This window comes from Neofelis nebulosa, chromosome 13 (assembly GCF_028018385.1).
Source record: "Neofelis nebulosa isolate mNeoNeb1 chromosome 13, mNeoNeb1.pri, whole genome shotgun sequence".
Classification (NCBI taxonomy): domain Eukaryota; kingdom Metazoa; phylum Chordata; class Mammalia; order Carnivora; family Felidae; genus Neofelis; species Neofelis nebulosa.
Window position 1 is genome coordinate 78,943,836 of NC_080794.1, and position 71,650 is coordinate 79,015,485.

Consider the following 71,650-nt stretch of genomic DNA (forward strand, 5'->3'; position numbering starts at 1 on the left):
AAACCCTGGGATTTCTGCTTCTATTACGCAGAGAGTCATGAAAGCTTAGACGAATAAATGAGTGAATGAATCACGTAACAGAGGTTTGGGAATCCAACAGACGTGGGCTTGACTCCTTGCTCTATATTTGTGTGGACTTGGGCAAAGCACTTAATCTTTATGAGCCTAAGATCCCCTACCTGTAAACAGACGTAATAATACTGCATTAGTCAAAGACGAAGCTATCGTCGTAAAACAAAGAGCTGTCAAAATAACAGCGGTCCCCAAAAAGTTATGTCTACTTCCCTCTCATGCATCGCTCCTGGGTAAATGGCCACGGTTGATAGGCAGTTTGGCTCATGTGGTCATTCCAGGACCTAAACGCCTTCCATCTTGTTGCTCTGCCTCCTCTGGGCCATTGTTCCCATCCACGTGGTCAAAACCAACATGCAGGGAGGAGAAAGAGAGAGAGAGATAAGCAAGGGGCTTGCCGTTGGAGTGAAAAAACATGACAGAAAAGTCGCACAAATAACTTGCAGTAACATCCCACTCATCTAAATGTAGTCACGTGACCAGACTAGCTGCAAAGGAGCCTGGGGAATGTAGTTCTTCGGCTGGACACCCATGCGTTCGGCTACAATTCTCTTTCTATGGAAGAAGGAGAGATTGCTCTTCGGTGGATATCTAGCTGTCTTACCACAAGGAGCCATGTCGGAGGGCTGGGGTGAGGACTGAATCAGGTAATGTGAATAACTTGCAAAGCACGGGGCCTGACGTACAGTCTGCCCTTGAGAAATGGGAGCTATTATGTAATAATCTCAAAGGAATTCTTTTAAAATGAATGTTATAATAATGTAATCGGGATGCCCGTTTACTTGGTCCTTTGGTGGGGCAGGGTGGTACGGAAAAAACAAAGGGTCCAGTCACAAATGTTTGGACGAGACTCAGGGAGTTTATGGAGTTTATGGCCTAGAAGGCAACGTCAGGTACATCTCAAGGTGGAGTCTCAGAAGAGGTATAGACAGCCTAGAGACGTCCCTCAGATAGGAGGGTCGAAGGATTTGGCAACGGCGGGAAGCCACGGCGATGAACGTCGGGCAATGTGAATTTGTTCTCATGCCCTTGCTAAGTGCTGCTCGTCCCAGCCAGGAAGTAAGTTTCCAGGACCGCGAGGGAGAAAGCCGGCGGGACATGCGTGGTCAAGGGGAAGGCTGCATGATGGAGGGGGATACCTCCGTTCTATGGTTTCATCCCTGCGCAAATCTCCTCGCCTCGCGAAGCTTCGTTTTTGCCCACGCACAAAATAAGGACCCCGACAATTCTTCCTCTCAGGGGTGGTTATGAGTCCAAAGCAGGATAATGGGTGTGCTGTAAATTCTGAAAGCCTCTACAGATGTGAGGAATTAGGGTAATTAAATAAAAGTGGGGGAAATCCATCACCCGCAGTCAGGTGTGTCCCCAGCCCCGCTCGGGCTCATGTGGTGGGTGGGTGGAGCCCGCTTACCTGTCCAAGAGAAATGCCTTCCCGTCCCCCCCGGGAGTGGCAGCAAAGCTGTCACTATCAATCAGAACTTCCTTTCTGGGAGCGGCTTCCTCTGTGTCACAAACTTGGCACAGTTCAAACCTCTGCTTCAAGAGTTATTCTCCTTGGGTTTCGCAAATCCTCTTTTACCCGGAGGAGACAGAAAGCTCCACGTTTCTTTCCACCTGGAGATCACCACGGTTCTAAGCCTGTCCTTGTTTCCCTGCTAAAGACATATTTGTGTGTCTACACCCCGCAATTTTCCCATGTAACTTTCATTAAAGTTAATTGGCGTCACAAGATTAAGGCAGGCAGCGAGAGACAAAGAAGTCAGTGCCAAATTGCGCCTGGCCGGGGTGCCGGGAGAGTGACAGGCTTCTGGGGGGGGGGGGGGTGGACAACAGCAAGTGGGAGTTCCAGGCTTTGCTTTGGGGGGTTTCCGGAGAAGGGGCTGCCGACGTGCATTGTGGGAAGAGCCACTGGCCAGGGTTCCTATGTAAGGTTAGGATTGGAGACTCCTTCTGTAATGCAAAGTGGCTTGGAAGGTGTTTTGACCCCTTTCTCTTCTTTACGGTGCTTGGCAATGGGAAAACGTTTTTACAGTCGTGATAGCAACCGTTCACTGGGGTGTCTAATGTGCTCCTCTCTGAGTCGGGGGGCCCCTCTTGCACTTGGATTCTCATGGCCACTCTATGAAGGGTATGTTTATTTGCATGTTACAGATCAGAAAGTGGAGGCTCAGAGAGGTTTCGCGATTAGCCTGAGCTTTGACACAAAGACTCAGGAGTGGAGATAACGTTCCAGTTGTTGTCATCTGACTTTATAGCAGGACAGCGGATGGAAAGTGTGGTGGGAAAGAAAGCCTTCCCTCCTTCGATCACTCCTATTTGCTGCCACGTCACGTGGAGAGACCCTTCCGGGCAATCTTTGGGCTGGCGGGGCGTCTGGGACCTGTTCTCTGCGGGGCTGACGTTTGCAGGGTCTGTAAAAGCCTGGAAGGGGGAGGCCTGGAACTTCCAGGTAGCCGGGATTCAGCACCTCCCACCTTCTGCAGCAGGCAGTGAGCTCTCTGGAGCCCAGGATCCACCAAATCCACTAGTTCTAAGCCCTTTGGCAGACAGGGGCCCATTTAACGTTAAAAAAATGCAAGATATTTTTAGTATCTGCTCACTGAAAAACAAAATGATAAAAAATGATGATACTCTCATTTTAATACTATTTGAACATATGTCTGTATTTTATTTATCACACCTCTGTAAATTAATAATGATACAGTTAAAATAGACAATTCACAGGGCAAATGCAAATGACCAATACCTATGTGAAAAGATGATCAATCTCACTAGTAATCAGGGAAATGCAAATTAAAACAACAACGAGAATCATTGTACTCTCCAGATAGGCAAAATTAAAAGTTTGATGCTATCTAGGATTGTCTAGGGTGTGGAGAAATGGTTACTTTTATGTATTTTGCGTTCATGGGAGTAGAAATTGATGCAGGGGAATCGACTTGGAGGGAAATGTTAAAATGTCACGTGTGTGTGTGTTTGTGTGTGTGCACACGCACACACACACACACACACCCACACACATTGGGGTCACTTCTTGGTGACTCCCTCTAGCGCACAAGAAGAGATGAACATCGAAGCACTGTATGAAATAGCAAAACATCGGAAATAAGCTAAATGTCCATCAGTGCAGCGATGATTACCCCAGAAATGGGATATTTATACCATGGAATACCACGCAGCTATTAACTTGAGTTAACAGACAATATATACTGAGGGGGAAGGACTTCCAGACATACTGTTGAGTAGAATGAACAAGCAAGCGACAGAAAGCTAATGCTCCCTGTGATATTATATGGCGGCCATAAGAAGGATCCAGGTGGCATCGTCGATTGAGGATCCTAGTTCTTGCACTTTCTGATCCATCCCCGTGTTTGAGTCAAGGCCGTGCTCTCCATGGGCTGTTTCCCTGCCGTGACTAGGTATAGGAAGAATACTAAAATAAACCTGCTCCCGGGAGACACGGGACTCCTTCAATGGCCAACTTTGCTCAAGGACTCCTCAGCAGAAGTCTAGGCTCCTTCCACTTACCCTTCTCTCCTTTCCTTCCCTGGGGTCAGTCTTGCAATGTTGTCTGATGGTTTCCCCAGAATTCCTCCTCATTCCACTCTCTTCCCTTCCTACATCACGCCTGGCCGATAGTCTCTCCTCCGGGGACCTCCCTTAATGAAAATTGTACCCGCTTAGCCCTGTTTTGGTATCTACTTCCTGGAATATGCATTGCGTGTTATTAGTGCAGTGGTTCTCAAACTCCAGCGTGCCCTCGAATCACCTGAAGAACTTGATGAAACACACGTTGCTGGCCCCAGCCCTGGAGTTACTGATTCAGTCGGTCTAGGGTCGGGTCTGGGAATTTGCACTTGAACGAGTTTCCAGCTGATGCCGGTCAGAAAGGACCACATTTTAGGAACCGTTCTGTTAACATATAACACACACAATTTGGAAGATATTTTTATGGGTTTGCCTATGTTTGTAAACACGAGGAAAATATCTGGGAGGCACCCCAGCGAAGTGACACCAGTATCTTTCTCCGTGGAGGTCAACAGGATTGAAATCAGTATGTTGTGGTGGTTAAGAGCATGGCCTGGGTTGAGATCCCAGTTTTCCAACATGGTAGCCGCACGGCCTCAGACAAGTTCTTAACTTCCCTGTGCCTCAGGTTTCTCATATGCAAAATGTTAATAATTGTAGCAAGCCCTTGGGTTGTCGAAAGGAGAATATAAGTTAATACATGTAAAGTACTCAGAATAGTTATCCGGGACAAGTAGGTACACAGCGTGAGCTTTCTTATTCTTTTTAGATAAAACGAACGGTGAAGGGGTCTTTCATTCCGAACTGTTTGCAACAAGACTTAGGTGTATGATTTGTATAATTAAAAAGTTTTTCAATAAGAAGAAGAAACCTCGTTGCGCATATATGTGCGTTTGAGGCATATCCTGTATTGGGTCCGTATGTGATATTTGGTTAACAATGGAAGGCAGAGATTTCTTGTGAGATTTTTCTCCCCATCCTCCACCCTCTGAGGGCCCCAAACTCATAAGTGATGAACCTTTAAATAAGTCCGCCCCCACTGCCTTGTTGGCCAAGTTTTTAAACATTAGTGTAACCCAGATAGTAATCAGTCCCTATGTGACCCAGTCTATATAGGATCATATTTACAGAAGAACGATCCATCCACCAGAACTAATTAACAAGGAATTCCAAATTTGACTTACAGCATCACAAAAACATGAAGGGGGAGCCCCTGAATACCCTCAACAACAGGTCTTAAAATGCCCCTTTCTCCCTCTCCCCAGGGAAAGCCGGGGGTTGCTTGTGTGTTAACAGTTAACGGTGTTGGCCCCTGTCACACCGGATTCATCAAGAAATCAGTTTAATTAAGTCTGAGTGTTAACAGCCCTCCTGTTTTTAAAGTGAGCGGCTGCTACTATAAAAGGTTCCCTTTCCCTGGGCCCATAATCCTATTTGAACATTGAGCTATTGGCCATGAAACCTTCCTGCATTAGGCAGATTATGAAGTAAATCATGTCCCACTCAGCAGAAGAAGGATGGGTGTCAAGGGGTGAAAAGGTGGAACAACCTTCCTTCTTGTTTTTTGTTTTCTTTTGATTTGTTTTTCCAAGTTTCTTTATCCAAGCATTTATTTAACACCTATCTTAGACGTATTATATTCTGGATGTGAAGGTGAAGGATGTACATCCGTTATCTGAGTTCATTCTCACTCCTCCACCTGGTGACATAGGAAAGATTTCCATCTTTCTGATGAGTAACGTGAGGCTTAGGGAGTCAAATGAAAAGTCACTGAAAGTCCCTGAGCTCCCCAGTGGCTGAGCTTCTGGGAGGGTTTCACCGTAGCAGCTCTTTGGCTGAACTAGAACACAGCAAAGGAAAGCTCCGTTGTGCTGGTCACAATCCGTACGATGTTGAGAAAATCTCTCAACGTCTCTAAGCCCTGGTTTTCTCATCTGAGGATGAGACCATCAGTACCTGGCGGAGGGGATTTCTGTGGGAATTTAATTCGATTCTAGATGTGTCTTCCTATACACGGTGGGTGTATTGTGAGCCTTACAGTGTACGGGTTCATTTTTACAAAAGGAGAACCATGGCCCACGTTACTGTGGCCGATTCGGGGGAGGCGTTCGCTTAGTATTCCTCACACCCCCCTTCCAGCTTCTCTTTTTGTATGACAGACGCTGCACAGCCAAAAGCAAAACCACACTCTCCAGATTCTCTTGCAGCTAGGAACCTGCATCCGATCCGGGTTCTGCCAAGTAGAGTGCCACCCAAATCCTGGAAGTGAAGAGAGCCACAGATGTTGGTGGCCGCGCACCGGGGGGATGACACGTGCCGTCGAGTGGAGTGCAGGCACCTGTATCTGGACCTGGCGGCGGTGGAGCTCGTGGAGTCCATCGTTCAGTAGCGTAGCCTCTGATGAGTGGGTTGGATAGCAGAGCCGTCGTCGTGCGGTGTGGCCGTGGCTTCTCCTAGCAGAGCGGGACCTTGCCTACCATGTGTCTTGCGACATCTAAATCTGCTTTTCTAGCTCTCCTAGACGTTCTGTGGATGGCTCAATCCTCCCGAATAAATTCCTTTCTGCTTAAACGAACCGGAGCCGGTTCTGTTCTCCAGAAATAATATTCGAAGGCTGACACGGCATTAACCAGGAATAGGCTGTTGGAAGTGTCAGCCTCGAGGGGTTCAAGTTGCTCGTGGTCATGTGGCCGGCGCTCTGAACTAACATAACTGTAAAGAAATAATATGTTTCCAGGTTGCCCTACCAAGGAAAGAGATAAGGTTAATGGGGAACAGAGATAGTTTCTGGATCTTCTCTTGATTTTGCCTATAAATTCTGTAGTAATTTCAAACTCATAGTGCAGATGCGCTCAGAGATGCCGACTGTGAATATAACACAGGTATTTTAAAATTTAAAAGCAAAGGTATAAAAAAAAAAAAGAGAGTGGAAACTCAAGTTATAATTCTACAGAACAGTGAAGGAGACTTTCATGTCCCCAAGCAGCAAACCATATGTATAGTTAATCTTGCATATTGTTCTAATTGCTGCTTTTCAGTGAAAAACCAAAACATGATCTTTGGGCGAGATTAACAGGGATTCTGCATGACAAAGAAATAGTGTGAAACATCTCACAACAAACCAGAGCAGAGACAGAGAACGGGTTCTGCTGTCAACCAGCCCCAGATCCCAATTCTTCCGCGTCCTTGGGTGACCTTGGACAAGGTCAGAATATCTACCTGGCTTACTTTATTGTCTGGTAAGAATTAAGCGAGACAATGTACGGGAATGGGCCCAGCACGTCATAAATACCCAACTCATGGTAGATCCCTCTTCTTGGCTTCCTGTTGCCTATTTATTTTATTTTATTTCAATATAAATTATTATATTTATATTATATATAAATATATTCTAAATATAACATATTTATATTTATAATTTGTGTAATATTTAATTATATTAATTAATTATATTAATATGATTAATATGATTTATATATTATATTATAAATTATGTATATTATATATTATATGAATCCTATAAATTATATAAATCTATAAATTTATATATTTATGAATTATGTAAATTTATAAATTTATAAATTCATATATACCTTGTAAATTATATATTTAGATATAATTCTATATTCTATATTTCTATATTTATACCCTTATATAATATATAAATTGACAATTTGGCTAACATACAGTGTGTAAAGTGTGCTTTTGGTTTTGGGGGTAGATTCCCGTGGTTCAATGCCTATACACAACACCCAGTGCTCACCCCAACAAGTGCCGTCCTCAATGCCCATCACCCATTTTCCCTCTCCCCCACCCCCCCACCTCTTACCTATCTGTAAATAGATATAACACAACCAGTTGCTGTACATCTGAAATATAATATGTGAATCGAGTCTTGGACTATCAAATCCTCTTGACATATCTATCTATCTAGCTATCTATCTATTTATATATATATTTGTGTGTGTGTGTACACAAACACTCACAATTGTGGGGGGTTTTGGCTTCAAAGAATTTAGATAAATATATGATAAGCAGGGGACCTTCCACCTCTGCGTGTCTGGAAAGGGTCCTTATCCCCGTATTAGTCCCAAGCCTCAAGCCTTCACATTGACTCCTAATTGGTGCCTTTCTGGTCTACTAAGCCAGGAGGCCACAGAGCGGATGGATTGTACACGCTGCGTGGCCCCTTCAGCAGATCCCCCACTCCGGGTGTGGGGTGCATGGGGGAAGGACTGAGAGATCCCTGGCACGGCCACCACCTGCGCTGTATTTCTTCCTTAGATAAATGGAGTTGAATCTCTGTCATTGTCTCTACAAGCCCTTTTTAACAGCAGTGCTACTAAGTGAACGCTGAGGGGAAATAAAGGGAAGAGAAAGAAAGCGAGAAGGTCAAGGGTGAGTGTCGTAGGTGACCGCATTTTGCCACTTAGGGGTTGCCCCGATTTTGCAAAACTCTACCTTCCTCCTTGAGTTGGCTGTTTCTACCCTGGAACAAACAGATCTTTCTAAAAAACAAAAGCTGAGTAAGAAGCTTGGCTGAATTCTTAGACCCAAGTTTTCCGCGGGTTAGGCTAGCTAGAAATTAACCAGTCTGCAAAATATATAAATAAATGAATTGCTTTGTTCCGAGCTACAGTAGGGCTCCGGCTGCTTGCTATGAAGCCGGGTGGACGTTCCATTGCCCAGTGCTTTTATAAATACTAATGAGTGACATATTGAGAAAAATTGTACCTACAAAAGCAAAGACTTCTTCCATGCAAATCAGGCCCCAATTCCCCACAGATAAGGATCTTTTTGATGGAACACATGCAAAATCTCCAGCTCTTAATTCTTTCATTAGTATTCCAGGCAGACGGCTGCCAAATAACAGAGAAAACTGTCTGAATTGCTGTGTCTGAAACCTAATATTGATTTGTTTAATAGTGTCAGGAAGTCAAAATTCACAAATCTCCTGTCGATTGTTTATGAGGCAGTTAGCAGAGAATTGGTTGCCCCTGCTTAATTAATAACTCATTACTGAAATTTGATTATATGCTTGAATGCTTTAAATGGGTTCTAACACAGCGTCTGCAAAGTGGCGTAGCCACAAGGTAAGGCGGCTCTGAGAGCTTCCCTTTTGAGGCTTCTGCCGTTAGGATTTCCCGACAGTCATACGACACAGGCCTCTTTTGGCTCTCTTTCCGCGGTCAACCTCCCTGGTGTTCATATGTTCCTGCAGAAGGTGTTCCGGGGTCACGTGAACTGAGTAGAGGCTGGGTGGAGACATTTCTCGAAAAAAGAGCGGACAGGAGCCAATAATATATTGGTCACTTGATCAGAAGAGACATATACACGATATTGTCTGCAAACGCACACGTTGTACAGAAAGGAGCGATTAGGGGGCGTTGTCTCTTGCGGGAAGATTGGAAACGCTCTATCCGTCAAGTGTCGTTGTTTCAAAAAATAGAAATTCCACGTGGCTAGTTGCCACCCGTAGACAGCAGGGCAGGGGCAGAGCCCAGGGGGTCCCGGCATGGTCTGACCTTGTGCTCTGAGGCTGGGGGTTTGCAGGGAGGTGCTGTTGGGTGTGGCCATGTGCCGGGGACAGAAGGGGGAAGAGTAGAGCCCCAGTTAAGGTAACATCGGCGTGAACGGGCGTCTCTGCTGTATCTCTCGATTAAAATAATGCCTTTGGGAGAGAACCTATCCAAAGGCTGGGCTCGGGCATGCTTGGGAGGCCACGCACGGACTTGTGATGGAGGTACCGCTCCTCAAGATCCCTACCTTAGAGCCCCCACCCCCACTCCTGTTCCCCCGGCTGTCAGGGGCCGGCTCTGGCCAACAAGAGTTCTCTGAGCCCCCTCTCTTTCTGTTTTAGGTGCATCCGGGCTGACCTGATCAGGGGAAGGCAGCACAAGGGGAGGAGATTCCTAGCCTTGCCCCGTTCCCTACCCCTCCAGCCGCTGTGACAGGGCGTGGGTGGGGGAAGCGAGGGGAGGGGAGTGTGTTTCTCACCAAAGCACTTCCTTCTAGTGGATCATGGGGTCAAGTTCCTAGGCTAGCCCGTGGAAGGTTATTGAGCTCACAGTGGATTAACACCGGTAACTGGAGTGTGTCTGTTGAACAGCACCGCAGTTATGTTCCAGACAAAAGAGGACTTTGTGGGCTAGCGCCCCGGCCTGGCCCCCTCCAGAATGTCACTGCATCATTTTAGAACATCGTTATTCTGGAAAAACTGAAAGAGTACATTCTAAATTCCCAACAAGTGATTCACAAATAAATGTTTGGAAACCAATCCTTTGTCATCCAGGGCTGCCCGTTTGCAAGCCCACACGGGGGTGAGAAAGGGCTCCGGACGTGCTCACAGAGGCCCTGTTCTACTGGGAGGCTCCTCAGGGAGCTTACAGTCTGACTGCTCCTAAGAGGCTTAAGAGCTGCTTAGGGCAGAGCTTAGAAGATGCCTGAGTGAGGGGACACACAATATGGCTGCAAGATTTCGGGGGGAGGAGAGGTCACGGCCGGCTGGTTCCACCAGGGAAGGCTTCAGGGAGGAGGTGGGCGTAGAACAGGGCCTTGAAGGGTGGTCAGATTTCATGGCGGGGAGGTGATGGCACATTCCGGGCGGGCACAGGAGTAGGCTGGTCAGAGGTAGGTTTTGGGGACCGCGACCGGCCGGACCAGCTGGCAAGGAGGGTAATATGACCGGCCCGTCTCCTGCCTGTGATCTTAATTGAACCAGTCAAGCTTTCAAAATGAACAGTTGATCATTTGATTAAGAAGGGCCTTTGACTCTTTCAAGACCCACGGAGACTGATTTTTATCAAAGTGTAGCAGAAAGGTTTGCACAGAGGAGTGCTCACCAGATTCAGGACGGGGGTCTTTGCGGCTCCCAGGGGCGGGCCCGAGCCACTCCCGCTCACTGAGCGCCCCCTCGGTCTGGTGGGGGTTCAGGTCGGGGCCGGAAATTACCGCCCAGGGTGGCTGGGTCCCACGGCCACCGTGCCTCCTGCCCGGGACAGGAGTTTTTAGCAAGTCCCTGCTTCAAAGGTAAAAAAACCTGGGTTTCTCCCAACAGCCTCTGATCAGGACTGTCTCCAGACGGCTGGGGCTTGGTGTTAACCAGCCCCAGTGCAAGGCGAGTCCACCAGTGGCTGCCACGAAGCTGATTTGTCAAAGTGCTCTGAAGGATTTTCGGTTATCCAGAAAAAAAAAAAAAATGGAGTCCACTTTTTTTAAGTTCTAATTTATTATGCTTGATTACGCAGCTGGAATGGGAAGGTAGCCGCTGTTTGTAGTTAAATAACTCCTCACAATTTCTTAAAGAAATGATCTTCAAAGCTTTAACGGGTCAGTGGCTCAAGTACAAAGGAAAGATTGATTTTCATCCTCCCACCTTTGTTCCCAGAGTTTAAAACAGACACGTTTGGGTAAATTAGTTTGTCTATGTTATTAATGGAAGAAGTTATTAAACTCCCATAAATATACGGTGGTATCTCGCTTACGATGCCAGATTTGCTTTAAGGAAGAAAAAAAAAAACAACTCAAGAAGAAAATATGGAAAAGCACAGGAGGGCCTCCTGGTTATTTTAAAATTGCATTTCTAGATATGGATTTGGATCAGGAAGTGAAGGAAGAGGGCTGGCTCCAGATATCCCCTACGCTGGGGGATAAATGCCCGAGAAAGGAGACCCTGCACTTTTTAAAAAAAAAAAATAAAAGAGTCACTGAATTTAATGGAAAACATTCGGAGGCTGGATTGCAGTCAGAGTGGGGGTGCGTGTCGGTGGGAGGGTGCAGGAAAGATATTCTTTCCACCAGGAAGGGGACGATAAAGGACCAGCCAGCTGTTAAACACGAGGGGCTGGTGAACATTTGATGGCTGAACGGGGAAATATCTTTGCTGCTCAAGGGACCTTTTGGAGAGGGGGCTCAGAGGTGACTCCCCTGAGTGAGGGACGCAGTCCCCAACCGAGATCCCGGGCCAGAGTGTGAGAGAGACACAGCCACAGGACTCACTCATGGGGAGCTCTGTCCAAAGAGGTTCAAGCCTCCAATCTGCTTATACAAGTAACGCACCCCCACCCCCACCGCCTGGGACAGCTTTTCACAGTTTAGAAACCCCTGACTTTAGTGTCTCCTTTGAAGCTCGAAGTGACCCTGGGATGTTGCGATCCTGGTTTTGCAGGTGATGAAAGTCAAACATAAAATATTCCCGCACCCCTGAGGAGAAAAGTAAAATAAAGAAAGATCACTTGAAAAGTAAAGAAAAGGGGCGCCTGGGTGGCGCAGTCGGTTAAGCGTCCGACTTCAGCCAGGTCACGATCTCGCGGTCCGTGAGTTCGAGCCCCGCGTCAGGCTCTGGGCTGATGGCTCGGAGCCTGGAGCCTGTTTCCGATTCTGTGTCTCCCTCTCTCTCTGCCCCTCCCCCGTTCATGCTCTGTCTCTCTCTGTCCCAAAAATAAATAAAAAACGTTGAAAAAAAAAAAAAAAAAAGTAAAGAAAAGAGTAAAGAAGAAAAACAAAATCGCTGTCGACAAGATGATATTTGCTGTTTTGGAGTTTTTCTTTTTGGATCTTCTCCATAGCCACACACACACACACACACACACACACACGTGCTCACACATGCAAGCGAACTGTGTGCCAGGCACTATTGTAAGTGCTCGTTACATATTAATTTCTTTACTCTTCAAAACAACTGTTACTTTCATTTGCAGATGAGAAAACAGAGGCACCGAGGTTTTGACTTGCCTGAGGCCACACAGCGGCAGTGAGAGGTAGGACTTGAACTTAGACTGACTGCTTCTGCCGCCTGTCCTATGTCCTAACCACTCTGCCTGTGGCCTCTTTATACGTCTGTAATATAAGTGAAATCATGCCGTACTTACGATATTGCACCCTGCCTTTTTCCCATTCAGTATTGTCTTGTGAGCATTTCTGGTGCGCGTCCATCGCAATTCTCCCAACCTGATTTTCGGCGCTGCACCCGAGACGGGGAAGTTTTGGCGAGCTGGAATTAGCTATCTTGCGTGGGGTCCTACATGCTGGGACCGGAGCTGGGGTTCTCAGGCTCCCAGCTCAGCGAGCGCTCTTCCCATTATGCTCCGTGTAGAGATAGTGACAACCTGAAAGAGAATCTGAAAGCCGTCAGGATGCATTGTCAGATTCAGAAGTGGCGCTGGGATCTACAGGGGCTGCTGAGGCAAGGTGGACAGCCCTGGGATAGGACTATTTTTTCTGTCACCTAGGTGTCCCTATATTCAACCACGTGTGAAAAACTCACTCTTTAAATTCAAGGCTGGAAAGAGCTCTGTATTCCCCAAGAGGCTACAATGCTTCCTTACTTCCCTCCTTCGTAATCGGTTTTCCCTTTTCCCATTTCCCTGTTGCCACCAGGAGGCTCAGCGTTAAATCTGAAGACAGATCAGAGGAACCACGTGATCCCTTATGACCTGCAGGCTCCTCTTTGCTTTAGTCCTTGTCTTGATGGTCTCTGGTTTATTTGCATTTGGTCTGTTTCCGTTTTATGTTTACACGTTGCCATGACAAATGTTACAAAGTTTCCTCCGACAGCAACCTCCCTTGTGCAACCTTCATCTGCTGGGGACTGGCATCTCAACGCGATGGGGAGAGCTGAGAACAATGATCTCGAACATTTCTAAGTGAAAGAGGTCAGTCAGAGAATGACAAATACCATATGATCTCACTCATATGTGGGACTTAAGAAACAAAACAAACAAGCAATGGGGGAAAAAGAGAGAGAGAGAGAAACCAAGAAAAGACTCTTCGCTGCAGAGAACACATTGCTGGTTACTGGAGGGGAAGTGAGTGGGGGGCATGGGAAAAACAGGGAGTGAAGGTTAAGGAGTACGCTTATCATGATGAAATGAAATGGTAAAAAATCTCAAACATTCAACTTTGTGCTGGGTCACTATTTATAAAGCTCATGAGCAGCCACGATCCCAATTACTCATCCCCCCAAGCATCCTGGGGTGGGGGCGGGGGGGAGCATGATCATGCTTAGCCTCATTTTAGAGCTGAAGAAATTGAGGCTTGCGGTGGAAGTGGCTTAACCAAGGCCACGTCCAACCCTCCCTCCACTCCCTGGGACTTCTCGGAAAGGCGCCACGCGTCCTCAGCGCCGAAATGGGAATTTCTTTCCCTTCCCCTCTCCCAGCCTCACGCTTCCCTGTGCGTGGGCTTTTCCCATATGCGCTGTGTGTCATGCTTGGTGCCGGGCGAACCGACTGGAGGTATCACACTGAGGAACATTTTTATGTTTCGAAGGTTGTGTATTTGTTTTAATGGGTTACGGTGAGTGGAATTGGTTTTCTATTAGCAATACTCATGTGATGCATTCTTTTAAAATGGATGTATTAAAGTGATCAAGACCAAAGCAAATCAACGTAAAGTAAAATTTTGAGTAAATGATAAAGGACAGTCGTGCAGATATGGCCAAAACGGCGAGACAGCCTTATTCTTGGCTCACTGCCGACCTCGGACAAGATAGGACCCTAGTGTTGTAGGTAAGACTCTAAAAGACCAAATGGTTCTCCAGATCCATTGAAACGAGTCCCCAGTGTAAGAATTCCAGGCCAAGGGTGCCTGGGCGGCTCAGTTGGTTAAATGACTGACTCTTTTTTTTTAATGTTTTTTATTTATTTTTGAGACAGAGGGAGACAGAGCATGAACAGGGGAGGGGCAGAGAGAGAGGGAGACACAGAATGTGAAGCAGGCTCCAGGCTCTGAGCCGTCAGCACAGAGCCCGACACGGAGCTCGAACTCACGAACCGTGAGATCATGACTTGAGCCGAAGTGGGACGCTCGACCGACTGAGCCACCCAGGCGCCCCTAGTGACCGACTCTTAATTTCGGCTCAGGTCACCATCTCATGGTTTGTGAGTTCGAGCCCGGCGTCAGGCTCTGCGTTAACAGCACAGAGTCTGCTTGGGATTCTTTCTCTCCCCCTCTCTCTCTCTCTCTCTTTAAATAAGTAAATAGATAAATAAATAGAAAAAAATTCAGGTCAGCAGGAAGTGAGATTCCTTAGGTCTAAGGCAATCCGTACTTCAAATCCAATATCCAAGGACCACGTAGTGGCAGGAAATTCAGGTAAGGTTCCCCTTAGCCACCACGGCAAGCCAGGTAATCTCACTGCACCTCCATTTGTTCATCTGAAAAATGGGTGATCTCTGCCTGGTCAGGTTAAAGTTGGGGCTAGCTCCCCCCAGACAGCTCACGCTCGCTTCACCCAAAGTTGCGATGTTTCGCTCCCTTTTCCTTCGCGGCAGGCCCGGCGGTCTGAGGGGATTCAGTCTCGGGTGCGTGTAGTTGCAAAGGGCCGGGAAGAATTGGGTCTGGGAGACACCGGGAGCTCTGTACACACTTTTGCACGCCACGGGAGAGTGGTCTGAGCCTGGGTTTGCTCATCTCTAGGGCGCAAGGGGAGGGATTAAGTCAGGTGTGGCAAATGCGCAGGAGCAGCAAGGAGCACTGTGTGTAGGAGGATTTCGAGGCCCCAGCCAGGATCCGCGGAAGCAAGGCCCAGTGAGTCAACTAGCATATAGGCGGCGGCTTGATTGTCCACACAGAAACCGCCCCAGCAGGCAGGATCCTCCGGACCACTCAGGTCTTGGGGCCTATGACCACGGTCTCTAATTCCATTTGTCTCCAGTTGTCTTAAAGGCCGTTCCTAGAGAAAGCCTGCCCACCTGTCTTCCTTCCCTCCCTTTTCCTAGCCCTGTCTCCATGGTGATTATGTGATCTCCATCTCTCAGGAAGGCTGCTGGACCCATGTGAACCCTTCGTCGGCATCACACAGTTTATCATCCACTTTGAGACGCCCGTGCCATCAAACGGCCATTCTCCACGATTCTCCTGGGACCACGGCTGTGACCCGGGGCCCTCCTGCAGAACTGGCATTACTTACGGCCATCGCGCTCAAACTCTACCACGCTCAGGATGGCCGGAGGGCATCCTCGGGCCCTGCCTTCAGCAATTCCGATTCAGCAGGGTTGGGGCCTGAGACTTTGCATTCTAATCACTTCCCTAGTGATGCCAATGCTGTAGGTCCCCGGACCACACTCTGAGAAGCGTAACTCGGAGCATAAGTGCTCAGCGGTTCGCACAACCGGTCGACAACATACTGACCCAACATTCGAATTGATCCTTACAAAAAGCCCAGGAAGCCTGGAAAGTTGTTATCCACGCTAAGCTGCGGAAATGAGACTCAGAGAGGTTCCGTGATTAGCCCGAGGACACCCAGCTCGGGGGGAGAAGCCATGTGCCAGCTCCCAGGCCCTGCTTGGCTCGGCAGATGCAGAGCCTCTCAGCTCACAGGCTGGTCCCTCTGGCTCTGCGGCGATGTTTGCTTCTCAACAAATGCTCCTGGCCCAGATTAAAACGGGCTCCTCCTGCTTTATAAACACACGTCAGGTCAGCCAAGAGGTCAAGGATTTGGTGTAAGGAATTACATTAGCAATGCCTTTGTCTACGTTTTAATTAATATTTTGGAGTTTCAAACATTTGGATGCTTGGGATTAGAAGAGTGCTCGGCAAGTCCTAAGTGTCCATAAATAGCAGCTATTCATTTTTTTGTCCTCTGCGGGACACCCATTCGATTCCACCTTTCAACTTTGTTCGTCATTTTTATACCTGCCCACCCGTGCGCTCTTTCCAAGTAGAGGTATCTTTTCCTTCCCCACTTTATCCCCCCAACTCTTGCTTGCACACAGTAGGCGACCAAGACCTACATATTGAAGGAGTGCAGGGTGTAATGTGCATAGAAATTTCAGGGACTCATTTCTACGGAAGAAACCCATAAAACCTGAAGCCCTGAGCACTGAAGTTTTGTGGAGGTGGCTGGAACAGCCCAGCTTGGCCATGACCCAGCTTCCCACATCTCGGTTCCAGCTGCGTGGAACGTGTTGTGGGCTCCACAGCACCGTTCCAGACGCGAGGCCCCACAGGATTTCCAATGTGAGTTCCACTCCAGGTTTCGGAAGGCCCGGAATCCGTGGATCCAATGGGAAAATGGAAAATAGGTTGGATAAAGTCTCAGTCAGCTCTGTTGGCTGCTGATGCATCGGGGAGGGACTGGCATGCTCCTCTGGATTCCTGGCTATGAACAGAAAGAAAACCAGAAAGAAAATCAAGGCAAGCATCCTGGTGGATGTGGGATGTTTTGTGGCTTGGTCCAAAATCAGAACCAAAAGTGGGAATGAATCTCATGTCCAATGGTCACAGAGTTAGATCTTTTTTTTAAGTTTATTTTTTATTTATTTTGAGAGAGAGAGAGAGAGAGAGAGAGCAACTGGAGGAAGGACAGAGAGAGAGGGAGACAGAATCCCAAACGGGCTCCGCACTGTCAGCACAGAGCCCGATGTGGGGCTCGAAGTCACAAACCATGAGATCATGACCTGAGCCAAAACCAAGAGTCAAACGCCTAACTGAGCAAGCCACCCAGGCACCCGTCGCAGAGTGAGATGTTTTAAATAAAAAGGCTTTGTGGTTTGCTCAGTGAGCAAAGGGGTTTCATGATGCTCAGGGAGGGGGGACAGAAGGAGCACTATTGAATCTTGCCTGGTTGATGGGTTTCGGGGCGCCTAGCAGAAGCTCTCACATAGCCCTGAGAGATAACCAGTGAATCAAAGAGGCGGAGGGCACAACAGGAGTAGATTTAGATCATAGGAAAACCCGTCTGACTCAGAGAGCGTGTCGTAGTTCGTGCCGGCTGAGAAATCATTTGCAGATAGAGTGACTGAACCACCATTAATTGGTGAGTCTATGCGTCAACAAACTCGGTTGGGCTCAGCTGGGCCGTCTTCCCTCCTGAGTATGCATCTGTGCTGAGCTGCAGGTCAACGAGGTGGCGTTGCTTCTGGAGGTTGGCCTGCTATTAGCTGGGCAGTGGGGACAACTGGGCCACTTAGCTCTCATCGTCCAGCAGGCTAGCCGTTTAGATGGTGGCGGCGGGATTCGAAAGGATTCCACGTCTATCGAGACCCGCTCTTAGAAGCGGTATGTTGTTTGTCGCACTAGTCCACCAACAGCGAGCGGTTAGGGGAGCGAATCGGATAAAGAATCACATGCTGACGATGAGCGATGCTGAGGGTTTGGAAAGCCAGACATCCCACTTAGCCTCCCGGCCGCCTGTGAGGAGCAGAGACAGGGCTGAAGGACAGGCCTGTGGGGGGGATGGTGAAGGGGGCGAGCTCGGGACCCTGATCCATCGTTGTTGAGCCGTGTGGCTTCAGCGGAGGCAGTAAGTACAAGTTAGCCTCAGTTTTTCCCATCTGTAAGATGGGATCACAGTTTCTACCTCATAGGGTTGCAGTGAGGAGGAAAGATGCCTTTGGCCTGGCCTGGGGTAGCCCTGGAAAAACAGCCACAATGATGAGTTGCATATGATATCAATCAAGCATCCAAGAGCAGCATGTGCCGTGAAAGATAATGAATAATTAGAATTTCTCCCCGGCTAACGAGTTAGGAATCTCTTACCTTAGGAGGCAGAGAGGCATCCCAGGTTTACACTGACAAAAGCTGGCATCTCCATGAGGCAAATGCCAATCTGGCTAACAGAACTCGCCCCTAGCCACTTAAGGCCTCCATGGTCTCAGGCACCTTGCAGGGCTCTGCGGGATCTGGGGATTTTGTTCCTCATAACAAGTGCCCACCAGGCTCTGGGTAACACAGTAGCCCCGGGTTTGACCTTGACCCCACACCAAAAGGCCAGGTACTGTGAGGAAAGGCCAGGTACTACTGGGGAGGCGAGCCAGCCTCTAAATGGGCCCAGGGAAACCTCTCTGGTCTTGTCCTTTGATCCTGCTGAATGCCACCGTCTCTGGGCAGGGAAACATCAGGGCAGAGAACAGAGAATTATGTAGAGTTTTAGACCAACGCTCTTGAACATAGTCTGTACCTGCGCTATCCAATATGGCGGCCCCGGGACACATTTTGAGCACTTGAAATGTGGCAGTGCAACAAGAGACAGAAGCTTTAATTTTAATTAATTACCTATAGAGCCACTTGTGGCTAGTGGCTACCATTTTGCACAGTGCGGCTGTAGTCGGGTGGGCCTCTGAAGAGAAAGGGCTTCGGGGACGCCAAGCCACACAGCCATCGGGCCTGAGGGGGCTGGGGATGTCATCCGGGGCTGTGCGGGAGCCAGGCGAGGGTCCAGGGCAGGGTGGGCGGGGCTGCAGGCCCTGGTGGGGCCTCTGGCTACGCTGCCTCGGTCCCCCTCCACACTCCTGAGTAGGGCTGAGATGAGAGGGAAGCCCGCGACTGTAGAAATTCAGAATCCAGCACAGATTTGGCCACTTCGTCCCGCTTGCTCTGCTCTGAGTGGGTCCTTGCAGCTCCCAGAAGGGCCTTGGTTCTGTATACAGCCTCATCTGTCCTTGTGCCAAGGAAAACCAGACCTCGGCTGTCCAGTCGAGGAGAAAGGGGGGCACCTCCCAAGGAGGAGAGAACGGGCCTTCCCACATGGGTGATCGCTTTCTAAGAAGAGGGACCACGCGGTCCAATGTGGCTTTTGAAGACATTACATTAGCTCTCGCACCCACGCACACAGACACGCAAATACATATGTATGCACACACATGTACACACACACACACACACACACACACACACACACACACACACACACAGTTTGTTTAGGAAGGAAGTTACTTTTGAAGAGTGGGGACAGGAAGCCCCGTCTGGAAAAACTGGAGGTTTTGCCTCTGCTTTAATTGGGTTCAAAAAGATGACAGCCCAAGTCTGCCTCAGGGTTTGCTCTCGAAACTCACATTGGAGTTTATTTCAGGACCTTCCCCAAGTCACAGCAGAACGCTGCTTGCACAACCGATGGCGGCATTGGCCTAGACATTTTTTTTTCTTACTGCCTTTCTACCCCATCAGGAATAAATGCCCCAAACCAATCATCATCTTTGTACAAAAGCTGGATGAAAAGACTGCTCTCTGCCCACCTCACCCGTCTCTCAATCCCCTGATATTTCTTTAAGTTGGGACTCTATTGCGGGCAAGCATTCTAGTGTCCTTTAAAGCACAGAGGCTTTCCGGATCCTTCGATTAATTGACCGTGGTGGAGACCAGCGGCTCCTGCATGGGCTTTCTGCAGTGGCACGGGAAAGATTAGTTTTCTGCTATCACCGTGATTTACAAGGCTCACATAGCCATGTAACGACTTGGTGATTACATGGAAAATATCGTATAAATACATAGTAATTACAAGTTCATGCAGATTCCTTGGTATATACATTTGAAGTTGCCGAGTAGTTCAAAGATTAATTAGCCTGTAACTGGCAGTATTTAAATCATTTTTTCCCTCATAAACGAATACATTGAGGCGGACTTCAAGGCCGGCGAGGATGGGGACGTGATGAGGACGATCTGAAAAGAAAAAATGAAATTTGACAGGCATGGATTATTTAAAGCATGCATATGTGAGCCGAGCAACCACCACACTTTGATGCAAATCGTAGGGGAAAGAGCAGGGGGATGCTGTGTAGAGAAAGGTGCTGAACAAAGTAAGGATTTCCTGCTGGCGACTTGAAATTTAAACAAATAATCATTTAAATGGCGGCCCAGCATTACGTTCCGAGTTGTGTGCATTAATGTCAACATCTGGTACCAACATTTTGACAATTCTATTAAAATGCCCCAGCATTCCCTATCTAACACCTGTTAGCTCTAATTTTCTTTCCTGAGAAGCACACCAGTAGACAGGGTAGATTCCAAATCATTTATCACTTTTAAAGTGCTTCCATATGTGTGTTGGACCCAGCCTGGCCCTAGGCAAACGTTTTCTGAATGCATTAAAATTCAGGACTTTTTTTTTTTTTTTTTTTTAAGTGTAGACACCAATGTTTCATTGAATTCATGTCTGGTAATTATTAGCTTAAATTATGGCTCACACATGACTTGACAAAGTGGACCATGAATTAAAACGCACGCACACACACACACACACACACACACACACCCCAGAACTCTTCAATAGATGTACCCAACTCCTACGTTGCTCGTTATTGAGATGTCAGTCAGTAATCATTAGGCAAACACTCTTCATGGAGGGAACTGCTAAGAGGCCCAGGAGTCCCAAGAGACGATCTAAAAATGTCAAAAATGTTACAGTATAAATGAATGACACCAACAGGAGAACATGTGTTAGAGATGCGAGCAATTAGTTAATATATTACAAGTTTCAACCTCGGAGCAAAACAGGCAACAAAAACTTCCGCTTGACAAAAGGCTACAGATAAGATCAGCTTGATTCCCAGACAATATGATCTGCCTGAATTGGGGCAACCCTCCAGCAGGCTGGGAGGGAGGGACGATCCCGGGATTCGGGGCTTTGTAGGGTTTGAGCCCCCAGACGAGGTCGGTCCCTGCTTTGCCTGGAAAAGGCTGGCTTGACTGCTGAACTCTCCCAGTGGAGACAAGTAGGGTCTAAAATGAAGGAAGATATCCTGTGCTGCATGGATCCGGCTCACCAAGCTAAGCTGCCTGCTCCTTGCTGGAGCTTCAGAATGAAATTTAGAAGGTCGAAAGAAATCATATTGCTGTTTTCAAAGGAAAAGAGATGCCTGCAAAAGGTGATGAGGGGCGGGGGCTGCTTTATGGGCGAATGCTTTTCCTTTGCTTGTCAGAGATTTAAAAAACTCAATATTGTACGTTGTATAGTTTCCCTCTCTCTCTCCCCCTCTCTGATTCTTCCCCCCTCTCTCCCCCCACATATATGTATATACACTATCCATATACACACACACATACACACATACAGAAAAGATGTTTTAAGCAAAAAATTCCTCCCACATATATACACATCCAGAAATACATTTTAAGCCAAAGTACACATGATGTGTACTTGGGCTAAGGATTTGAATAGGTCCTGTGGAAATCCCAAGGAAACACCGAGAATACAAGAAAAAAGAAATGAAAACCTGAGTTCACCAACTCCATAAATGTAAAAAAAAAAAATTTGTAGACAGTTAAAAATGTCCGCCCATGTACACACGCACACCTACACTTTCACACTTCCTCTGTTTACTAAATAACATTTCAGCACAGTTTTCATCTTATAAGGAAAGTGTTTGAAACTTGGAATAAGTGCACTTAATTAAAGGAAGGCTGTGAAAATGTGCACTAATCTGATATGACTAATAGCAAAGTGCATGAAATTGCTAATTAGAATTTCATTAAAGGTGCTGCTTTATCAGACTGTGAATATCACAACCTTTAAAATTCTTTCAGGAGAGCTTAATTCCTTTTCAAACAGAAATATTCTTTAAAGACATTTGATTTGTTCTGAAGGAATTCGTGGCTTAGGCTGGAACTTAAAATGTTGCGGATATTCCAGGAGGTGATATCAGAATAGGAATATAGATCAGGGACTTTGTTTCATTTGCCTGATGAATCCCTTCCTCCCCCATCTCTATGGATTATTCTTCAAAAACCCAGTCATGAAAATAGAGTTGAGTCCTTGGTTTGATCCACTTGTCATTTGTTTTCTGCTGAGGCCAAACGGTTATTTTCTGTCTCACACACAAAAGGGAAAAATGACTTTAAAAAATTTTAAGCCACTGGAAATAAAAGTAAACCTTTTAACTCACACGCTCATTAAAAAAATGAAAGAGCACAGACAATAAAATATTTTTTTAAAGGAAAAGGCCATTCACTAAAAAAACGTCAGCTAGCAGCTTTCACTCTTTAAAGAAAAAAAAAAAACCTCTTAAATACTAATAACATTTCAACCACAAAATTGCATTTTTTAAAATTAGGAAAATCCAGTGCTAAGTACAGCAAATGCATTTTCACTCCTTTTTTGACTTGCTTTTCTAGGTCATAAGTTTTCTTCTTTCACATTCTAATTATTCTCGGCACTAAATCTGCATTTCAGCTTTTCTTTATTTTTTATTTTATTTTACTTTATTTTATTCTTTATTTTATTTTATTTTATTTTATTTTTTTACTACTCAGATTTAAAAATTCTACCTTTCTGGTCATCTTTTCTGTTATCAACCTTATTTTCTGTGACTCCTTTATTTTCAGATGTATCAAGTTGCTATAGTATGTTGTCCTCCCTGCGCACAACTCTGGATGTTACCAATTGTATTTCTGTTATTTACTGTTTTTCCTGATGGTTCGAGAGTTCTTACGATTGGTAACTGGGCTCTTTTCAATACTCAGGCTTGATTGAACAGTTACATTTTGTTACTGAAAAACTATTAATGCTAATGGAAACTACAGCTCACTCGAAGCGGCAGTTTACTTTTACAGAAGTTGTTAAAAACTCAGCCTGGCTTCAAATTTGCTGAACACACAGGTTCACGGTGATGTAATTTTGCAGAATTGAATATTTGAAATACACTTGAAAAGCGTTGGTTTAAAGGCTAATCAGTCATGTTTACCTGCTGACCAGATCTGAAAGGGGAGGAATGAGAACAGAAGTAACTTTATTTGAGAAGCAGCGTGATTTCTTTAGACATTTAAACAAATCTCAAGTGAGTTAATTACGGTTTGCTCTGATTTTAGGTCCAGCCAGAGGAGTTTTCATGGCATTTAGATAATTTATCAATTGGGCTACGTAACAGATAAAAGGTTACGTTTCCCTTTCCAACATTTGGGAGGTGCATTTGTACCGTAAATGCGACGATTTTAAAAGATCGGTCTAGACTTAGATGAATGAAAATGAGGCTCGTTAACTGTAATGTCTGGAGTCCGAGGTGGGGCGCAAAGCAAGCCTTGCTATCCGTGGGCCGCCGGAGTCAAACGAAGCTGCTAATTCGAATGTTTCAAGTTTCGAATTGAGAAATATTGTTCCAATAGGGCAACAATGGGGCTGTTGTCCCGGCCCCTTACAGCTTGTTTTATGCAAAACGAATGGCAGGTAATTGTGATTTAATTCTTTTCAAGTAAATTACAGTGAGTGCGTGACACAAAGCCGCGGCGGACCCTCCTTTCTCTGTCAGTAGTTGAATTAATGGTGGCAGGAGTAAAAACAGCGATTGTGCACAACAGCCCTCCCCGGTCCCCACCCCTGCCAAGGGGGGACCTGCCAATCAGGCCGCGCCACCTCGAGGCCGGCAATCGTCGGGATGCGGAGGTTCGCGGATGGACCCTCCTGGTGTCTCGGCCCCCGGGGGTCACGGAGCCCGGGGCCGCCCCCTCCCCCTCCCCCCCCCCCCCCGGGGCCGCCCCGCGGGGCCGAGGTGCCCGCGGGGGTCCGCGTCTGCGCGCTACGGGCCGGGGCGCCCCCCGCTGGGGCGCCCTGGGCTCCGTGGCCCCCGGGCTGGCCTGCAGAGCTGGATTTGCGCGGCAGAGTTGACGGCAGAAAGGGCTCCCCGGTAACCTGGCGGTGCTGGCCGCCCCGAGAGGAGCCCCGAGGGCTCCCGGAGGAGGCGGCGTGGCCGAGCGAGGAGTGCGGGGAGGCCGATCTTTGAGCCCCGTCTGGGCGCGGCGCTGGATGGCTGGGGTCTGCGCGCGTCCCTGCGGTCGGAGGGGCCCGAGACCGGAGCCGCCGCGCGCGCACAGAGCCGGGTCTCGTCCCCAAACCCATGGTGCCGGGTCGGAAGGGAGGCGCGGGGTGGGGGTGGGGCGAGGGGATGGGCCCAGGAGGTGTGGGGGGGCGGGTAGCCGGGGCTGGCGGGTGGGGGGGGGGGGTGGTAGTGTCTGTCCGAAGAGGGGCGCCTGCCCAGTGTCCTGTCCGCAGGCTCACCGCCGGCAGCCTGGTGCACAAGAAGGCTGCCAACAGTCATTGACCTGACCACTGTCATACTGTGTGAACTGGTCGCTTCCCGTTGGCCTTGAGCAAAATCCCAGCTCCTTTCCGAGGCCCACGGGGGCTGTGTCCTCTAGCTCTTGCCTGGGATCTCCTCCAGTGAACTCTGGATGTGGGATGTCCCCGGGTGGAATCCTGCCTGCCCTGTCCTCCGTGGGTAACTCTGGGCAGGTTGCTGAACCTCTCTGGCCTCAGCCTCCACGACCTAATTGGAGTTGCTAATGGAACCCTGCCTTCAAGGGTCCTCAAGGGCACTTAATGAACTGCCAGTCAAGTGCCAGCATGGTGCCAGGCACAGGGTGCCTACAAATGTTACTGGGTCTCACCCCACCCCTGCCACATACATGTTTTCCTTTCCTGGGACCTCCCTAAATGAGTCCCTGCCCCAGTGCCTTTGCACTTGGAGGTGGAGCTCTTCCCTTGTTCTCCTGGCTTCTGTTTCAGACTTCAGCCTAGCGGTCCCCTCTGAGACATCTTGGCGACCACCTGCCTTTCCCATCCCACCCATCACTATTACAAAGCTCTTTGTTTTCTTCCTAATGTTTATCCTGGTCGGAATGTTTTTCTCTATTTGCTCTGGGTTTATTGTCTGTCTCCTCCTCAAAGCAGAAGTTGTAGGAGATGGGGATCTTGTTTGTCTCGTCCTCTGCAGGTCCCGGCACCTTGGCCAGTGTCTGCTATGTAGCAGAAGTACTCGGTAAAAACTATAGATGGGTGAACGGAGTCGCATCTCCTGGCCTGCACATCAAAGTAGTTGAACCACCTCGTGTCTAAGTGCCTACTTCTGTCGTTCAATGAGAGGAATTGTCAGCATATTAGTTAGATTTTTTTTTTTTTTACATAAAATAAAGACAGTAATTTTCTGAACGAGGTTCAGGTTTTCGAGAAGGGTGTCAATCAGAGACTTTACTCGGTGTCCTGATGTTTCCACTGTGACTAGTTTTGACCATGAGGCTGGAGTCGGTTCTTTTTTGAGCTCTCCCTGTGGCCCCCGAGCCTGGGAAGTGACGGAGGGGGCTTCTGGATCTGCTCCCCAGTCCTGACGTCTGCCCCGAGGGCCCAGGACCGCTGTAGACCTCCACCCCAATGTCCCAGCCTCATCTCAAGCTACCCGCTGCATCATGGGCCACGGGCCTTTTGTCCTCAACCTCCCCCAGTCAGAGCTTTTCTGCTCTTTTCATTGCCCCTCTTTGGCTTTAATCGCAGATTCACACCTGTCTTTCGCCCTCCCCAGAGCCAGCGCCTCTATTAGACGGGCTCCTGCTGGGCTTGCCAGGCCATGTGAAGGAGCCAGTGAGGGCTGAGAGAGGCTGGGTGGGGCTGCCTCGGCATCTCAGCTCATGTTGGGGAGATGAGTCAACTGGCTGGGGTCACCGCGTCTCCGTGCCCGAGCTGGAGCCAGGGACAGAGTATTTCTGGAAAGCCCGGGCCTGGCTCCCCATCTCACGCTATTTATTTACTCGGTGAGGTCACGATAAACCATGAGTATCTCGGACAAGGTCACCATCCTTGGCGGCCAGCTCCCATGCCGGGGTCGCGTCTTTGGGAAAGACTTTGAAGACCGCTGGCTCTCCGGAGAGCGGAGGGGGATGGTCTCAGAGCACACACCGAGCTCACCAAGGTCACACAGCCGGAAACGGATGGGGTCTGAACCCGGAACTAGAGCCTGCACTCCTAATCACCACGCTGCACTGAACCTCTGTCTCAGTCTCTGCCCTCCAGGGTCATGGAGCATCAGAAGCAAAGACAGGAGGGGGGTGAGGGGCTGTGGTTCCCCGCACAGGGTACCAGTAGTGCTACGTAATGGCTCTTCCTAGATCCACCAGGCCCTGTGCTAATTGGTCTCCACACATCACAGCACCTTAAGACGCAGGAAGTCACATCGCCTCCACTTTACGGATAAGACGCAGAGAGGTCCTGCAGCCTGCCCAAGGTCTCAGGGCCGGTAAATGGCAGAACCCCCAGAGCCTCGCTCCGGGGCCCCTGCTCTGATCCCTGCCGGGTGTAAGGAAAGCCTCAGCCTCAAAGTCCCGGTGCCCAGGAGAATGCTGAGCCCCTTCGGTGTCACCAAAAACACCCGGCATTTGGAGCCAGAGGACTTGGCCTCGAGCCCCGGGGCGGCTGCTTGCTCACTGAAACCCCTGGGGAGTCTCCATTTCCTGTAAGATGAGGGTCATGAGGCCAGCTCTACCTGTCTTCCAGGGCCACCGTGAGGATTAATGACGATAATGTCCAGGGACGTGAGCCTGGCCTCAGAAAACATTCAGTTCTGTGGGCGCTGGTCCGCGAGGTCACTGTGGGAACCAGTGACCGGCCTACCTCAAAGATCCTGCCACACGGCCTGGGGAAAAATGAAGGGGGGGGGGTTATTTTAATCGCAAAACAAATGACTATAATGAGGTGTCTCGTTTGGTGATACAGATGATTAGAGAATTAAGTCGGTTACAGTCGGGGACTTTTTGTTTGTTGCTTTCTTTCTTTTTTTTTAAAAAAGCCTTTATTTATTTTTGAGACAGAGAGAGACAGAGCATGAACGGGGGAGGGTCAGACAGAGGGGGAGACACAGAATCTGAAACAGGCTCCAGGCTCCGAGCTGTCAGCACAGAGCCCGACGCGGGGCTCAAACTCACGGACCGCGAGATCATGCCCTGAGCGGGAGTCCGACGCTTAAGCGACCGAGCCACCCAGGCGCCCCTGTTTGTTGGTTTCTAAGAGGACTGCATTCAAAGGCCCCTGGGCCCACACTTGGATTTATTTGGCTTCATGCCAGACCCCGTGCTTGGTGCTTCCTGTGCTCACTCCCCCAGGCCTTCTTATAGTCCTGTGATGTGAGACTGACACTGCACCCATTTTATAGGCCGAGCAACTGAGGGGTAGAACAACTGGGGCTAGTGAATGGAGGAGCTGGTCCCGAATCAAGTCGGGCTGACTCCTGTGTCGGCATTTTTGCCACAGTTTCACGGGTGCAGGTGCAGACGTGACGTGGGCAGGGGTGGGGGGTGGGGGGTGGGAGGGGGTGATTCCCTCTGGTCCCCTGCTTTTGAACGTTTGGCCTTAGTTCTACCTTTGTCTGGGTGTCCACGTCCCTTAACCTCGGTGCTTTCCCATCCTCCACCCCGCCTTCCTGAGTCTCGGGGTCCGCTGGAGGTCAACACCTTGGCCTCGTACGAGGCGCAAAGCAAGGGGACGTGCTCTCCCGTCCCCAGGGCCTCGCCCTGTGTGAAACAATACCTCAGAGGGCCAGGGCGGCTTGAGGAGACGTGGTGTTGCCTTGGTTCCCCTCCACGTCCGCCCCAGATCTGCGCCTGGCCCCATTAACCGAATTTGTTTTGGCTTAAGTGATGCGGTGGCTGGGGACCGTGAAACACCTACCTTCGTGAAACCATCAGGAGGCTCGAATGGGGTTGTGAAGGGGACGGCAGCCATGTTCCACGGGCTGCTGGGCTCGGTCGTGGTGCTCCCAGTCAAGTGGCTGGTGACTCTGCTGGTGTGTCCACGTGTCCTTGGGTGGATTCCCACGGTCAGGCTCTGACTTCTGAGGGAGAGGGGGGCAGGCCTGGGCTGCATGGCGGGGGCACGAGAATGAAGGAAACGCCTTCTCCGTTTGCCTCGACTTCGTGGGTGGCCTCGAGCAACCGGGTGCTGAATGAGTGCACACACGGGTCGGGGGAGGGCACGCCCACAGAACTGGCGTAGTCACTAGGGTCGGGGTCCCTGTGCCCCCGCTTACTAGCTGTGGGGCCTTGGGAAAGTTGGCTAACTTCTCTGCGCCTCCATTTTCTCATCCATCAAGCTGAGATAACAGCTAGATGAATCTTACAAGGTCGGTGGGAGGAGCTCATGATACAATGCGTGGAAAAGCCTTCTGAATGACATCTGGCACAGAGTACGTCCGTACGTGTTAGCTGACCCCAAAGTACAAGCTCAAAATGATCTTCTCCATTCACATTTGCTTTCCCACTCAAAATGCGTCAGACACGAAAGGCACAAAATGGAGTGCCTTCGAGACTGTGTGGTGACAAGAGACAGGCGTGAGGTGTAATGCTGGGCTCCACCGTTCACCCCCGTGTGATCCTCTGTAAGTGGCTTAGTCTTGTGACCTTCACTTTCCTTCCCTATAAAATGGATATCAAATAAAAGATCTACTAAGAGTGAGGACTAAATGAACAATGTACATAAAGTTAATGGTATTTCTTCTTCTTTCGACCTTTCTTCCCCGCCGCCCCCCCCCATTCAAGTCCTTTTTGAAAGGCTATGTGGGGGCGCCTGGGTGGCTCAGTCGGTTAAGCGGCCAACTTCGGCTCAGGTCATGATCTCGCGGTCCGTGAGTTCCAGTCCCGCGTCGGGCTCTGTGCTGACAGCTCGGAGCCTGGAGCCTGTTTCGGATTCTGTGTCTCCCTCTCTCTGACCCTCCCCCGTTCATGCTCTGTCTCTGTCTCAAAAATAAATAAACATTTAAAAAAATTTTTTTTAAAAAAAGAAAGGCTATGTGTTCTCCAAACCAGTTTTCCTTTCCTCCTGGGTACCTAGGAAGACTACATTTCCCAACCTCCTTTGCAATCAGGGGTGCCATGTGACCGAGTTCTGGCCAGTGGAATGTGGGCGGGAGTAACATATGCTGTTTCCAGGCCTGGCCCCTGAAGTTTCTTGTAAGATCTTTCATGCACCTTTCCTCCCTCCATCTGCCCACTGAATGGCAGTGCTCAGGGTGACCTGGGGAGCCCCATGCTGGAGATGGTGGGGCTCCTGTCAGCAGAGACCTGCTCTTTTTTTTTTTTTAATGTTTATTTTTATTTTTGAGAGAGAGAGACAGAATGTGAACGGGGAAGGGGCAGAGAGAGAGAGACACAGAATCCAAAGCAGGCTCCAGGCTCTGAGCCATCAGCCCGGAGCCCGACGCGGGGCTTGAACTGCCGAACCGCGAGATCATGACCTGAGCCGAAGTCGGACGCTTAGCATCCTGACCCCGGGCACCCAGCAGAGCCCTGCTCTTCATCACCTACTCTTTATCGGTCTGCTGGGGCTGTGACATGTTGCATCAGGCCACTGAGATGCAGGGGTTGTTGCCGCAGCTAGAGGTTAGCCTATCCTGACATATACAGAATCTTACAGAACCTCTATCTAACGTATACCCCTCCATACATTCATACAGGATTTTGCACGTATTTGAGAGTCTTTCTGGGTCCCAGCTCCCCTTCAGCTGGTCCACGTGTCCACGTGGCCCAAGGTTAGGACCTCAGCTGCCTTCAAGAATAACACCTAGCAGAGTGTGGTGGTGAAACAGTCCTGGGAACGACTTCCCGGCTTCAGGGCCTCCCTGCAGCAGAGAGGTTCTGAAGGCAACTCCCTACTTAAGGTGGCTTAGTGGCAGCCTAGGGTCTCAGGGCAGAGGTGTCCCAAGAAGGCATCACTAATCATACAGGCGCTCTCCTTCACGCCACCGATGCCAAAGTGCTTCCTCTCATCCCCGTGGCACGACCAGCAGCTCTGATGGATCACAGGTGACAGATGGGTCAGCAGCTCCTCCCGGCTGAGTCTCTGGGACTTTGCTCAGGGCCCCCGTGCCTGCGGCCCTGCCCTCCCGCCCTGGAGCAGACCCGCTCTTTCTGTCCTGCCCCCCCTGTTAAGTTGAGCGCCCCCTGGAGGTCGGGGCTGGGTGGCAACCCTCGCCTTTCTCCTCACAGCGGCTGCAGGGTTGGGGGGCGGCAGGTGTCACTTGTTTTGCACAAGGTTGTTGATTCCAGGGGTCAAGGACCATCGTCATGGTGTGCTAGAAAAGTAAATATTCTCAGCTTGGGCGAAGGTTATATTAATTAAAAATAACATATTATTATTACTATATTGAATGTCTGTTCTGTTCCGGGCCCATCTGTTATTTCATTAAATCCTTCCCCATAATCCTATCAGGTGAGTTTTTCATAGCCCGTGTTCCAGGTGGGGAGGTGGAGGCGTAGAAAGGCCAGAGCCGGGGTCCACAGCTGCACGAGGTGGTTTACGGGCTCAACCAAGGTCAGTCCAAAGGTAATGGGAGCAGACTTTTTCTAGGCCCCCAACGTGTGCTAGGGACCACGTCTCTCAAGTGCTTTTGATGAATTATTTCATTTAATTCTGATAATTTCCTTACAGAGTGGGGACTATCGTTATTCCCATTTACAGGTGAGAACACCACGGCTCAGCGAGGCTAATTTACTCATTTCCCCAAGGTTTCATGGTTAAGGGAGGAGGTGCCCGGATTCAAATTGCAGTCACTCTTTACAGCCTGTGCCGTCCCTCACTGGGCACCCGGCAATGCCTCCTTCTACCGCGTGGCAAGCGCAGTGAGGACCTGGTAAATACTCTTCCAGGGGCTGTGACTTTGGGGTGGGGAACCACCCTCTGGGCAAGTCGACAGCCTGCTTGGGTCAACACCTCCTATGTGTTGCGCAAACTCGGGCCCTAAGCCCCGCGAGGAAAACGCGAGAGGCCCAGTCTCAAGGCGTTGCCATCCCGGTAGAGAAGAGAGCTGTGTGCTAAGTCAGTGCGGTGGCAAATGTGGACGGTGTAAACCTCAGAGGACAAAGGGCGCCCAGGTAAAGGCAGGGACGGCTTTACCACGGAAGTGGAATTGAGATGAGCGTTGTCTACTTGGATTTAAATCCCAGCTAGCCCAGTGACCTTGGGGTGGTTAGCTAGCTTCATCTGACCCTCAGTTTTGCCATCTGTAAAATGGAAATAGTAAAGGTACCTACCTTACAGGTTAGGTTAAATGGCGCTAAGTAATACCATTTAAGGTGCTTGGAATATAGAAATCTCTGTATTATGTACTTATTTACTCTTTTCATTGTCAAGGACTAGTAGAGTTTCAGTGGGTGAAGAGAGGCGTCACACATCAAGTGAACGCCCTGAGCAAAGTGAGAGGTGTTTTTAAAGAAAATACTAAGTTGGGGCGCCTGGGTGGCTCAGTCGGTTAAGCGTCCGACTTCAGCTCAGGTCACAATCTCACGGTCCGTGAGTTCGAGCCCCGCGTCGGGCTCTGGGCTGACGGCTCAGAGCCTGGAGCCTGCTTCCGATTCTGTGTCTCCCTCTCTCTCTGCCCCTCCCCCGTTCATGCTCTGTCTCTCTCTGTCTCAAAAATAAATAAACGTTAAAAAAAAATTAAAAAAAAAGAATACTAAGTAGCTCAATCTGGCTGGTTAATATGGTAGCAATAGAAGATGAGGCTAGAAAGAGAGTCTGGGCTCAGGTTGATGAGTATATACTTAACGAGCAATGGGGAGCCATTGAATGCTGTTGAGCAGGGGAGTTTCACAGCTGGAACTAGGTTCGGCTGCAGAACGTAGGGTGGACTGGAAGGGGGGCGATGGGAGAAGCCCAGTGGAAAATTATTGCCATAGGCCAGGGGAGAGGGTGGTGACAGCTAGCAGGGCAAGGAAAGCATGAATTGGCACTCGTGGGGTAGAGGGAGGTATTCCTAGACACACCCTTGGCCAAGAGCAGGCGTGGAAATGGTGCCCATCCAGGCCCAACTGAGTGGCTGGGAACCCACAGCAGGGCTTTCCCTTTGCAGGCCCAGGCTTGGGATGCAGTCCCTCTGGGCGTCACATCATCAGTGGCATCTTTGTGCCAAGAAAGACCTAAATGAAAGGTGGAGAAATGGGGGACCAGCCTCCTTTGGTCCTGAGAACCCAGGGCATCTGGTATCCTCGGGGTGGAAAAGCTCTTCGATGGTCCAAAAACAGGTTCCAGAAGACTCCCTTTGGAAGGGAAAAGGGAGGCAGGCTCCTTTTGGGTTCTCATCTAGGTTTTGGAAGAGCAAAGCAGACTGGTGAGAGCTTCCTGTCCGAGGCGAGTTCTATCTTAACCTTTCCGTGTAATCCTGAAAGCCCACCTAATCAATTGAAGATCATAAAATATTAGACTTAATGCTGCAAAGTGCTGCTTTTTAATTCACATAACAAGCTCCTAAATAATTCAAATAGCAAACAGACCCTGCAAGTCAATGGTGGGAGGCTGCTTGGATCAGCGGGAGAGTGTCAACACATGCCACATTTCCCGGATCGACTCCATTTCAAGAACCCTATTAAGTTAATTGCCGGTTTCTGACAGCAGAGAGCATGCTGGGAGCACAGCAAGCTTTATTAGCCTCTGTGGCATCTGGAGACATCAGCCATTTTGCCCCTACTTGTAGGCGCTGGGAGCAGCGTGGAAAAAAGTAAATCAAATTACGAGACAATAAATGCTTTTGGCAACTCACGGGCATCAGACCCATCGGTGGATCCAAAGGGGTTCGGGTGTCGGTTGCTGGCCTGTTAAATTCTTTTTTTTTTAATTTTTTTTTAACGTTTATTTATTTTTGAGACGGAGAGAGACAGAGCATGAATGGGGGAGGGTCAGAGAGAGGGAGACACAGAATCCGAAACAGGCTCCAGGCTCCGAGCCGTCGGCGCAGAGCCCGACGCGGGGCTCGAACCCACGGACCGCGAGATCGTGACCTGAGCCGGAGTCGGCCGCCCAACCGACTGAGCCACCCGGGCGCCCCAACCATCTACCCGTTGCAAAAGTCTCGCAGGATGCCACGAGACTTTGGCACCGCACGGCCGACAGGTGAAGGGTGATGCAGGCGAGGGTCGCCCAGCCCCTAACGCCGCTGGGTAAACAGAGTCTCTAGGACGGGAGTTGTCATCCCAAGTGGGCAGTGTTACACGCTTAGGTTTGTAAGCAGACGTGCCTGGGTCGGGGGGCCCAGGAGGCACCCGTGGCGTTCTGGAGCCGGGCAGGGGTGGGCAGGGAAGGGAAGGCGTTCAAGGTCGCCCGCCATCTGTCCATCCGGAGGTCCCCGAGCAGGGCACTGTTCCACGGCTGCGGGAGCTCCCCGTGGCAGCCGGGGTGTATGGAGTACGGAGCGGGGCGGAACATCCTGGAAGCTTGGAGATCGAGCAGCAGGTGCCATTCTGCAGAGCGGGGCTCTGAGCTCTCCAATGCCTGCCTTTGACACATGAGAAAACGCAGGCAAAGAGAGACTCCGAGACTGCCCCAAGGTCACACAGCCAGCCACTGACAGCTGATTCGAGGACGAAGTTCTGTTCTGTTGCCGGACCTCATCCCATTCGTGGGTTTCTCTTTCAGGTATGATGGGGTGATGGCGACGGCCTAGATTAGACCAAGATCAGAATCCTGGTGCTAGCACTGATTGTCAGCGTGACCTCAGTTTCAGCAAGATCTGTAACTTTGCCGTCTCTCTACCCTGCTGGCAGAGTGAGGACAGGAGCACTTGCCTGATGGGGTTCTCCTGGCAAGGGCTGAATTAGTGACGCGTGTTAAGTACGTGGTTAAGGCCTCGTGCTCGGTAGCTAACGCTCAACGTAATTTGCTTCCCATCATCCATAGGAGCAAGGCTCAGATGAGCAAGATTATTTGTATTTCTAGACGATTCTTTTACAAGCCGACCGTCTTCCAGTTTATAGGGTTTGCACATCTGAACTGTTTCATCACGTTTGCATAAAGGGAGTCAAACTACTCTCTCAGATCTCTTCTCGCCCCCTATCCTCAGATCTAGCCTTACTGTCTGCAGAAATGATGTTTCTCCCTGAAGCAGGCCGTCAAAATGATAGGGTACAATTGGAAAGAATATCCGAGATGGCTGGCAGGGGTGAGGAGGGTGGGGGCAAGATCGGCAGCAAGCGTAAGTGGGGCAGGCGGATTGGCTGTTCCGATCCTGGTTTTCCAGACGCTCTGCGTCGTGGGAGGGCTGTGCTTTGATGCTGGAAGGGGTCTGAGGCATGGGGTTTGGCAGCCGCATTTCATGGGTGGGGAGACTGAGGCCCAGAAAGGGGCAGTGACTCGCCTGAGGTCACACAGCCAGTTAGTGAGGAAGCCAGTGACAGGCGCCGGCCGGCTCCTCCTTCCTGCTTCTGAGTTCTTTCTAGTTCAGCTGGGAGTGACCTTTGGGACCCTAGAGAGGATTTCACCCTACCTGGGAAGAGGTGGACCACTGCCATTTGGCCAGAGCCTTGCTCCCCCCCCACATTCCCAGAGAGACGATGTGCCGTTGCCCCAAAACCTCTCTCTGGAAACAGTGGCAGTTCAGAACCAATCTACAAAAACAATAAGAGCTATCATTTCTGAGGGTTGAATTCCAGGCACTTTATTTATAGTTTTCTAACCCTTTGAGGTAGGTGTTACTATGATTCTCATTTTGCAGAGGAGGAGACTGAGGCTTAACTGTTAAGTGGCCTCCCCAAAGTCACCCAGCTAGCAAGTCAGAGGTAGGGTTCGAACCACGGTTCATTTTCACTTATGCTCTTTTCCTGTGGCAGCACCCCCCCGCTATTAGACTCTGGCTTACGCTAGAAGTCTCCAGAAGGTGACACGGGGAGAGACGGATCACTCACCTGGGGTCCAGCACTAGCCAAGTTTGGTAGGCGCCCGCCAGGAGGTGTGCCGGACCCTCACCCTGCGCCATGATGTTCTGTCCCCTTCCTGTCCCTCCTCCCACCTGTGTCTCCTGCCGAGGACAGATCGGTGGCTAGGGACCCGGGCTCCTCTTCACACACTCATAGCCTCTAGTAACTAAGTATATATATATTAAGATTAACAGAAAATGTACCTAACAGAAAATGCAAAGCACAGTGGCTTAAGTGCATAAAGGTGTCCCTCTGATGTGCAAGAGGTCCTGGTATGGTAGCTTCACCATCATCTCGGGCTCAGGCTGTGTCCCTCCGCCTGCTCCGCCATTCCCCACATTTGGCTCCTGTCCTCAGTGTTGCAGAATGCCTGCTGCAGCTCCAGCCATCGTGTCCACATTCCAGGTAGCAGGAAGCAGGAAGAGGGCACAGCGAAAGCGTCTTTCTCTAGTTGTCTCTTCTCCCTTCCAGAGAACCTTTCCAGAATTCCTTTCCTAGGAGCTTCTCTTGCTTCACTGGCCGGAACACAGCCGTGTGGCCACACCAGGCTGTGGGACAGGACGGGAAGCAGGTTCTGTAACTGGGCGCATCACTGCCTCAAGACCGTGGACGCTTGTGAGTGAGGCAGAATGGGTGCCGGGGAACCAGACTCTGCCACAGCACAACTGGGTCACCTCGCCCACTTGCCAAAGGGCGGATGGCGGAGGGAGGTGGCGTTTTGAGTGAGAGAAAACTCAAGCCACCTTTGGCGAGAATCTTAGATGCGCTCTGAGATAACTGGAAATGCCACAGACCTAGGGTTGCAACCCCTGTGCTTTCTGGGGCTGTTTGTTCTGGGGACGGCCACCATGATGGAATCAATGGTACTTCACACCTGTCAGCGGCTTGTCCCACACGGTCCCTTTTCGGAGCGTGGATAAGTTGTATTTCTCTGGATGTCTGCTCCTCGTGACACATTTATCCTGTGGGTCTCCCGAGGTGGATTGGAGGAATGGGTTTCTTGGTCTGCAGGGTGCTGACGATCACCGGGCTCTGGAAACGAACACAGACGTCACTGTGCCAGCTCTGTCTACGCACCAGGCACTATACACGTGGCAGGTCCCACCATCCTGACAACAGACCGACAGCCAGGGGGACTCTGATCCCATTTTACAGATGAAACGTGAAGGCTCAGAGAGGCTAAGCGGCTTGCCCGAGATCACACAGCTGGTGCTATGGACTGAGTGTTTATGTCCCCCCGACCGCCCAACGCCGGCCCAAATGTATATGCTGCAGCCCTAATCCCCAGTGTGGTGGTGTTTGCGGGGTGGGCATTTCAGGGGGTAATCAGGTTTGGATGCGGCCGTGAGGGTAGAGCTCCCATGATGGGACTGGCGCCCTCGTGAAGGGGCGAAAGGCGCCGAGCTTTCTCTCCCGCTCTGCCGTCAGAGGACGCGGTGAGAAGGCAGCCGTCGACAATCCAGGAAGAGAGGCTTCACCAGAAACCAGCCGTGTTGGTGCCCTGACCTCAGACTTCAGCCTCCAGAACCGCGAGGACCTGATGTCTGCTGTTTAAGCCACCAGGCTGTGGTGTTTCTGTTATGGTGGCCGAGCTAAGACAGCTGGTAACTACCGAGAGCCCAAGGTTGTTCTTTCTCCCGCCCTCTGCCCCGACACTGGGCGCATTTCCCAAACTCACCCTCACTCCCCTTGTGGGTCCTGACTCCTATGACCGCGGGGACATCACAGAGACCTCCGGGCACGGGCTGTGGCCTAGAGGTCCTTCTTGTCTCCCTTCCTCCTCTTTTCTCCTCCGCTCCTGTCGTCTTAGAAAGACCCCTGTGGGAGTCCAGCCCCATCACCTGGCCCCCATGTGGGCCCGGGTCAGCCATGTCTCCTTTCTGGGCCCCACGTGGCCCCGGCCCGGGGCCCAGCCCCCTTCCCCAATCTGCACTCACGCGCAGCCCTGTGGAAATGGTGGTGCTCCCCACATTAGGACCCACGTGTCTGCTGGCTGGGACCAAGGGTCATAAATAGGAATAAAACTTAGGCTGTCCTTGTCCCCATCTCGGTGAGTGAAGCCCCCGAATCTGAGGACAAAACCAGAAGCCCTCTTCTTTGAGCCCCAAGGGACAGGGAGGGCTGCGTGTGCGGCTGAGGCCCTGCTCTCCCCCCCACCTCCCCGACCCCCCGGGTGTCACAGGCTTCCATATACATAATCTAAATATATGCTTTGGAAATTGAAAACGTTCACATATAGAATGCGGCTGTGGGGAAGGAATGCTCTCTTGGAACATGTCTCTTTAAAGACAGAATGTGCCCAAGTGTTTTCCTGCCCTTAAGGAGACACTTGAACATGGCAGCAGATGTAAAATGGAAATTGAAGTGTCTCTCCCAGGCCACCGTACGTGGAGAAAACAGCACAATCTATTCTAAGCGCTCATTAATAGCTGGTCTCTGAGGGCCCCGGCAGCAGCCAGAGGATTTTACTCATTAAAAAGGTGACGAGGTAGAGTTTTGTGCCTTCCCTGCTCGTCACTGCGTGATCCTGGTGTTCAGATGTCGCTGGCGGACCCCAGATGAGTGCCCCCGGCTTGCGGGCATGGGTGACGATGTTCTGAAAGGCTTGAAAGCATCCCCCACTCGCTGATGGGGCCACAAGCCCTTGCTGTTTATCAAGTGGATTCGTCTCTCTTCCGAGGCGGGCCCACGATGGCATTGTCTCGAGAAGGAAGCAGAGAGAAGAGCTTTAGCTCATCACCTAATAAAAGATCATTGGTGATTCCCAACACGGTCCTCCAGATGGCACCGCGAAGGACCCGGAGCCTCCAGGCGTGGTCTGGGGCAGGGGCCTGGGGTCCTCAGTGAAGTCTGGAAGGGGCCGGACCCTTGGCAGTCGAAGGCACTGGCTGACGGACATCTCAGCCGTGCCCACTTGGACAGGGGCTGCTGATTTTAGAGAAAGGGGGTTCTTGGCTCATTTTTTACCCCTACTTTTTATTTGTTCTTTTTTAAAAGTTTATTTATTTTGAGAGAGAGAGAGAGAGTACGTGCCTGCACAAGCAGGGGAGGGCCAGAGAGAGAGGGAGGGAGAGAATCCCAAACAGGCACCACACGGTCACTGCAGAGCCCCACGCGGGGCTCAAACCCACGAACCGTGAGATCATGACCTGAGCCAAAACCGAGAGCCGTTCGCTTGACTGAGCCCCCAGGCGCCTCAATTTGTTCTGTTTTGGGTCTCCCACTGTTCGGATCAGTGTTTCGTCCTCTCCTCCCTCCCGTGTGAGGGGAGCGACATCCAGTTGTCCCCACAGGCACATAGGGAGGGCCAGTTTCCCAGGCATCCTGAGAACTGCCTTTCTGCCCCAAAACCTCTCAGGTGGAGGCAGGAATCCTCCCTGGCCTCCGGCATCTTCCACGTGCACCCTCTTTCCTGTTCTGGACTTTCGCTGTTGTTTTCCTTGACTGTCGCTTCCCCTGCCCTTTCCGCAACCAGCTCTGAGGTCACCTCCTCTGAGAGGCCTTTCTTGATGTGTCCTTCCCCCTCCCCCTCTGCTCATTGTTATACCGGCACAGTTTGCAATGAGCTTGTTCACTTGGTAGCTCCCTTGCTTATTGTCGCCTCCCCACTCTACTCAACTCGGGGGTTGGGTACAGCGGGGCCGGGGGGAGGAGACACGAACCTTCCTGGTCTTGTTTACCGGACCCCCGGTGCTCAGCTCGGTGTCTGACCCGAAAGGTACTTGATTTATTGAATGGGCGAACAAACGAAGGAACGCATGAGGGGTTCTCTGATCCCAAAGACTGACTCTGGGTCACCCTCGGCCAACAGCAGCCCTTGGGGGATTTTTTCACTTGTGACCATTAGTATCTTCTGGGCTGTGGCCTCCAGCTTTCACCGTGCTCCCTGCAGAAATGCTGGAGGGCCTGTCCCGCCTCACATAGTGAGTCAGGGTCACCGCAAGGGCACAGAGCCGAGGAGATTACAAGATCATGGCCTCGAGTTCCTATACGGACCCTTTTTTCTTTTTTCTTCCTTTTTTTTTTTTTTTGATGATGCAGTATCGATACTGTGTCGAGAAATACATAAATTGTTACCCGCTGTTAGCAGCTAGAAAATGGACTAGTTATGAAATACCAACAATCACTTGGGCTGTTTAAATTCGACTTCAAAACAAGCTCAGTGTTAATAAAATGGGCTCAGGGTGGGAGCAGGTGGGGAGACAGGAGGAATATTCTGCAATTTTTTTTTTTTTTTTTTTTTAAACACGGAAGCCACCTGGCTCACCTCTGAGAGGACTTGGGCTGCCCTGCAGAGGTGTGTCTGTTACAACTTGAAGAGCTGATGAGAAATCCCAGGGAAAGGGAAAGGAGGCAGCCACATCCGTTCCACGGAAGGCTCTGCACCATCCATGTGGCTCTGAGTTTCTGAGAAGCCAAGGCAGAGAGAGAAGAAGGACAAGCAGTTAGGAGGTCTGCAGGGAGTGCAGGGCCGGGGGCTTTGGAGGGAAGAAAACCAAGAGGGAAGAGTGGGAATAACCTTGACTCTTGTTTCAGAGAAGGAGTTCCAGTGACTCCTTCAAAGAGCAAACAGCTGTCACTCGTGGTCTCAAGGGACTTCTCCCTCCCTGGCAGAGCTGTGTGTGCATCTTGGTGTTTTCTGCACCTGCTGGGACAGTCATCACAAGTCCCTCCCATGAGGGAATGAATTAACGATTGAACAAGTGAGGGCCACGACTTCCATGGTCCAAATCCCATCCGTCCTTCAGCTGCTGTTCAGGGTCACCTACTCCGGGAAGCCCTCCCTGAATTCTCCTGCCCTTCCTTATCGAGACTCCTTCAGTGCTGGATGGGTGACCGGCATGTAAATGCTTTCCCTACGTGCTAAGAATTGGAAGGCCTTTCTTGTGTTTTCTGGTTGTTCCTCATTCGAGCTGGACCACAAACTCATGTGTTCACCACACACTCTTCTAGCTCCTCCCATTGGCTCCACACTGTGCCAGACTCAAGGAATTCAAGAGGAAACTGGACAGATAAGGAGCTTACAGGCTAGTGTTGGGTTTGAAAAACTGCTGCCCGTGGACCAAACCCGACGGCCACCTGGGTTTTGTAAGTAAAGCTTTATCGGTGGGGCGCCTGGGTGGCTCAGTCGGTGAAGCTTCCGGCTTCGGCTCAGGTCACGATCCCGCGGTCCGTGAGTTCGAGCCCCGTGACGGGCTCTGTGCTGACAGCTCAGAGCCTGGAGCCTGTTTCGGACTCTGTGTCTCCCTCTCTCTCTGCTCCTCCCCCGCTCGTGCTCTGTCTTTCTCTCTCTCAAAAATAAATAAACATTAAAAAATTTTTTTTTTAAATAAAGCTTTATCGGTCACGGGCATGCCCGTTTGTTCACATGTGGTCGGTGGCTGCTTTTGAGCTGTAAGGACAGAGTGGAGTTGCCGTGACAGAGACCATCTGGCCTGCAAAGCCTAAGCTATTTGCTCTCTGGACCCTTACAGAAAAGTTTGCTGACCCCAGTCTGGTGAGAAAGATGATCTTTCTCTGGTGAGAAAGATCCTTCCAGCACGATGTGTGAGGGACAAGACCAGGGGACCATGGCTGAGACTGGCAGGCCTGGGGATGCACGCATGACTGTAGATAGGGCGTCTGGGCAAGCTGTTCCCGTGGAGATGTTATGTGAGCTGAGACACGAAGGGTGAGAAGGCCGCTGTGTGAGCAGCTAGGGAACAGCATTCCTGGGGGAGGGAATGCCGTAGACAAAGGCCTGTGATGTGCTGCAAGAATGGCCAAGGGCTCATGTGGCCAGGAATGTAGTGAAGGAGGAGAGAGTAGGACAAGGCCAACGTTGGAGAGGTAGGCAGGGGCTAGATCAGTGATTCCCAAGGCGGGCAATGTTGCCCTCTTGAGACTGTTCGAGATAATTGTGGGGGTGGGGGGTGCCGCAGGCTCAGTGAGCAGGCACCGAGGACGCGAGACTTCACGCAGTGCATGGCACAGTCCCACAGAGCAATGGGCCGTCCTGGGTCCTGCACGACTTCGGGGTGTCCTGACGGATATTCATGTAGGTGGCAAGCCATCTTACCCTGGACTTAACTCTCCCGTTCATATAAACTGAAGGTCACTTGGGCAGGGTATCAGCCATACACGGCCTTGTCTGGGAATGGAACTATCATATAAATTAAGGGAAGGTTGCCCTGTGTGTTCTGTTTGGAACGCGACCCAGTAATGTTCACCAAGTTGGGAAATCATGTCACCCTCGTGACACCATTGCTTTTGGAATTTGAGTCTCCCAAGGAACACGTCTCTTGTCACGTGCGTTTGTACCTGTGGCATCGGCTATGGCTTCACACACAAAGGCAGGTCCTTATGTTGACTAGTGAAGTCACGGCCAGGGAGTTTACCTGATGAAATTCACATTGTCTTATTACCTGTGACTTCTCTTTTCCCACCTTTATATTACAGTGAAGGCATTATGTTGGTTGAAACCCCGATCAGTGGTTCCGCGTGTGGAAAAATCGTGCGACCTCCGGATTTTGTCTCGGGGTAGCAAAGGAGCATTTGCAAAATGTTGCCCGATGGCGGCACCAGGGCCGGATCCCAAAGTTGCGTGTGGATCTCGAATCCGAGTTTGGATTCTGTGCTGAGAAAAATGAGGAGCCCGGGCAAGACCGGAAGAAGAGTGATGGGTTCTTTCGGGCAAGGCTGCCTCTTTTTCTCTTTGATCCTGCACCCTCCCCGCCTCCACCTCCTGCACCTGACAGAATGCGAATGCCCAGAAGGCACTCTGTAAATTAAAGTGCTGCCAGCCAACACAACCTCAGCCTGGGGGCGAAGCAGGCCGGCGCTCTTCCTGTGGCCAAGAGGGGTTAAGTGGCTTGCCTGGGCCAGAGAAATCCGGTAAATGGCATCTGGGTGAACACGGTGTGCGTATATGTTCGGGTTGCTGCCCCTGCTTCCTTTTCCTGCCCCTGACAGCGGTCCTGGTCTTTTCTGGCTTCCCCGCTTGCTGACCCACCCAGCCGCCTTGGTCACCTGCCCAGCCCCAGCCCTGCTCCCAGGCCTTCCCCCTCACTCCTGTTATTCTGACGCTGCAGGCATCGCCGGGTCCCGGGAGCCAGCTTCTCAACCTTTAGACCCCAGGCCAGGATCTAAGAATATCTCCAAGAGTATTCCCCAACACCTGCAACAGATGTGCCCACAAATTACCTGCTCCCAGCGGTGGGGAGCTGGGGAGGAAAGGGCATCGTTTTCCTAAAAGCCTTACACATTTAATTTGCAAAGTTACATCACGCCTTCGTGCACAGGTCAACTCTCTGGGAGCTTATTTCAAAACCAGAGGCGGGTCAGGGCTCCCGAGTGCGTTCTTCACAGAGAAGACAGCACGGGGGCAAGGGCAGGGGCGGTGAGTGGAGGACCGTACGGGTCGGATGCTTTCACATGTACAAGGGCAGATGGGGAGAGGTGGATATTTCCAGGGTCCCTTGTCTGCACCTGCCTCCACAGACGTCATCTCACATCTTTCCAAGAGCAACAGCAGCACCCTCACCTCACAGGTGTGGAACCTGAGCCTAACGAGGTTATGCACCTTGCGCCGCTGAGCATGCTGTGAGACATGGGCCGAGCCTGAACTTGGCCTCGGGGCCGGAGACTCCCACCGTGCCTTGAGACAGGTGAATATGATGTCTAGAGCTCATCACACGTGTGCAGCACGCAGATGCACATCCCCACTGGGCTATACTTTTCTTTATTAGATGGAACTGGGTTCTTTATAAATAAGAGTCACAAAATGCTGTGGAACCCATGTGAGAGTAACAGCCAGGAGGGGATAAAGAACTGTCCACAGAACAAGTGGAACAGGAAGTGGTAAAAATGAGGCAGGTTGAGTTCGCTCTTCCAGCCCCATAAAGTCCAGCTCAGTCAACCGGCAAAATAATCGCCCTGGCTTTTTGTGGTGAAGGTGAGGGTTTCGGAATATTAACATGAGGGTCGTTTCATGTGCAGAAGGGACCATTTAGAAGTGTTTGGTTGCTAAAATTAAGATCGGATACATCACAGTTATAAAGTAAAAAGCCCAGTGCTTCTTTATGCTTTTGAATTCTGCTTACAAATTATATTATCCTATATATTCTTCTAGTAATGGGCTATATATATATATATACACATATATACATGTAAATATATACGTATATATATATACACACATTTGTATATATATATACATGTGTGTATATATATATACATATATATGTGTGTGTATATATACGTGTGTATATATATATGTATATATATGTGTGTGTGTATATCTGTACGTGTGTATATATATATATACATATATATATATAACTTACCATTTTAATCATTTTTTTCAAGTGTAACCTGATAATTTATTTGTGAAAAGAGCTAGTTTTGATGAGAAAAACTCAATCCTTTCCTTGGAAACATAAAGAAACCCCCAAATATGGAAGCTTCACACATTTTCACGTCAACCTTGCACAAGGGGCCGTGCTAATCTTCTCTGCATCGTTCCCATTTTAGTATACGTGCTGTCGAAGCGAGCACTGTTTTAGTCATTTTTAACGGTACAATCCAATGACATGAAGTACACTCACCCTGTTGTGCTTATCTATCTTTTAAAAAATAACGTAAGAAACCTTTCCTAAAACTTTTAGCAACGGACAAGTGGATCGAAGGCTTCTGGGAGAAAAAGCAGCCCCCCACGCCACCGTGCCCGCTTCCCGGGGTCCAGAGAGCGCTTGGAAGCCTATGCGTTTATCTCGTGTGACGTATATATTTCAGCCGGGTTTTATCAGCTGCGAGACTTCGTCACTCGCTGCCACTGAGAGATCGTCTCGATTCCAGGCGGCCTCTTCCTCCTTCGATTTTTGCAAAGCGATGTCTCCCCAACCAGATTTACATTTTCAAAAACCCTTCAGATAATCACAAACCCAAGAAACTTCCCCTCCTCTGAGGTTTAATTAGGAGAAACTGTCTTTCTAGTACTTCCAAGAGCCTTGCTCTAAATTTCTCAGCGGAAAGAGAAGGTTCACGGTGGATGAGTGGGAGCATGCGGAACCTGTGAACAGCCGTCCCCTCTGTCCCCCCTCTCTGCCTTGCAGCAGAGATAAAGCCACGTTGCAGATCACTGAAATCACATTGTGAGTGTGCCCTGTATCATTAGGACCCAGAGAATGGGGATGATCGCAACGCAGGATAACACATTAGCGATAGATAATAGAGTCTAAATAAACATAATCAGCTTTCCTCTATGTCTTCAGACCAAAGCTTATCTATAAATACCCTAATGACGCCCAACCAGCCAATTACTCGTTTCTTGGAAGGGCCCCTTATTAATGGCGTTGCAGTGAGGGAAAAACATTAATTATTGGACACAGTGGGATCTTTTACGTTCTGTCTGGTCCGGACAGCACCAATTAATGCAACAATTATTATCAACGACTGTGGCAGAATACTGAGTGCAGCCACCCCGGGCTGGCTCGATGGGGTGGAAAGAACATGCGCACTGGGGGGACATCACCCGAGCTCTTTCTGTGGAGCCTGCTTTTCATCGCTGTGGAAGCTGCTGGAACAAAGCAGAGGGTGGCCAGAGGGTGCCGGTTTTTCTTTGAAAGCCACGGGACAGTGTTCCTGGGGTGCTAAACGGGGGAGAGCGGGAGGAGATAGGCGCCGGTCTGTCGTGTTGAGATGCTGAGTGAAACCCGGCAGAAGGTTGGAGAAGAGAGGCTACCTTTAGAGCACGGAGCACCTGGCTTGGCTTCTGCCTATTCCCTCAGGCTCTTCTCTCTCACTCGTTATAGTGCAGCCCCACTGCTACTCTCTCAGCCTCTCCAATTCAGCTGTGCCCCATCCTGCCCCAGGACATTGGCACAAGCGATTCCTCAGACCCGAAAGATCTCCCCCACCCCCCACCCCCCGCCCTTTGCGAGACTGGCTCCTTTCTGAATGCAGTATGAAGCTTCCCTGTGCAAAAAGGTCTTTCTTGAGCCTGAACCCAACCTATACCTTTTCCTTCCTCATACTAGTCACTTTCTATTTCTCTGTTTACACAGCATGGATCACAAATTATGGGATAAACAGATACATCTTATTATTTTTCTGTCTGCCTCCCCCGCAAGAACGCAAGCCCCACGAAGGCAGGGCCTGTTGGTCTTTTTTCCTCCAGGCTCTCTTTGCATTTAGGAGGTGCTCGTTAAATACCTGGTGAATGAATGAATGAACCCATGTGCTGTGCAGAAACAGATTATGCTTAAGGGGCTCCATGCCAGGTGCCACACAGGCCAAACTAGCTATTCTCTTGCAGAAGTGTCACAGGGAAAAAAATCAATTCAAATTGTTCTATTTAGAGCAAACTCTATGTCAGCTCTACTTCTGCACTTAAAAAATTCTTTTTCTGATGTTTATTTATTTTTGAGGGAGAGACAGAGATGGAGTGTGGGCAGGGGAGGGGCAGACACGGAATCCGAGGCAGGCTCCAGGCTCCGAGCTGTCGGCACAGAGCCCGACGCGGGGCTCGAACCCACGGACCGTGAGATCGTGACCTGAGCCGAGGTCGGACGCTCAACCGACTGAGCCACCCCCTTTGCCTTTGCCCTTTAAAGGTGACGAACATGCAGGGCACCTGGTGGCTCAGTCGGTTAAGTGTCCGACATAGGCTCAGGTCATGATCTTGCGGTTCGTGAGTTCGAGCCCCACATCGGGCTCTGTGCCGACAGCTCGGAGCCTGGAACCTGCTTTGGATTCTGTGTCTCCCCCTCTCTCTGCCCCTCCCTCTCTCACGCTCTGTCCGTCTCTCTCTCTCAAAAATAAATAAACATTAAAGAAAATTTTAAGGTGATGAACATGCTTGAAGGGCCTTCGATGGGCTGTCCTGTAAAATACTGCCTTCCACTACTGCTCCCATCGTGGCCCTTTACTTGAACTGGCTACAAATGAAGCCCCACCGCCCAAGGTACCAAACGGTTGCAGGAATGCTCTATTTTTCTCTTCTCAGTGACAAGGGGAGGATCTCTTCTGGGAGGCTTTAATTACAGAGCCCTTTGGAAAATTGGTCCAGCGAAGGGTGGAAGTGCTCCCTAGAGCCTTGGGCAGGGCCCTGGGAAGTGGGCGTGCCCCTGTGGCCCTTCTGGAAAAAGATCTCCAGGCTATTTGCACTAGAGGTTACCCTTTGGAGTGTTAAAGCGGTTGGTATGTGTTATTCAAAGACAGAGCCAAGTTCAAGAAGCTTACTTGACCTCACTGAACCTCAGCGATCCCCAGCCACTAACCACATCCAGTCCTGCACACCCTTCACCAAGATGCTATTCCTCTGAGGTTTTCTAACCAGAGTGGAACCCTGGGAGCTTAAAGGCAGTTCGGGGGCGTCCTCGGCCTAGGACTGCTGTACAGATGTGGCCGCGGAAACATTGCCATCCCACTTCTTCTGAATAAGCATCTCCAGGGAAATGCTGAGAAATGACAGGGACACTCGAGTCATCTGTCAGGGCTGTTTTTTGCTTTCATCTCTCTAAGAATGGCAATGACCTCAACTCACAATGATCTCACCCCCTCTGCATGCCTCCAACACATTTCGTCTTGACCCCGCCATCGGGCTCAAATGAGAACTGGCCAGCTCCTCGTCTGTGTGGGGGCAGACAGGTTGGAAGCCGCTGGATAACAGCGCGTACCATGTCCCCACTCCCTGCTCAGTGCCTAGCTTGGGGCTCCCAGCTTGGCCACGGTAGGGTAGAAGTTTATTTCAATGCTACATTGTATCGACGTTCTCCTCCCTTCATCCACCAGTTCCTGACTCCTGGAGAGCAGGACTTCAGAATGAGTGAATGTTTGGGCCCTTGAATGGAGCTGCTGGGGGTCGTGGGGAGGGGGTGGGGTTGGTGGCTAGAGATTTCGAGGGTGGCCGTCCTCGGCTGCAGAATGCCCTTCTTTTCCCTTCCCCAAAGGAGCGTCTGGGGTTACTGTTTGCTTCTGGATGCCCAGAATACAAATAAAAATGAAACATTATAGGGGCGCCTGGGTGGCGCAGTCGGTTAAGCGGCCGACTTCAGCCAGGTCACGATCTCGCGGTCCGTGAGTTCGAGCCCCGCGTCGGGCTCTGTGCTGACAGCTCGGAGCCTGGAGCCTGTTTCGGATTCTGTGTCTCCCTCTCTCTCTGCCCCTCCCCCGTTCATGCTTTGTCTCTCTCTGTCCCAAAAATAAATAAAAAACGTTGAAAAAAAAAAATTTTAAAAAAAAAAAAATTAAAAAAAAATAAAAAAAAAAAATAAAAAAAAAATGAAACATTATAGCGAGGTGGTTCCAAATAAGGAGGCTGGCTGATCTGAGTTCAAATCCTGGTCCTGCCACCTACTGGCAGGCGGTATCGAACATGTTACCGAATCTTCTGGTGCCTTGGTTTCCTTGTGCGTCAGATACGAATCATGGTCCTGGTCTCATCACACTGGTGGGGTATCTGATGTTTGGGTAAAGTCAGTAGAGTGTTTATGATGGCGTTTGGGACAAAATAAACCTCCAGTAAACGTTAGCTGCCGTGGTCACCACTGCTGTCAATGAAGAGCTTTAGAACAGAGGAGTGAGGTCTCCAAGGATGGTGGGTTGACAACTTTATACTGAACGCCCCCCCCCCTCCCCCGCCCGCCCCGGGAGCAAAGCATCATCCTAGGTCTTGAGGATGCAGTGGTGACAAAGGTCGGTTCTACCCCAGAGAAGCTGTTGCACGTTACCCAAATACCAGTTTCCTGCTGGCTGGGATCTCACTTATTCTGGAGACCCCGACCCACGTCCTGCAGGAGGGACCCCGACCGTGGAGGTAAGGTGTTTGGTGAGCAGAAGAACAACAGTGACCAGGGAGCGGAGGCTGCTTCTGGTGGTGCCAGCGGTGGGGTTTGGGGTGTATTTCACAACTGACTGCAGTCCCCGGATCATCGTGCTGGGTGATCATTAACCACCTGTAAATCAACCGGTGCCCGCAGCCGTGTAGAAATGCCCATGTCAGAAGGCTCTAGATCACAACTCATGGGCTGCAATTCAGATTGTCTGCAGTGAGGACGCTAACTCGGGACTCCTCTTTGAAACTGCTGTTTGTTTTCTCTGTTTGTGACTTCTGGATAGGTTTGCCATTTCTTTATCAACTGATCGTGAGAAAGGTCCTCTGGTTACCATCCACTGCTCAGGAGGATGACTACTTCTCTGGGATTCCTCGTAGCACCCCCCCCCCCCCCCCGCCGCCCACCGACCCACATGAAGTTGCGTTTGCCACAGAGTCACTATCTTCTTTGACCACCCCAGATATAGTTTCTAAATTTGGAGAAAATCAGTGCAGGCATTTCATGTGATGTGGGATTTTATTTCCATAGGTCTGATGTGTAGAGCCTCCTCGTGGTGCCACATCATCCTTCCTCCTTCCCCCCCTCCTCCCGTGTCCTTGCCCTGCCCTTTCCTCAAACACGCAGATTCTTGACGCTCTGGAAAGTCAGAGAAGGTAGTCATCATTAAAAAAGCATCAAATTGTTTTAAAAAAAAAGTCAGATTCTTGATCCTTCCTCCGATGGTTTCCTTTATCATTCAAGACGAATGACTTTTCTTTTGCACTGAGAATACAGGTCGTTTCCAAAACAATAGCAGTTGGCATTTCCAGGCCCTTGGTGGAAAGCCAGGTGGAAAGCAACGTTCTTCCGGTTTTCTGGGGCTTTTCCTGACACAGAGCGGTTAAGGGGAAAAACTCATAGCTTGCTTACTGCACTTCACTTGGCCCCGTCTGATCACACTGCCTTCCCGCTGGTATCTCGTGACATCTTGTGCAAGTTCAGGATCGTCCTCAGCAGGGTACCCATACGTGAACCTCGCATAATTGGGGTCCCTCACGTAATATGTGTACCTTACATAATTGCTCTAACCATCTACCTTATTTAATTGGAAACCGGGAACCTTTGAGCTATCTAATGACATCATATGACTTTTATTAATTTCTGCCTATTTGCTTAGTTGCCAATTTCTAAACTTGTCCTAAATCTTGATGAGAAAAGGAAATGCTGAGTAGGCAGCTACCAACAGAGTTTGCTCAAGCCATAAATGAAATATTAAATGAAAAGAAATGAAATCAGGAATAGAAGAAACCCACACAAAAAATTAAGCCGTGGTACCAAAGACCATCTCGGTTGAGTCCCGACAACACTTGCCTTTGCTATGGAGACGGGAAAGTGTCCCGGGCTCCGAATCGGCTCTGGGTAACACCTCAGTGCAGCTGGCAGGAAGAAGTTTTGGAGACTCCAGCAAGTACAGAGAATCCGGGGGCTCAAACCCTCTTTGGAAGGAGGCTGGTATAGTGAGTGGCTAAGAAAATGGGCCTTGAGACAGACTGCTGGCCGGCTGCAGGATCTGGGGTGAGTCATTTTGGTTTGTGGGGCCTCCGTTTATCCATCTTTAAAAAAGGAGCCAAAATTAGCCCCCGTATCAGAGGGCGGTCCTGGGCTTAAATGAGATAATTTGTATGACGCATTTAACACGGGGCCCGGCTGATCGAGAACACTCGATGAAGAAAAGAGGGATCCGTGCTTTTCTAATCATTGGAACCAGTTAACGATGGCACGAGCTTCCTTGGGCGTGGAGAGTGAGCCCCCTGCCCCCGGATGTCCTTTAGAGACGACAACAGGCTTCTCAGAGTTTCTGTGCCACCATCACCCAGGGAGAGTGTTAAAGTTCGATTCTGATTTATTATTATTTTTTATTTACAGAGAGAGGGAGACAGGGAGAGCTGGTGGGGGGGGGGTGGCAGAGAGAGGGAGAGAGAGAATCCCAGGCAGGCTCCACACGGCCAGTATGGAGCCCAGTGTGGGGCTTGAACTCATGAACCATGAGATTGTGACCTGAGCCCAAATCCAGAGTCGGATGCTTAACCCACGGAGTCACCCCGGTGCCCCTTGATTCTGATTTAAACAGCCCCTGGGTGAGGCCTGAGATTCTGTATTTCTAAGGGGTCCCAGGGAAAGCTGATATTGCCAACGACCACAGCTGGGTAGCAGGGAGCTAGCTGGTTCCTTGGGGGGCCTGATGCAGAAGGTACGTGATAATCCGGAGAGAGCAATGAGCCAGGCCTCTGTGGTCCTGTGTGGAGGCCACTGGCCACACGTACTGAGCATTTGAAGTGTGGCTTAGTCCAAATTCAGATGTACGAGGAGAGTAAAATACACAAAAACCTAGTGTATAAGAGAAGAATGTAGAATATCTCAACAATTTTTAAATTGATTACAAATCAATATAAGGTGATAATATCTTGGATATATTAAGTTAAATAATCTATTAAAATTAATTTCACCTTACTTTGTTTTATATGGCTATTAATTTAAAATGACATATGTGGCCCACATTTTATTTCTTTTCTGTTTTTACAATTTTGTCTTTATTTATTTCGAGAGAGAGAGAACGCGAGCAGGGAAAGGGCAGAAAGAGAGGGAGAGACAGGGAATCCCAAGCAGGCTCCGCACTGTCAGCACAGAGCCCGTCGCGGGACTCGAACACACAAACCGGGAGATCATGACCTGAGCCAAAACCGAGAGACGCTTAACCGACTGAGCCACCCGCGTCCCTGCATGTGTTGTGCGCGTCCCCCGGGGAACCTGTGTGGCCCGTTTCCCCCCAGTGCTGGAGGCGGTGAGCAGGGAGAGACAGAGGTCCGGGGGTCTCCGGCCTCCTGTCTGCCTGGGTTGGGGCACAGGGTGAGCAGGGACCCTGCGTGTTCTCTCCTCTTCCCTCTCCCTCTCCTTCTCTCAGAACCAGCAGGACACAGAACGCAGTGCCCCGACAGAGATCATCCGTTTCTATGCTGAAAATGCCATTTCTTGAAATAGCCTCACCGGAAGGAAACAAACTTAGTCTTCAGCCCAGAGCTCCTCACTGAGCTGACGCATCGCCCCCTCCCCCGAGTAAAAATGGCTGCCGGGGGTGGCATTTCCTTTGGGAGCTGGGTGTTTAGGAACCCAGGGGGTGAGACCCTGGCAAAGCCCACGAGGCAGTGCAGGCTCCTGGACGGTCGTCCAGGGGATCTGGCTCGAATTCACGTGGGGGTCTGGGGAACTGAGACCTGTCACTCTGCAAACGACAGGGCCACCAGAACCTGGGGGTTGACCTGTCACAGGCAGCTGCTAATTCAGGCCCTATCGTTGAAGACTTCTAACATCGTCTCTGATCTTGACTACCCATGTCCAGCCTCCCCTCTTAAAAAAAAAAAAATTTTTTTTTTGGCCATGCATGATTTTTGCATGTTTGAAAGCGAAACCGGAATCTGAGAACAACCTGCTGACATCATGGCCAACGTTTCTGCCTTTCCTTATTTGTCCATAACTAATAGCTAAATATGAGGTTCTGACTTTTGCATGAGTAACGGGCTGAAAGCCTTGTATGACTTTGAAAAGCTGTTTCATTGCATGAGACCCAGCAGAGAGAGCAGCTAGCGGCTTGGACCCAGTCTCCCCCGCCCCCCACTTCCAGCTGGAGACCTCACACAAGTGATGCAAGGAATATGCCTTGGTGTCCTTATCTGGAAGATAGTGATGATGACACCTGCCTCCCACCCCGGCCGGGCTGCTGGGACTTAATATGGTAAAAGACGGAGAGCAGTTCCCGGCTCCCGGTAAGGCTGAACACGTGTTGGCTGTTATTCTGAGCTAATAAGGGCTCCCTGAATAGCAGCCTCTTTTTTTCAGCTGGCAAATTATTTAGAAAAAACCCCCCAGATTGCACACCTGGTTGAGAAAGAGTCAGGTCCTGTGTGGCAATGATGTAACATGCCTCCTTTGGGCAGATGTGGTCATTCAGGGAATGACACATTTTCCTGTACTTCATCGAAGTCATTGCAATGGGTTTCATCAACCAGCAGGCTTGGGAGTGAGCCACGGGGTTAGAAAGAGCCTTTTCCGCCGCTCCAGGCTGCTCTCACCGGGTCAGGGCTGGGAGGGCGCGAAGGGAGGCTTCCTTCCGTGGTGACATCCATCCGTGTCCAAAATGGTGACAACGGAGACAGGGAGAGGAGCAGGACACATGGGCCCCCTTGATTCTCCAGGGGGATGTTCGCTGCATCACCAGAAGAGGTGGGAGGATTTTTGTTTGTTTGTTTGTTTGGTGTTTGCCCTGATAAAGGGAGGCTTGAGCATTGAGGTATTTGTAGGACCTTTTGAACGTTGAATGACAGCATCTAAGGGGAACAGCTTGGATGAGGTGAGAAGAAGGTGATAGAGGGTGAGAACGTTCCTTGTCTGTGAGTTTCTCTAAAAGTCTGATCACCCTGAGAAGACATTCTCATGGGATTTCCGAACCATCGACCCAGCCGGAGCAGGGGGCTCTATTTGCAGGAGACTCCAGCAAGTACAGAGAATCCGGGGGCTCAAACCCTCTTTGGAAGGAGGCTGAGAATGAATAAAAGTGGATAGACAGCTCACTAGTTATCCAACTGACCCGTAGTAAATCGAGTTGTCAATGGCGGTGGCTGGTAAATCCGTGAGTCAGATCAAATGAAGTCAATGCTAAGAGCACAGATTTGGGCCAGATATTCTTGGGTTAAAATCTTGCTCCGTTGTATTGGCTGTGCGATGTGGATTAAATCACTTAACCTCTCTGAGCCTCCTTCCGATGAGAGGGAAGAACGTGCTGACCTCGTAGGGCTGTCGGAGCAGGTAGACGAGAGGGGTCGCGAGGCCTCCTGACCTGCCTGGTGCAGATCCAGACTCTGCCCGCCCACCAGCCTCTTGTTATCTTCCAGGCTCAGCTTAACTGTCACTTCTCAGGCAGGCCCTGCCCGATCGATCACCAATGGAAAACGCCAGGCCGGTTCCTCCCATTTCCATCACTGCCCCTGGTTGATTTCCTTCCCAGCGTGAGACACAGCCTGTGCTCTTCTCGTCCGCTTGCTGTTCTGTGTGTGTTGACCGCTGGCTGTCTCTGGCCGCTGGACCGAGGTCACCAAAGGCAGAGGCGTGATCTGCATTGTTTTGGGACTTGGGGTGCCTTGATCAGTGCCTGGCTTACGGCAGGTGGATGGGACCGGAGATCCCTGTCACCAGGGCAAACTTGTGAGCCTGGTTAGTCCTTGGCTTTTTTGTATCTGTGATACCAGTAACCATGTTAAAGGGTTGTGTGGTGGTAAAGATAAAAATGAAACCCAGGGTGAATTTCACTGAGTACAGGAGGTAAGTGACACAGGGTAGGAATCAATAGTGTCGGGCGGTCTCGTGAGACGGCTTGGGAATACTCAGTGCCCCCCCAGATCACGAGTATTTTTTATTATTTTTTTACTTATTTATTTAAAAAAAATTTTTTTAATATTTTATTTTTGAGACAGAGACAGAGCATGAAGGGGGGAGGGGCAGAGAGAGAGGGAGACACAGAATCCGAAGCAGGCTCCAGGCTCCGAGCTGTCAGCACAGAGCCCGACGCGGGGCTCGAACTCACGGACCGCGAGATCGTGCCCCGAGCCGAAGTCAGACGCTTCACCGACTGAGCCACCCAGGCACCCCATATTATTTATTTATTTTTGAGAGGTAGAGTGGGGGAGCGGCAGAGGGAGAGACAGTATCCCAAGCAGGCTCCACACGGTCAGCACAGAGCCCGACGCAGGACTCGATCTCACAAATCATGAGCTCATGACCTGAGCCAAAATCAAGAGTCAGACGCTGAACCGACTGAGCCACCCGGGCACCCCACAAATATTTTTATTCTTTCCCCCACTGTTGTTCTTACCAAAGAATTCCACTTCTTGCTTGCAGATACAAGGAACACAGAATGCAAAGTTTGGGGGAAAATTAAAACCCTATGGAACGAGAAAAGGAAAAACAAATTTTTACTATCTCGACGTACAAAACCAATGATTTCACTTATAATGTCCGTGGAAGTCTGCGGCCAATGGGTGAATTCACATGTTAACCCATAAACCGATCATAGAAGTCAGTCTAAATGGGAAAATTAGTATCTTCCGACTTACTGGTTTATTCCATCCCAAAGGGAACACAAGTCTTTTTCTCTACGTTTAAATCAGGACGTTCCTTCATGAAATCATCTCCCATAAAAAGAGAATTGGTATTTCCCCCTCAATAAGAACTGTGGAACATTGTGGGTTTCTCTTTTCACCTTGACTGGTAGGAAGCTCCAAATTAATTTCAACATTCAATAATAATGTTCACTCTCAGGTGGTTCCTCCTACTTCTTTCTGGTTATGAAAAGGGGCAGGACTTAAGTCAAGAAATGCATTTTGGAAATGTGAGCCGCTTACTAAAACCCTGTGGCTAAGTTTTGTCGGACGGGCAAGCTACAGTGTTTGCTACAGCAATTCGCGGAGACGTCTCTCTGACCCTGACCTCGTCTCTCTCTCCCTTGCTCTGGTCCGCAATGTCCTCAGCTGTTGAAAGAGGCGTTTCGGCCCAGGAGGGTCATTCTGAGCGGTTGCAGATTGAAAGAAGGTGCTTTCATTCTTTCAACGTTCTGATGCACAGAGAAGCCTGTTCTTTTCTGTTGTGTTTCTGCGCATTAAAGCAGGGATTCTTTTCAAACCTTTTTTTTTTTTTTTTTTAACCACATTGTCTTTCGTCCAAAAATAAAACTGATGGGGAATCCAAATACATGAAACAGATCACAGCGGAGCTACTGCGGTTGAAGTCAAGGGTGGGACTGTCGGCAAAGAATCCTCACCTCACCCACTGCTCCTTTTCAGGGCGCCCCCCACCAACCCCAGCCCCTGAGGCTTCCCCAGAGTTCCAGGGAGCACATTCTGCAACCACAGTATTACGGGCTTGCTTCACATCGGCAGAATAAAATCCACGTTCTAAAATTGACCTGTCTTAACGCAAACCTTGGTTGTAAGCCTCTCAAGGGCCAGCAGGCCGTGGCACCTCGGAAAATACAGACGTGGAAGACACCAGGGAAACAGTTTGTTTTCCCATCAGGGGTCGGCGCCTGGGTGGCTCAGTCGGTTAAGTGTCCGGCTTAGGTCATGATCTCATGGTCTGTGAGTTCGAGCCCCCCTGTCGGGCTCTGTGCTGACAGCTCAGAGCCTGGAGCCTGCTTCGGATTCTGTGTCTCCCCCGCTCTCTGCCCACTCGCACTCTGTCTCTCTTGCTCTCAAAAATAAATAAAACATAAAAAAAAATTTTTTTGAAAGGTAGCTTCAGTGTTAAATTTGCACTTTATGGGGGCTGGGGAAAGGGGGTAGGGAGGGGAAGGGGGATAGGATTTCCCCAAACCGAATGAAAGGATGGAAAGCCCTGTTGAGTTTTTTCTGGGAAAACTGGTTCCACCCCCCCCTTTCCCCTTCACTTGAAATATTGCTTTAAAGCATTGGCAGGCTTACAGAAGTAAAATGAAAAACAAATCCCACAAAAATCCTGGAGTACCATAAAAATAATGAATAGAGTAGTGCAAAATGCTTTGATTTCAGTAATATTTTTCAATAAGGCTGGTGCATTCCAAACAGATTGTATTTATCTTGAAGGAGGTCCTTGTGCATCGTGGCTTTAGAGTTTATAACAACTTTTTGGTGGTCTTGGTTGTGATATGATAATAGAAAGTACTCATGTAGCGAAAACAGCATGAACTTTGAAGGCCGGTCAACCTGGGTTCAAATCTGTCCTCCCCTTTATGTTTCCTGGGCCACTTTGAGTAAGTGACCATCCTGTTGGGGCTGAGTTTCCTCACCTGTAGAAATCTGAAGAGTAAGGTCTCTCTCTGTGGGCTGTGAAGTTTGAGGGTGAAAGCTGCTGGGAGGGCTTGTAGGCACTGGGACTGAGTTTGAGTAGAGACGGTGATCGTGTATTTGTGTCCAGAGCTCTGCAAGGCGTCTACCGTTCTGCACAGAGACCAACCCACCAACCGCACTGGGGGCTCCCGCTCTTGCCCTGTTTCCTCTCCATTTGCATGGCCTTGTTTCAGTTTGTAAAATGAATACATAGTTCCTGGAGGAAGCTTGAAAACTGAAGATGGATGTTAAGAAAGAAAAAAAGAAGTCACCCACAATCCCTATAAAACTCTGGTGTGTTTTTCTCTGTATATAAATGTATACTTTTTTCTTGCGTCGATTTCTATTTCTTGGCAAGACAACAGTTTCATTCATCGACATTTTCCAATGTATTAGAATGTACATACTATTTTTCTTTTATAGTTTCTTAAAATACTCTTTTTATCAGTACAAGAGTGATACATGTGCCTGGTTAAACATTTAGAAAAAGTGAAGGCATGAGAAGAAGAAATGAAAATACCACCTATGATCTCAATACACAGAAAGTCACTGCTGACATTTAATTGTATATCCTTCTTGTCTCCCTTCTCTCACTCTCCCCCCACTCTCTCTCTCTCCCCCTCTCTTTCAGATTTATATATATGTATATATATATATATATATGTGTATATATATATATATATATTAGACAAATAGATCAATATTATTTATATATAAATATATACGACACATATATTTTTCTTCTAGTTTTGTTTAGATCTAATTGACTTAATGACATGTGTCTATATTGTGAAATGATCACCACAATAAGTTTAGTTAACATCATCAGCTCACACACTTACAACTGTTTTCTTGTGATGAGATATATAAATTTACACTTAAAAACTCAAATTGGAAACTTCTTGAACGACTGCTATTGTAGCTACTTTCTTTTGCCGATTATTGCATTGAGAATACTTTCCTATATCATGAACTTTTCTTCTATGTCATAGTTTTCAGTGGTTGATATTGTTTCATCGTTATATATCATAGTTTATTTTATTAATTCCCTATTATTAGATAGATTTCTGTATTTGACTCTCATAGACAATTTTGTAGTAAACATTCTAATAGCTAAATTTATGCTATATCCATGATTTAGTCTTTAAAATAAATTTCTGAAAGTGGAATTTCTAGTGGACTTGCGTGTACATTTTTAAATCTTTTGCCCAATTGCCCTCCAGTAAGTTTACACTAATTTCTACTTCCTCTAGTAGTATATAAAAGTATCTGCCTTCTTGTACCCTTATGGTTATTATACGGGTAATGTTATCAAAAAGAGACAAATGTTGTGCTAATTTGTCAAAAATCATCATACTTTATTGTAATTTACATTTTTTATCAGTAGTATAATTTTTTCCTAGTTTGAATTCTCTGCCATATCTTTTATGTTTTTCTCTTTCATACTGATTTGTTGTGCTTAAACAAACATAGGGAAAATGGATAAAGTATATTAGAAAAGAGTATACTTAGATTAGTTTTGGCAATTGTACACATCTGTGAGAACACTCAGATTAAGATATAAGACATTTTTAACACTCTAGAATAGAATAGAACCTCCATTGATCTATTTGTCTATCCTTGTAATAATGCCACATTCAAAAAGTATTATATATTCAGACATAAATCTAACAAAAGGTACGCAAGAAAAACTGCAACACACTATTGAAAGAAATGAAAGAATATCTAGCAATGGAAGGATATACTATATTCATGAAGTGGAAAGCTGCATATTGTAAAGAAGTTGATTCTCCCAAAATTCACCCATAAATTAAATGCCATCCCAAACAAATTCCAGAAAACTTTTATTTTCTGTGGAGCAAATGAGCTGATTCTAAAACTGTATGGAAATTCGAGAGCCAAGAAAAGCCAAGGCGATTTTCAAGAAGAAATACAAAAGGGAAGGATTTACACTACCAGATATCAAGATTTACTATAAAACGATAGTAGTTAGGTCAAGGGGTATTATGGGTAAAAGGCTTGAACAGACCCTTCCGAAAGAAGACAGTCAAATGACCAATAAACATACAAAAAGGTTGTACACTTCACTGGTCATCAGGGAGATGCAAAAAACCACAACGCGATACCACTACAGACGTGCCAGAATGCCTGAATTTCAACAGACATACCAAGTGTTGGAAGGATGTGGAGCCACTGGAACCCTCCTATACTGCTGAGAGGAATGTAAATCGTACAGTTTAGAAGAAAGTGGTTTGGCCATATCCATGAAACGTACACCTACCTATGAGGCAGCAATTCCACTTGTACGTATATACCCAGCAGAAATGCACACGTTTGTTCACCAAAAGACTATTAATGTTCATTAATGAAATGCCCACCGGCAGTGGAATAGACTATTCCATGGAACTGTCTATTCGTACATACATACAATGGAATCCTATATGGCAACGAGGATGAAAAGATTACAGCTACATGCAAAAAACATTATGTTTGGGGCACCTGGGTGGCTCAGTCGGTTAAGCTTCTGACTTCAGCTCAGGTCATGATCTCGTGGTCCGTGAGTTCGAGCCCCATGTCGGGCTCTGAGCTGACCGCTCGGAGCCTGGAGCCCGCTTTGGATCCTGTGTCTCCCTCTCTCTTTGCCCCTCCCCTGCTCGTGCTCTGTCTCTCTCTGTCTCAAAAACAAATAAAAATATTAAAAAAAAAAAAAAAAACACCCATTGTGTTCAACAAAATAAGCCAGACCCAAAGCACACATGGAATGAGTCCATCTATATAAAATTCGAAAATAAGCTAAACTCACCTATGGGGTTAAAAGTCAGGGTGGCAGTTACTCTTTGGGGTATGAAGTGGTTATTAGGGCAGAAGGTGGGTTCAGGGCCCACGGTCATGTTCTGGTTCTTAACTAGGTGCTGATTATATGGGTGTTTTCCTTTTGAAAATTCGTTGAGCCGTTTATTTATAATTTGTGTACTTCAAATTTTGTACATTGCTTCTTACTTCTTTTCCAAGAAGAAAATAACAACCTCAGTGGCTCAGGTTGTATGATTTTTTGCTTTGTATTGCTGAGGAGAATTCTGAGGCCAGCCACGTTCTCCTTTCTTGGGTGGGATTATAGAATTTCCCTTACCTAAGACTAAGACAAGATTTCCAGAGTATTTCTATATATTGGCTATTTTAATTAATATTGTTTGATTTTCAGGGAGTACTTGGATCTAAAGACTTATCATTCTTTTTTTTTAAGTTTTATATGATTTTCTTCTATTACTTGTTAGATTACCATCTTTTTTTACTACTTCCATTGACATTCCTGATAAATGGTAATTGAATTTATTGAATCGTTAAAAAAAAAATCTTTTCTTTTAAAATGCTCATCTCTTTATTCTGGGAAAATTTCTTGACCTTATTTTGTATTTCATTGGCTTATAATTTTTCAAGTTTTCCAGCTGCTAGTTGTTGCTTTCAATTCGGCAACTGTGCTCCTCATCATCTGATAGAATTTCCTCTTCTCTGATCTTTTAAAATTATCAGCTGCTCTTGGGGCGCTCCTGGGGGGCTCAGTTGGTTAAGCGTCCAACTCTTGATGTCGGCTCAGGGCAGGATCTCCCGGTTTGTGACACTGACAGTGTGGAGCCTGCTTGGGATTCTCTCTCTCCCTCTCTCTCTCTCTGCCCTGCTCATGCTCACTCACTCTCTCTCAAAAATAAATAAAATAAACTGAAAAAAATAAATTCTCAGCTGTTCTTGATACGGTGTTGAGAATACAACTAGACGGTTCCTGAAACTTCTGCTGCTTCTTGTAGTACCAGTTTCTAAGGGAAGTATTTTCTCCAATTCCTCAGAGCAGCTCTCTGTGTGCACATCAGGATCTTTCCTTCTCCAGCTTCTTCGCTCCATCGCCACACCTTATGGAGATGGTCAGAGATAAGAGCTAAGATGGGTTCTGTTGTTATACACATTTTTACTAAGTACATACGATTTGCCAGTCATTCCCCTAGGTCCTGAAGGCAGAACAGGGAACTCTCTAGAAACCATTCCTGTTCCCACAATGTGGTCCAGGGAAGTCAGCACACTTGGGCTCCGGGCACTTCCTGTAAAGAAGGAATGTTTTCACACTGAAAATCTTGTTTTCATGGAGTGCAGGATTCATATGTGTTCAAGAAGGAGGGTGAGGACACATTCCAGGGTTGACAAGAAAGGGGACACCTGCACCAGCTTCTTCTCCGTTAAGGTAGCCCGTTGAGGGCTGAAGGAATTTTGAGAGACAGGCAGTGTGGGTTTTGATCTTTGCAAATACTAGCCATGAAAAATGCTAACCCCAGTCATGGGCAGGAAACTCATCCAACTTCATGAACCCAAACTCCAATAACTAATGGGCCAAGGGCAACCAGAGAATACTCTGTGGCCCACAACTCAGTAAGTGCTAAGAAAAGCCCATCAATGTTGCTGGGATTAGCAGAAAGAGGGACTCTTCCTGCCATCATTCCCTAGGCCAACTTCGCTGAGGAGGTTGGCGAATGGGAAATGAGGGGAAAAAAAATCACTGTATCCTACATCCTGATTCTGCCTATGGAGTTCATTTTGCAACTAGTTTGGCTTGAAGAACTTTCCAGAAAGTTCTGTTGCCCAATCATAGATGGGAGATGGGCACATTACCGAGTTAAAATTCAGGAGACCTATGTGGGACTTGGTTCCCTGTGCTTTTAGACTCCTCAGGCAAAATGAGTAGCCGTGTCAGATGGTGAATTTGTTAGAACCTCTGCTGCCTATCGGTCCGGGTATCAGCCCAGAACCAAAGTCACTTTCTAAGGAGAATCTGGCAGGAGAGGGAGGAACAAGGGGGGATTTGCTCCGTTCGCTGAGGGGCAAGTGACATTTTCACAGTCCAGCCATCAGGTCCAAATCCCCAGCAGTCCAGACACACACCGGGTCAGATTATAGTGCTTGAATCAGAAGCGAAGAAGTAATGGAATATTCTTTGGGATTTTGCGTTTGTTTTTGCCCGGCCATGGGAGGAGGGATCCAACCTCTTCTCTTCCCATCCATCCTTCCAACTACCCCCAACGTTATTTCCATCAGGAGCCTGGCATTTAGGAAGGGCTCGCTCAGTGCTAGCTTCTATGACCACTGTTTGCTGTGCTTTGTCCGTTTTCGGTGCCTGTCATAGGAGAGGCCGTTCAGGGACTGCAGCCCTGAACCTGATCCCTGGAACAGGGATCTGGCCTCAAGTGAAAAATGCGAGGCTTTTCCACCTCTTCCCATTTTCTCCACTCGTTCCCGCTTCCCAGTCGGAGGAGAAGCTGTTTCGAAAAATCAGGCCACGATTACCCCCAGGAGACAATATGTTTTGAGCCTAGTGAAGGCCTTCACTGAGTGACATTAATTATACTCGTTTAGGTTTGACATTATTAATTAACCTTCTCAGCTGTTTATATTGTAGCCTCTTATTAAAACAATATGATTAAAACAAATAATTAAAGACCATTACTACCACTTGGAATGTATACGCCATTTTAAGCTTACAAAAGGCTTTTCTATCCACAATTTGGTTTGAGGACACGTTTTGATTCTACAATGTGAGGATTTTTTGTCCCCATTTTTTTATAGCAGTAACATATGCATAACATCCAACTTACCATTTTTAACCATTTTAAGTGTAAGCTTCAGCGGCACGGAGTACATTTACAACATCGTGCAGCCGTCACCGCCATCCGTCTCCGGAGCTTCTTAATCACCCCAAATGAAAATTCTGTGTCCATTAGACCCTAAGGCCTGATCCTCCCCTCCCCCCCAGACCCTGGTAACCTCTGACCTGCCTTCTGTCTCCACGAACCTGACTACCCTCGGGCCTTCACAGAAGTAGACTCATACTTCTCGTTTTGTGGTTTTGTGTCCGGCTTCTTGCGCCGAGTATAATGTCTTCGAGTTTTATCTATGCGGCAGAATGTATAGAATTTCATTCTTTTCGAAGGCTGACTGACTATTCCATTGTATGCGGACATCACATTTTGTTTATCCGTTCATCCGTTGATGGACATGTGCATTGTTTTTCCTTTTGGCCATTGTGAAGAAAGCTGCTACGGACATTGGCAAGACTTATCTGACAAATGCAGTTAAGTGACCCACCTTGTCTCACGGAGGCAGAGCCTGGATCCCCACTCTGACTGCATGTCGGAATGACCTGGGGAGTCAAAAAACAGAAATAAAACCAAAACACAGAGTGCCTGGCTGGCTCAGTGTGGGGGGACTGGGGGGCCCAGTCAGTTAAGCATCCAACTCTTGGTTTTGGCTCAGGTCAGGATCTCATGGTTCGTGACTTACGGTCCCACGTCCGGCCCTGCACTGGCAGCAAGGAGCCTATTTGGGATGCTCTCACTTCCTCTCTCTCTGCCTCTCCTCTGTTCACTCACTCTCTCTCTCTCTCTCTCTCTTTCTCAAATAAATAAATAAACTTTTAAAAAACCCACAAAAACTCAAGAAACCACTCTGCACCATCAGAGCACCAGATTCTCTGGAGGTGAAGTTTAAAGAACCCTCCAGATGATTCTTTCATGAAGCCAGAATTGGGGCCGTGGACCCATAACAGTAGTAGGTCTCCCAGATTGGGCCACTCGAGACCATTCATAGGCTTTCTCCTTTGGGTCTCCATTTTTTTTCTTTTTCTTTTTAACTTTCTTTTTTCTTTTCTAAAATTTACATCCAAGTTAGGTGGCATGGAGTGCAACAATGTTTTCAGGAGTAGATTCCTTAGTGCCCCTTCCCCATTTAGCCCCTCCCCCCTCCCACACCCCCTCCAGAAACCCTCAGTTTGTTCTCCATATGTATGAGTCTCTTCTGTTTTGTCCCCCTCCCTGTTTTTATATTCTTTTTGTTTCCCTCCCCTTATGTTCATCTGTTTTGTCTCTTAAAGTCCTCATATGCCTGAAGTCATATGATTTTTGTCTTTCTCTGACTGACTAATTTCACTTAGCATAACACCTTCTAGTTCCATCCACGTAGCTGCAAATGGCAAGATTTCATTCTTTTTGATTGCCGAGTAATACTCCATTGTATATATATACCACATCTTCTTTATCCATTTATCCATCGATGGACATTTGGGCTCTTTCCATCCTTTGGCTATTGTCGATAGTGCTGCTATAAACATGGGGGTGCATGTGACCCTTCGAAACAGCACACCTGTATCTCTTGGATCAATGCCTAGTACTGCCATTGCTGGGTCATAGGATGGTTCTATTTTTAGTTTTTTTGAGGAACCTCCATACTGTTTTCCAGAGTGGCTTCACCAGCTCGCATTCCCATCCATTTCTTTACTAAAGCCCCCCATCACAATCAGTGGACCAAAGTGAATCTTCTTGATATCATTTTAGCTTATAATTTGGGGCAGGAAAAAGAAAACAAAGATTTCAAAATTCAAAATTCAAGCTCAAAAAGAAAGCCTGCTCTCAATACCGTGAAGCCAAGTGCTGGTTTGTTGGCTAAATATATGGAACTATTTGTTTCTTGAATTTTAATCATCTCGTTTTAATAACACGCCACAATACAAACAATTGTGTGGGTTAATTCAGCTCCCTTTAAGAAGTCTTGTTCTGTACGCCAAAGCTTGTTGTTCCATCTAGTTAAACGCTCATGCATTAAAATGCTAATAATTAAACTGTTACGATTGACTAATGAACTCTGCCAGCGATAAATGATGGTCTTGTTAGATTCACTGCACAGCAAGCCTCCTTTTGTACTGAGAAAGTTAAAGGTTAAAGCGCTCTTGAAACCAGTGAGCGCATCTAGGAGCAATTACAATTTTTCCTGGAAACTAATAGTTGCTACAACGATGTTTCAATTCCAACCCAGTAAAAGTAAAAAGCAAAAAAAAAAAAAAAAAAAAAAAAAAAAAAAAAAAAAAAAAAAAGGGGGTGGGGTGGGGTGGGTAGAGGGAGGACGACTCCGAGCTCTATTCACGGAGAAGGATGTGGGGCTTTCTTTAGCCCACAGGGCAGATGGCGTAGTTGTTCAGACTAAAGCCTACTGAATTACAAACATCCTTCTTAGAACCTGTCTCCCAAAAATGCAGACAGAAATGGTGAGTTTTCAGGACATAGCAGCAGGTGACCCAGCCTCACGGGTACTATTTGGAGCACGATGGTTAAACAATGCAGACTATTTTCCCCAAATCTCCGTGACTTAGGGGAAGTTGCTTAAACTCTCTGGACCTCAATTTTCTCATTTTTGAGACAGGAATAATAATCACAGCTCTCCCTGGTGAACATTTGCCAGCTAGTTCCCATTCTTCCGATCAGAGCCTCCAAAGCTCCGCGCAGAAGCCTCGCTCCTTGGCTCTCTGTTCACACGGAGGGGTAGGGGTGGGGGTGGGTGGGAGTTGGTTCCAACACCGAGCTGCGGTGACCACGTGACCACGACTGGCCAATCAGAGCCTCACATTCCTTTGGCCTCTCTGAGGCCCAATCAGAAGGAGTCAGAGCACATCGTGGCGCTGCGTCCGGGGAGGTTCTAGAAAGCCGCGTTTCTCTCGCAGTGGACTTGCACGTGGGAGGTGCGGCGGGGGCACCACAGGCAGAAGGCCTTGCAAACAGAGCAAACAGAGCTGAGGAGGAGAGGCAGGGTCTGGAGGAGCTGGATCAAGCCTTACTCCGGGATTTTTCAATGACATAAGACACAATTTCCCTTGTATTTCCCCCTCGAGCCAATTTGAGTTGAGTTTCCATTGCTCACCAGGCATTGGATCTCAAGGCTGAGGCAGACCGTAAGGCTTAGACTCAGACTTGTCCCCAGAGTGAGAGGGGCGCCTCCCTTTGGCTCTCGGGGTCCACCAGCAGGTTCTGAGCAGCGCCTGGGGCTGACTTTGCGTTATAAGAGCTTTTCCTTCCCACCAGGGCTGGGGACTCCTCAAGGGCAGGGCTTCCTCATGCCCTTCTTCTGCGCTCTTCTCCAGATCCTTAAAGCCACCATCAAGGTGAGCTTGACTTGCCAGCCTTGGCAAAGACGCAAAACTGGCCAAATTCGACGACGAAGAAAAGATAAAACCGTAAGGCAGAGCTGCGGAGCAAACCCTAAGCTCTCAGGACCTTTCCTTCCAGAACCGCCCCTCCCCGCCCGTGCCTTTTTCCAATGTTACACTTTGTTCCCCCCTCCCCCCAGAGGAAGACATGGAAGTCTGCTGAAAAAACAAAAAATCAGGGGCACCTGGGTGGCTCAGTCTGTTGAGCGTCCGACTTTGCTCGGGTCGCGATCTCACGGTCCGTGAGTTCGAGCCCCGCATCAGGCTCTGTGCTGACAGCTCAGAGCCTGGAGCCTGCTTCCGATTCTGTGTCTCCCTCTCTCTCTGGCCCTCCCCCCGTTCATGCTCTGTCTCTCTCTGTCTCAAAAATAAATAAAAATGTTAAAAAAAAAATTAAAACAAAAACAAAAAACAAAAAATCAACCAAGTTCATGAACTCAATTCATTTGCAATATTCTGTAGTCGTTCTGGTTGATCTCCCGATCCAAACTTAGCAGTGGCTGCATTTAACCAACCAGCCCAAGTTGTGAGCATTTGGTGAGAGCCTGTGTTCGGAAGGTCTATGAAGAGGACAAAGCTTAGGATCTCAAATCAATACTACCCAGGTGACCTAAAGCAGGTCACTGTCCCTCTCTGAGACCTCCCATCTCTAAGCTGAGGATAAAAATCCTCGTTCTGGTATCAGGGATATTGGGGCAGCAGCACAGTTATGAGAGAGAGGGGTACGGAATGAGAAAATTGAGGTCCGGGTTCACCTCCCTTCGTGCTTGGCAAAAGGCAGTGTGAATGAAAAGCATGATACAAATATGAGGGGATTATTATATCCTCTTAATTTCCTTTCTGGTCGTTCCATGTGTTTCTTGCCTTCCTAATATGTTAATTCTTTTGATAAGTATGTATTTACTCTGTGTGCAACCCTGTGCTAGGTGCCGAGGATGTGGCTATGAAAACACAGATGTGATCTCAGCTTTCATGGGGCTTCTAGCCTGGTAGGGGGGCGGGGGGGGGGGAGGGCTGCCAAGAAAATCCTGCGCAAAAATAAATGTATGATGACAAATGGGGATCTGTCCTATGATGGAAAAGAATGGAGGGGATTGACAGAATAAAAGTGGGGATCCCCGTTTGGATAGTTGTGAGGGGGCAGCTAAGGGAGTTCTGACAGCGTAAGATTTGACTTGAGACCCACAGAATGAATTAGAGTCGGGGCTTCAAGGGATGAGGGGAGGGGTCCAGGCAGATACAGCGGCAGGCATGCAGGCCGGAGGTCAAGAGAGAGGGAGCGGGCTCTGTGAGCCCTGAGGACAGAGCCTGGGTCCCCTCCTTTATGCACACGGTCTCCTGCTCCACCAGACCCCCCAACTCCTGACATCCAGGGCTGCTAGCCCAGCAGTGGGCACAGAGCTGGCGTTTTTCGGGGACAATAACGTGATGGTCATTGGGGCTGTTCACCTGCAGTCCGTTCCCTTCCTTCTAAGCACAAGGTTGGGTTGTCTTTCCACCCCCGTTGAAGTTGGGCATGAACAAGCGACTTGCTTTGGCCAGCGGGCTGGGGACAGAAGGGACGCGGGTCACTTCCTGGCAGAGCTTTGAAGATGGAGTGTTTGACTTGCCACGTTTCCCTCAACCTGCTCCAGGTGCTTCTTTGTGGACTAAAGTTAGTGAGTTCTGATTCACCTCCTCCAAGAAGCCCTCCGGGATTCCCTCTGCTACAGTACTCTGGCCCCTTTATGAATTCCCCTCTGAACTCTTTCTACCCCCCAAGTAGAGATATCTGCTCTGCCCATGACTGCCCATGGATCTCCCTTACTCTATTATTGTATATGTGTGGAGGCAAAAATCACACCAGAGTTGTCTTTGTGGCCTCAGTGCATCCAGCACGGCCAATAGTTACTTTTTTGAGTGAATGGACAATTGGCACCGGTGAGAATTCTTTTGTGAGGATAGTTGACCACTAATCATAAAAACAGTAGATATTTATTAAGTTCCTACTGACTTGTGTTAGAAAACACTTTTACAACTATCGTTCCCATTCCACTGATGGTGAAACTGAGGCTGAGGAGGGTGACGTACCCCAAGGTTACACAGGTGAGAGGTAGCAAAGCAAGGATTTGAACCAAGGAGGGGGACACCATTTTCAGTGCTCTTCTCTCTTTCCTAGGCTGCACTGATAGGGCACTAGAAGAGGAGATAGTCAGTTGGTTCCTAGGTTCTCAAAAGTTCTGTTTAAGTCAGAAAAAACTCTCTCCCCAGCTGGTACCATTTGGCTAAAGTTATATTTTCAATCTTGTTTTGCAACCCCACCCTGGTCTATCATATCTGTGCAATTATTGTTAGAAAGAGGGAAGTACTTCCTCAAAGTAAGGGCCCCACCCCCCCAGATCAAGCCAAAGTCGTTTGTTAGATTCTTCACGGAAGCTGCCTTTTTCTTCTTTCTGGCATTTGACACAATTGCAATTTTACATTCATTTTTGTTCATGACTCTTAAATTCATAGTCTTCTTCACAAAACTAAAAACTCCACAGGGGCAGGAACCATATCTGTTTTCTATCCATCCATCCATCCATCCATCCATCATCCATTCATCATCCATTCATCTATCCATCCATCCATCCTTCCACCCATTCACCTATCCTTCCATCCATCCATCCATCCATCCATCCATCATCCATTCATCTATCCATCCATCTATCATCCATCATCCATCCTACATCCACCTTCCATCCATCCATCCATCCATCCATCCATCCATCATCCATTCATCTATCCATCCATCCATCCATCCATCTTTTCATCCATTCACCTATCCTTCCATCCATCCATCTATCCTCCATCCATCCATCATCCATTCATCTATCCATCCATCTATCATCCATCCTTCATCCACCTTCCATCCATCCATCCATCCATCCATCATCCATTCATCATCCATTCATCTATCCATCCATCCATCCATCCATCTTTTCATCCATTCACCTATCCTTCCATCCATCCATCTATCCTCCATCCATCCATCAGCCATTCATCTATCCATCCATCTATCATCCATCCTTCATCCACCTTCCATCCATCCATCCATCCATCCATCCACCCATCCATTCGTCACCCATTCATCTATCCTCCATCCATCCATCCGTCCATCCTCCCATCCATCCACCCAAACCAAATATTTTTGAGTTCCAACTACGTGCCAGACCCTGATCTGGCCACCAGGGAAATCACAGTGAACAAAACAAAATCTCTACCTGTCTGAAGCTTACATTTTGGTGGCGGGGAGAGAGGGGATAAAAGAGAAATCCGGTAAATGTAGAACATGTCAAGAATAGTCAGTGCCATGAAGAAAAATAAAGCAACATGGAAAAGGGAGGAGAGAGTGATAGGCAATGAAGGCTTCACCATCAAAACCTCAGGGAACCCTATAGATTTGCCTCCCAGAATGTCCTTCCAAAGGACAGGAAGTCTCGGAAGTCACTGGTCACCACGGGCAGCCTACTTTCTATCGAGACCCCGGCACTCCTTCTTTTGTCCTCTTCTTGGGAAAGAAGCAAGTGAAAAGAGACAAATAGGGAGTGAAATTTCTAGTGTCCAGCAAAGTGCCTGCCATTTAGTGGGCATCCAGTAAGCACCGACTAAATAAATGCATGGAGAGATGGCTGAATGGGTGGATGGGTGCGTGGATGGATGAAAAGGTGTTGACCCGGGAATATTTTGAGGTGGGCTGGAGGGTGAGGACAACCCTGCACCCATCTAAGGGAGAGATGAACTCTGGGAGTGTGGGTGCCTCACCCTGGCATTTGCCCACTGCTCATGAGCGATACTTTGGGGAAGATGAGGCAGGCTTGGGGGCACTAGAGGACCCCCTGAGTCTCCTGAAGCCCCCTATCCGCCCCCCTCCTCCTCATCGGCATGAAAGGCGACTAAACCTGATCCCAGGGTCAATGTCCTGGCCCAAAGCCTTGAAGCAAAGGGTGGGCCGCCAGGGTGAGGCTCAAACCCAGGCACCCACAGGAATTCCTCTCCTGGATCCACTCGAGCGCAACAAGGGCTCAACGGGAAGCTAAAATAAAAGTTAATAAGAAAGCCACACCGCATACCTAATGAATTTTTTAAATCAATTATGAAAGTCTCATTGATCGTTTGTTAACATCTTGAAACCTTTACAAATTAATTTTATTACAAAAAACTCTCACAGTCTGTTAACTCCATAAATGTGTTTTAAATCTGTTTTTGAATTCAGCAATATTGTGTGTGTGTGTGTGTGTGTGTGTGTGCGCACGCACAGTTCAGCCTGACCATTCTGAAACAAGCAGCTGGGCATTTGCACGGGGGCCACCCACCCGTGCCCAGAAGTGCTGTCTGTTCGCGGTGTCCCTGTCGGTCCTCCGGTCCAGGTGGCACAGTTGCTCGGGATGTCTGACAGTGGTGGGCTGGTGGCCGTGGAAATGCTGCTTATAACTGTTGGGGCGCCCGGGTGGCTCAGTCGGTTAAGCATCCAACTTTGGCTCAGGTCATGATCTTGTGGCTCACGAGTTCAAGCCCCACGTCGGGCTCTGTGCTGACAGCTCAGAGCCTGCTTAGGATCCTCTGTCCTTACCCTGCCCTTCCCCTGCTTGTGCACGCTCTCTCTCTCAAAAATAAATAAACATTAAAAAAAAAACAACCTGCTCACCAGCTCAGTGGCAGCTCTTCTCATGGGGCGGTTAGTGACTGATGACCGTGGCAAGTGGCACAAAGAGAAAGGGACAGCGTGAGGGCAGCCATCCGGAACCCCAAAAGGCAAAGGGACCCAGGAATCGGGGCTGTGAGGCCTCGCAAATGAGGGACACCGAGGCAGTCGCCAAATGCTCTGTAACCGGTGGAAGCTGCCCGCAGCCCTATCAACAGTGTTCCGTGGTCTCTTTTAAGCCAGTGACGTGGGAACAAACCAACAGAAGGGGGCTTTGCAAGGCCCATGGAGTAAAAGGGCTGAGCCATTTTAACTTGGCCGAGTCCTTTCCGGAGTTCGGCTTTAGGCACCCGGTTTGGGGAATGATGCAGAGACCCTGGAAAGAGGCCAGAGGGAGGCAGCCATCACGTGCAAGTGTTGAAAAGCGGGATTAAAGGAGCTAGAAGTATTTCGCATTGGCGTGGGAGGCGGGGGGAGTGGGAAAGGCCAGGAGGGCCGGGTGTAGACAGCTGGGAAGGGCTTCGTGACTACCCGCTTTCAAATCCGCAGAGGGGTTTTGTAAGAACACCACCTGACTTCTGATTACCATAGAGATTACTGGCTGTTTTGTTTTGTTTTGTCTTTTGAAGCAGGATGGAATTAAGTTAGATCTGAGGAAGGGCTGACTTGACATAAGGGTAATTTATCTCGAAACACTGGTCCTCTGACCCAGGTAGTAGAATCCGCCCGATCCCGAAAACCCTGAAGAACCAATCAGACATCTCTGTCTTCTGAACAGTAACAGGTACCGGCTTCACTGCAGACAGAAGACTCCGTCTGATCGGACAATTAAAAAAAAAAATTAAGCTTTTCGTTTCTCATCTTGTATTTCTCCATCATCGCATTTCTCACAGTCTAACACAGCTACGTTAATATAGCCACGTTTTCATTTTTAGATAAAAGGGTTTTTTTTTCTTTTTTAACGACCATACACTTATTGTAGGTAATTCGGAAGAATAGAAAAGTATAAAACAAAAGAAAAAATTGAGATAATCATTGTTAGAGTTTCCTCCTTGTCTTTCCTTTCTGGGCACAGAAACACAGAAATGCATAGGATTATTCTATGTAAAGGTTTGTACCTTGATTCAAAAAAGAAAAATTAACTCTGCTTCAAATCTGTCTTCTCATGTCATTGCAGAAACCTTCAACTCCTTTTCCACGTTACATAGTGTGTCTTTCTTTTTCCATTAATAAATGAAATACAAAGCAAAACAGTATTTCAGAATGACCTAATAGGAGAGGGACGCCTGGGTGGCTTAGCCGGTTGAGCGTCTGATTGATTCTTGATTTCACCTCGGGTCAGGATCCCAGGGTCGTGGGATCGAGCCCCGCATCGGGCTCTGCGCTGAGTGTGGAGCCTGCTGGGGATTCTCTCTCCCTCTCTCTCTGCTGCTCTCTCTTCCCATCCGCCCCCCAAAAGAATGACCTAATAGGAAAAAGTAAAGTCACCACACCTCCCATAAACCCATCCTGTGAATGGTTTGGGGCACGTTCCATGATCCAAAGCATTTTTTTTTAAGTTAATTTATTTTAAGAGAGAGAGAGGGAGCGTGTGAGTGCGTGCACGCAAGCCGGAGAGGGACAGAGAGAGAGAGAGGGAGAGAGAGAGAGAATCCCAAGCAGGACTCCACACTGCCAGTGAGCACAGAGCCGGACGCGGGGCTCAAACCCACGAACTGTGAGATCATGACGTGAGCCAAAATCAAGAGCCAGAGACGTAACCACCTGGGCCACCCAGGTGCCCCTGATCCAAAGCATTTTTGGTGGCTCTATGATATCCCTTCAAATGGATACACCCCACTTTATTTACTTCTTTCCCTCCATTGTTCAACATTTATATTTTCAGTTTTTCATTGAATTTCTCGTCTTTGCTCGTTCGCTGTGCATTTGTTCGCACATTGAGTAACTGCTGGGCAGCTCCATTTACACTCTTCTGAGCCCCGAGAATATAGCAGGCCACAAAACCGACAAGAAGCGGTGACCAGAGAGCTCACAACTCCCCAAAGGAAACGTGACCACAAATCAGTAAAACACAGAGCATGGCAGATGGCCGTTAGGTGCCACCGAGAAAACCGCAGGGAAGGGGTGGGGCTGGGTGGCGGGGCTGCTATGTTCGCTCCTGGGCCTGAACAGGGCACCGAGTCTTGACCTTGAACTTATGACCCTGGCTGACGTCCACAGCAGCCCTCACACCTTCCTCCCCGGGACAGGGCTTGCGGGGAGCTGATGGCCGACCTCTGCCTTCCTCCTCTCCTGTCCCGGTTAGGGTCGAGTCTGGAGACCTTCTACCTCGTGCTTTTTTCCTCCACTTGAAACCTCTCCAGGAGCTGAAACCCACGTCAGCCTATAGTTTGCCCACTTGCTCACCTGCACAGTGTTTATCTCAATTGCCATAGGCCGGGCTGACCGGGAGAGACCGAAATCCCCACGATGTGAGGCAAGTCACTTTCTCAGGACGCCCACTCAGCCTCTTCAGAAA

The 71,650-nt window shown here is 48.7% G+C and overlaps 1 long non-coding RNA gene and 1 other non-coding gene across 2 annotated transcripts; one reads left to right on the forward strand and one right to left on the reverse strand.

Moving 5' to 3' along the window:
* Positions 1-20,852: 20,852 nt before the first annotated feature.
* Positions 20,853-40,073, forward strand: LOC131493439 (uncharacterized). The gene is made up of 2 exons (XR_009252671.1): positions 20,853-21,185; positions 33,476-40,073. It is a non-coding gene; the product is annotated as an uncharacterized LOC131493439 (long non-coding RNA).
* Positions 40,074-43,182: 3,109 nt separating this feature from the next.
* Positions 43,183-43,287, reverse strand: LOC131493734 (U6 spliceosomal RNA). Its single transcript, XR_009252827.1, has one exon. It is a non-coding gene; the product is annotated as a U6 spliceosomal RNA (small nuclear RNA).
* Positions 43,288-71,650: the final 28,363 nt, after the last annotated feature.